This window comes from Vanessa cardui, chromosome 20, assembly GCF_905220365.1.
Source record: "Vanessa cardui chromosome 20, ilVanCard2.1, whole genome shotgun sequence".
NCBI lineage: Eukaryota > Metazoa > Arthropoda > Insecta > Lepidoptera > Nymphalidae > Vanessa > Vanessa cardui.
In genome coordinates this window covers 8,105,633-8,177,721 of record NC_061142.1, presented here as the reverse complement: position 1 = coordinate 8,177,721, position 72,089 = coordinate 8,105,633, and the positions used below count along the sequence as shown (strand labels likewise).

General features: G+C 32.2%; 2 protein-coding genes across 3 annotated transcripts; both read right to left on the bottom strand.

The window, feature by feature from the left end:
- Positions 1 to 9,260: 9,260 nt before the first annotated feature.
- Positions 9,261 to 12,429, bottom strand: LOC124538475 (silk gland factor 1). The gene has a single exon (XM_047115551.1). It carries the CDS (start codon positions 12,179 to 12,181, stop codon positions 11,126 to 11,128), a length of 1,056 nt encoding a protein of 351 aa, XP_046971507.1. The 5' UTR covers positions 12,182 to 12,429; the 3' UTR covers positions 9,261 to 11,125.
- A 23,521-nt stretch (positions 12,430 to 35,950) lies between these two features.
- On the bottom strand, positions 35,951 to 71,075 carry LOC124538489. Of its 2 annotated transcripts, XM_047115567.1 has the most exons (8): positions 70,973 to 71,075; positions 69,161 to 70,189; positions 65,871 to 65,957; positions 58,022 to 58,140; positions 47,960 to 48,016; positions 38,756 to 38,850; positions 38,368 to 38,493; positions 35,951 to 38,204 (listed from the first exon to the last, which is right to left on the bottom strand). In XM_047115567.1, exons 2-8 carry the CDS (start codon positions 69,936 to 69,938, stop codon positions 37,958 to 37,960), a joined length of 1,509 nt encoding a protein of 502 aa, XP_046971523.1. In that variant the 5' UTR covers positions 69,939 to 70,189; positions 70,973 to 71,075; the 3' UTR covers positions 35,951 to 37,957. The 2 variants fall into 2 exon arrangements, with proteins under 2 accessions (XP_046971523.1, XP_046971524.1); XM_047115568.1 differs by lacking the exon at positions 70,973 to 71,075 and having other exon boundaries at positions 38,055 to 38,221; positions 69,161 to 70,255.
- Between the last annotated feature and the right edge of the window lie 1,014 nt (positions 71,076 to 72,089).

Genomic DNA, 72,089 nt, shown 5'->3' with positions numbered 1-72,089 from the left:
GCCGAATTTGATGTTTTAATTTTCACTTCCGTTGATAAGGAACATAGTATGCCTCAATTAAATACTGTGTAACAGTTCAAATGTTTTCAAATATTTGTGTTAGTAAATATTTACTCGCACTTACTTTGTTTATAAATGACTTACTCGTACCAATAATCGTTCGAGCGTATTTGTTAGGACGACATTATGTTTTTTTTATTGTGCATACAACTTCTGTGCCTCGATTACGATTTATTTAGACTGTAATTCACGTGTTTCTATAACTCTATTCCTTGTTTCATGTTTGTTTTGCCTAGTGGCTATTGTTAAACAAACATATTCACTATTGTTCTATTGGAATAAATTTAAATTCATAACTATTTTAATATTCCAATATTATTTATGAATAATAATATTTTAAGCTCCTCCATAAGGAGAAGAGGTTCTTCCAAACCCATATTTAGCCCAATACTATAACTTTATTTTACTTATAATAATGTTATATAGGGTAATATTTAGTTGTTAGAGTGTTCCCCGATTTTAAGAGTCTAGTTTTAAGACTGTAAATATATAAGAATTGCTTTTATTTCTTAATTCATAAATAACACCCGTGCGAAACCAGATGGGGTCACTACTATTTAATAAATAGAAAAATGCAAAATAAGCTCATTTTTTTTATCTATATTATGTACCTAATCACAAGCATTACTAAGCACTTGTGTAATGGAAAATCAGAAGTAACGACGGTGCCACGAACACCCAGACCCAAGGCAACATAGACAACTAATGAACTTTTTCTACATCGATTCAGCCGGAAATCGAACCCGGCTCCTCGGGGTGGCGTACCTATGAAAACCGGCGTATACACCACTCGACCACAAAGGTCGTCAATTATGTGAAGAGAATAACAACATATCAGAAAGTAGTTAAGCTGTTTTATTTCTCATGTTAAACTTATTAAAAGTGATATTTATATGGCATTTTTACTGAAACCTTTTACGATACCAAGTGATCTCAGTCGAATAGGCAGTGAGGAAATAGTCTGCTTATTAGGGGTGCATGAGAGAGTATAACTACAGGCACAAGCCTTTTAGCTCTTAAAGTTAGTGACGCAGTTGTGTTATAAGTGATATAATAATTATAATATTTCTTGCAACACTGATATGTATGGGTAGTGGTCACCACTTACCATCAGTTGGTCCATTTGATAGTATAACTACAAGCATTTAAAAAAATATATATAAACATACCTAAACAGGTTAAACATGCGATGTGTGGATTGTAAATAGTATGAATAATACATATACATATAGATATACAACATATATGGTACTGTATTCTGGTTTATAAGAGGAAAAGATCAGTGTACTATAAAATATTTCATATATAATCCTAAAATTTCGATAGAGGTGTTAAACAAACGAAAACATGCGGGTAATCTAGAAAAACAATAGAAAATATCAAAGGCACCGACGACGGCATATTTTGTTATACATTTCATTATTTGGAAATGAAATCTTACTAGTATTGTAATCGTGGAACCAGATTAACGGAAGCTTGATACTCATTCACATCAGAAAGGCTTGACAGATGCGAATAAAGATAGATTATAATCTCGAGTAGAATGTAGGAATAATGTAACTTTAGCCTGTGGACTACCCACCACTTCGCAAATGAGGGCGAACGCAGCCTCTCCGATCCGTACCTAGAACGGCTATCAGCATTGTCTAAATGGTTAGGAATCCCACCTAACCCGATTTCCAAAGGACCCCGGGTACCATCATGAAGGTATCCGCTGCGTGAAAGTAAAAGTATAAGTATAATACGACACAACTTAGATGTAGCATCGGCAAAATTCGTGAAACCGATCACATCCGAATTAATCACGCTATCCCAAATTATCAATATTTATTTCTCATTTGAGTATGATCATTACACAAAGGTAATAATTGATTACATATGATATTCAGATGAACTAATCGTCCATTTAACACATCGATTTACATGCACTTGCTTTCTCGGGTTGAACTGACGCGAGAATCTATAGCGACGAATAGCGTCGAATGGCGCGATAGGGAGCTATTTCTAGTGGTTGTAAAAATTGGATTCATTGAATTTGGTAATAGGTATTTGGTATTTAACTAAAAGAATTAGGTATGTTGTATTAAAAACAAACATGTACCATTTAAAATTCTACAGTTTTCAATCTGTTACAAACAAACGGTTCACAATTATCCGGTAACATACAAACAAATTGACTGCATGTTAACACTGTTACAATAATTACTGAAAAACAAGATGGCCGATCTAAACGATTCGGTCAATGCACTGCATTAAAAGGGCGGTCATGGTCTTAAGTGGTATGATTAAGTTGATATAAATTTACAAACAGATATATGCAGCTTTGAAATATCAGTGGAGTAAATATTGCAAACACGTCGCCGGTATATTTATTAATATAAACATATTAGTAATATTTTTTATGCAGTAGGTAAGTAATTTACGAATAATATTTTTTTAATATATTTTGAAAAGTAACAGTATGTACAGGTTTCATCATGTTTTCCTTCCCCACCAATCACGAGATGATTTCAACATCTAAAAGCCAAATGGTGCGTGGGTTTGAATTCACAATCTTCGTTATAATTTACGTATTCCAGCCACCGCTCCATCTAAACCTTATCACAACAGCAATGAAGAATTCAGCAACAGCCCGTAAATTCCCACTGCTGGGCTAAAGGTCTCCTCTCCTTTTGAGGAGAAGGTTTGGAACATGTTCCACCACGCTGTTCCAATGCGGGTTGGTGCAATACACATGTGGCAGATTTTCTATGAAATTTGTTACATGCAGGTTTCCTCACGATGTTTTCCTTCACCGCTGAGCACGAGATGAATTATAAAGACAAATTAAGCACATGAATCAGCGGTGCTTGCCTGGGTTTGCACCCGCAATCATCGGTTAAGATGCACGCGTTCTAACCACTGGGCCATCTCGACTCCAGAATTCAGAAGAATTCGTGAAAAATATATACCCTGATATCACAAATATCAAATGATCAAGTTATGAAAGACACTTCTAAAAGTAAATTAAATTCCGTTCTGTGGTAACGACAGAAATGGATGAGGAGTTTGGTACTTACCTCTATATAACAGAATCAATTTATCGCGCACTCAAAGTTTTCCCGTCGGATACAACCTCATAAATCATTGAGACACGCTTGACCAGGTGATGTATGAATAGAATTGGTTTTATATACTTCGAAATAGATTTGATTTCATATCTTTATAACAAACCTACCTTGGTAACTGTGCTCCGCTTCTTTACCTGCTTTAAATTTAAAGTATAGAAATAAACGCATACATACGTAATATGATTAACAAAGGTTTCTTATAAATATATTTCATTTTAGTTTAGATAAAATGTGTAACCTACCTAGTGCCCCGTATTACCTGTGTTGTTATATACAAATATACCAAGTCTTATATACATGTTTATAGTTGTAAATTGTATACCCTAAAACTTCCTCAATATAAAATGAACGTAGAAGAAATAATAATGCTTATAAAATTCGTATATAAACACAAGCGTAAGGGATATAACATTTAAGATGTCAATGGTGAATTCATGAACAGACGGAATAGGTACCGCTAATTCTTTATTAGGTACTAGTCATCCTGAGCACTGCTGAGTCCCACATACATAGCATTTAACGTGAAAGAAAATTGTATTATATCAGAGACAAAAAAGTAGCGTGTTGATGATGCTATATTTTTTTTATATAAGACAACATCACATACATTACTCTGATCCCATTGTAAGTAGCTCAAGCACTTGTGTTATGGTAACTCAGAAGTAATAACGGTACCTACCACAAACACCCATACCCAAGACGACATAGAAACCTAATGGTAATCTACATCGACTCGGCCGGAAATCGAAACCGGCACCTCGGAGTGGCGTACCAATGAAAACCGGTGAACACACCACTCGACCACGGAGGTCGTCAAATAGGTGGTGGTGATGACCATCTTGCCTTTAAGGGTCCATTCGCCCGTCAGTCATACACAATAAAACAAAAGTTTCATATTTGTGCCCGAATTCCAATTAAGTCCAATAAGAAATTTGGCAGTTTTACAGTCCCAAATTATCTTTCCGGCCGTGATCGTTTCCTTCGGCTTATAAGAAAGAGAAGAGAAAGTAAGTCTAGAGAGCATCTGTTTTGCTTATAAATGTGATATGTTCATGTGTATAAATATACTATACAAATAAATATAATAATATAAAAGCAGAGAAAGTAATTACAATTGTTGCAACAATGCAAAGGCATTTTCTTCTGTAAAAACTCTATTCGAAATTATTTTATATGACTTAAAATGAACTATATATTAGAGGTAGTTTTTGGTTATTTCTTACGGGACCCCATAAAATGTAAAATACAGGGCTTGTCCGGTCTTCATTCCGGCAATACGGCTAAGTGCCGGCCGGTGATGGATGATGTTTGCACAACAAATAGTTTTCAATTTTATGTCGCCGCCCGCTATCGAGAGATTTCACTTACGAAATTGATATTAGGGACGTGTAATCTCAAAAATTCTAAAATTGGACACGACTCGGGTTACAGATCTTTGTTGGTAGGGCTTTGTGCAAGCCCGCTTAGATAGGTAGGTATCATACCGCCAAACGACAACAATATTCGCTAGAGCGTTCTTAGCAACTTGTCTGAGGTTCAAGTAAGACAGTGTAATTACAATCACTAAGAACAGAAAAAAAAATCAAAAGTATAACACCTCGCCTCATTGCCTCCACTGGTGACAGGAGGGCTGGTTCGTTTTTTGCCCAGAGGATCGGAATTGCGATTCAACGGGGAAATGCTGCTAGCATTCTTGCCACCATTCCACGCGGTCAAGATTTATACAGTAACTAGTTTTAGTTCATATTTGTATATATATATTTAAGCATTTAATGTTGTTAATTCTTATGTTAATAAAGATGTTTTGAGAACAGAACATTTTAGTTGTCAAAAAGCAACGCGTATTGGCTATGTAACATTTATTAAAGATACATAATTAAAATTTGGTTGGCAGACTGGCATTTGCCAGCTACCTAATGGCAACTGGTCACCACGGATAAACATTGGCAATCAAAATATTAAATAAACCTTGGAAACTAAGATGTTATGTTTCTTGTATCTGCAGTTAGACTATCACATAAACAAAATATAATACAACCGCCTTCTTAAAAGTACACCATTATATCGGTACTCCTTTCTATATATGTAAAGTATTCCGCGTTCCACGTATGTATCGATTTTCCACATTTCAGCAAGACATTGTTGGCACAGCTAACAGCAGTATTGTATCCCTCACAACAGAAGTAAACATGCGATAAGTACGTAAAAAGTTATCCTGCACCCTTCAGTCTCTTCAAACTTAGCACCTATGTAGAATACTCCGACGCCTCTTAACCACTACAAAAGCCTTGATTTTGCATACAAAATTAATTCTGCACTAGCTATTGGTTATTTCCTGCCTGGCACTTCCCTAGCAGCTAACAGAGCCTAATAATTACGTGTACAAACGTGTTATACACACGAGTAGGCAAAAAGATTACCGATACTAAGCGGTGCTTGAAATTTTCTGAGCGAATTAAAAATGACATAAATAAGTAATAAGTATGTGATATATTAAAGAAATATTTATTCATCATTACTAAGCTTCCTCATAGTGTTTTCTTTACCGCCAAAAACGAAATGAATATTTTTAATTAATTAAATTTGCACAGCACATAAAGACTCAATGATGTTTATCCAAAATTCAAATCAAATTATATAAAAATATTGTAAACCAATAGATAAATAATTTAGACACGAATTGAGAAAGATGCACAAGAGGCAGCCTTATCGCTAAAATAGCGATCTCTTCCAGGCAACCTTAAGGTAGAGGCAAGAAACAGTTATAGAAAGAAGATTCCATCAATATATTCGCATATAATCCATGCATTGTAACTATCACGCCTATCATTCATATGATTACATAATAATCATAGTTCTCTGTGTTATAACGCGTACCTTAAAATGACGCAATGAATTTGTCAATCCAAAGAGCGTTATGCAATTACGTTTCAACTAGTTATGAGATCGAACAAAAATTATAAGGAAAATTATTAATACAAGGTAATTCGATGTATAGAATCGTTGGATTTTAGCTCTCGGTAAATCACTTGATAGAAACAAAAAAGTGATCTTAGATATATTTTTATATGTTCAATACATCGGTTATAATTCAAAATTCAAAACTATGATATCTTATTTGCTTGAAATTAAAAAGTAATTATACCGTCTTAGAAAATCGAGTTATACCTACACTAAGAAGCTTTTCATTTTTAAATAATTTTGACTGAGAGATATTTCGATATTTATTTTATTTAACACTAAATACTTATACTTTATTAATGTCACCAACACTTAAGGTAAATAACCACATAAATAATTTCAGTCCAACCAGCTGATTGGAACTTGTACCAGTGAGACTTATATTACTTATAAACGGCAATTGTTATAATATATTATTTATAGCATTTTAAGAGAATATCTTGTACGATTTATTGATTGTAATGCTTTTAATATAATAATGAAATCGCACTCAGAACACGTCGATTACAACGAAAGAGCAACATATCAAGCTCTTGACACTCGAAAACCTTCATTCAACTGTTACAACGTACAAAGAAAGTGTTTTATTATTGTTAACACAGCACAACACACACAAAAGATGGACACGAGGCCTCTGACATAATATCACACGGATTCGAATAATAAAAAACTGTACAACAAAAACGAAAAATTCTCAAGTGATTCACTATAAAACTTATAAATCGACCATTTTATGTTTACACCTATTCAAATCAAATTTAAAGAAATACAGTTCTTATATATTTGTAATAGAGATGATTTTGTTATTAACTATAATTATTAATATGTTATTTATTTTGTAAAATTAAGGTTTGATGACTTGTTAAGATCGTCTGGTGTTTGAATGGTCGTTATCAAATGTTTAGACGTGGCGAAGCCCGGTAGCCTCGTCGGGAACGAGTTGAATGAAGTGACACATTAAATCAATAAATAAAAAGATGCTCCTACAAATGATGGGGTTGGTTTCCATTTACGAAATAAAAAACTCTATTTATAATTGTGGGCTGAGGCACGTCATATCGTAATTACAAGAAAACGAGATTTCTAAAATATTTTTTGCGTCGATGTTAACTAAGTTAATTTTTGCAAAATATTAAAAACAAACTTACTAATGCTTTGCTTATTGTTCGTTTTATTTAATCGTATGTTATTTTAAGAAATTAATAAGAATCCATGAATAAAAACGCTTAAAATTTCATTCAATACCAAATTTAGTGATTGACCCAAAACAAGCAAAATTTTAAGATACTATTATTATTTCCGTGAATCTACCGTGAGTCAATGAAGCCGAGTCATTCCTCATAGAAAACGACAGTGGGTCAGTCGAGTGGTTAGTTTTATGGAGGCTGTAAACCACCCGCGTCGTTCCTTCAACACAGAATGAGGCATCTCATATTTCTACATTTAAGAAACTGTGCAACCAAGTTATATTGCATTTATGATTTTAATAATAAACTGAATAATTTTATTTGACACAATATTAACATTTGTAAATTACATCGAATGCAAAGAGTTTGTAATTAAAATAAAGATATAATTATCAATACCTATGAAATATGTAATACCTAAGTATTGCTATTTCTAAGACATAAATTAGTAGGCTACAAAAATTCTAAGATCTTACTTATATACTCGTTCTATCTGTATAAGTATATAACAAATAAATTTATAATATATTTTAATTGAATTGCAACTATCATATCATTACACTTGTATCCCTTGAAATTTTGTTCTTTTAAAAGTTTAAAGTTATAGTCGATTCATAAATCAATGCGATAAAAGCAACTGCAATGGAAAAAATTAAAAGCCATTTAAGTGATTCAACAGCATAATTGCTTTAATGTAGCCGAATCATTATAATTCACGTTCTGTTTTGTGATTTAAATCATATAATTCTAATATATTTCTTATGGTTTATAAATTATTGCACAAGAAATATAATATATATCATTGTACTAGAAACATTTAATACCATGACATAAGGAATTGATATAATTCGTTTATTTAATTAGCTTAAGACACGTAGAACACTAATATTATGTATTTTTAACGTACAATGAAATCGTGTACCAAAATCATTATATCAGCTTCACAAAAATTTGAGATAAACGAAATGTCATATTGATTAATACCATTATATGACCGCTAATAACAAAACAAGTTATGGCTTCACATGCTTAAGGCAAGAACAATATATTAATATAGAAATGAGCAATGAATATACTCTGGTGTTGTTCATTAACAAGTGGGTTCGCAGTTTCGCCGATACCTTTAAAGAAATTAACACCACGGTCAAAGTGTTAACCCTTTTGTTGCTTTATGGAGTTTATGGCTTGAATGTCGTGTTAAGATAACCTTATCTTACGCAACGCCGACAAAAGTGAAAATAAAACCGGCTGTAAAATCGCTGTTTTCTATTTCTATACGTTTTTTTTAAATGTAAAATTATCTGCTTTAGCGCCGGCGGGTACCTTTGTACAGCGGAAGGGTTAAACAGCTCGTGTACAATATTTGTGTTCAAAACTCTTTATATTATTATTATATTCGTTCATGGGAATTTTTATGACGTTCATTGAGTGATGACGTCATGTACGCCTTTTTTGTGTTTGGACTTGTGAGAATAAACGAATGTTTGATATTTTACTTTGGTCATCACTAGAGTTATATTAGTAAAACAAAAATATTTATGAAATACTTGCTCTCCGTCCTGGCTTCACGCGGCTATAATTATTTACCACTTTAGATTTAATAACGAACATTAAAAATGAAGCTTGGTATTTTTCAGCTAGGTTAGTTGAATTTGACGAGTTTTCTCAACTATAATAAACATGTATTATTCATGATAATCCCCGTTGATTGATCACTTCAATGAAAGTCGTATTAAAAGGCGTTGCGTAGTTTAAAAGATCTTAATGTAAAGAAACGAGAAGCAACTGTTTTATGCTAGGTATAGATAAATATAAATATTTTACTCATAAACATCACACAAGTACTACTCTTAATTGACATTTGGCCAAAAGCAGTTGAACCTTCGAAAAATTAAGAAAAAAAATACGAATTAAAAAAAACATCAAATATTTTTGTAAACTTAATTTTATTAACTCTGGAACTAACAGATGATATTACAAGTTACCTATCTAGATTCGAGTATACATATGTATTTATAGCTACAAGGATGAATTTAGCATGACTAACTGTTTTACGAAGCCTTCGGCAAACGTACGTGATATACAACAGAAGATAACACACTACTGATGACAAATATGTATATATATAGTCAGTATAAAATATTTAAAATTATCTAAAGCTATTGTGATTTTAAATGGTAATAGGTTTTTTATAAACCTTAAAAATAAGAGCTATCTAAATTCATGCCTCTAATAAATAAATTGTTAAAAAAGAAATTTTAAATGTTTATCAATCATATTTCGTCTATATTAGAAGATATAAACATAGTATTTGTATCCGATGACATCACTATAGTTGAACCTTATTTCACACTTCTTTGATATATATACTTGGATTGAATCTATACTTAATAGGAGGTCACATACGAGGCTGCCGCGTTACACGTCAAGGTAACTTAGTTCGTGAAGGCTAGCTTATATTCTTCACACATAAATATTGTATACCAATTAAATTAACGTATTAATATAATTCGATTTTTAAAATTTAAATATTAACCAATCACGAACGACGACGATTTTACTTTAAGATTCAATTGATTATATTTTCTTTACTGTTATTTTATGTCGCTCACGTACATTTGCCGAATATATTAACAACTTATATATATTAAAAATGCTAAATTGACACTTGCATATAAATATATATATGAATGTATGAAAGCTTAGATAGGTACCCATTTAGACCAAACACCTTTACTTAGAAGTCATAATATAACTTAACACTATATGTACACATATTTATTCCTAAATGCGATGGTCTTAGGACAATAATTCCGTTTTTCCTATCTATTAGAATTAAATTTAATTTTTTTACACATTTGTTACACAATTGCACTGTTCATTCGATATGAAATTACCTCTCGCACATTCTTATACCAAATCTCGATATATTATTTACAATACGATATAACTATGTGAATAAGTTATAAACTAAATCGGTATAACAATTATCTGAAATAAATCTAAAATTTAAATACGTACATTTATTTACATATATTTTATTTTAAAACTCAATTATAACTAATAAGCTTTATACGATAATTAATTCGTTTAATATTTTATATGACTATTAAATATAATTATATAACATTTTCGATTTCGACTTTTAGCAATGCAATGTAAAATCGAAGTGAAATAATTTGAATACAGATATGTTTAAACAAAAGATTTCAACGCGCACAAATAATCAATTTATCGGAATATCGATAGATAAGGCGATAAGGAAATCGTATTGATCGCATTATCACTGCGATTACTTCAAGCATTATGTCATATAGCTTATTGTTTTGGGCGGAAAAAGTTTTTTTTTATCTAAACAATAATTCCTGAACTTCCGAGTATAATAAATCTATAATGTGTATAGATTATTATTTAATTTAAAACCGAGTATTCCTTTCATAGTTCCAATAAGATTTGGTATACGAATGGGCGTCAGTTCAGAGGACTCGGAAGGATACTTCGCGAGAGTCCCACAGTTCGAGTTAGGCCTAACTTCGCCGACGCCCGGGGCGCGAGCCACTCGTGCATCGAACATCTACTTACTAAAAATGCGCACAACGACTTTAAAACAATCGAAAAAATATGTACACAATTATTATACAAGCCCCGGGCGGAGCGAACGATATCACAAGAACACAAATCACGCTCACAGTGAGTCCAAGGGGTAAAGTTAGTGAGATTAGCGATGAGTGTCGGCGCTGGTGCTTACCCGCGGCGCGGCCAGGGCGCGCTGGGGACGCGGCGCGGCGCCTACGCCAGGGGGTACTGTCACAAGGGCGGCTGCGAGTGTGCGTGGGCGTGATGGTGGTACAACGGCGACTGGTAGTAGTTGTCGGCGGGCGCGTGCCCGTATCCGTAGTTCACGTCGTACATCTTAAGATCCGCCTTCGTGTCGGCACCCGGCAGCAGCCGAGTGATGCTGAATGGATGCGGCGCGGGTGCGTAGCCGGTCGGCTCCTGCTTCAGGTGCGCGTAGTGCTCGAGCGCCAGCGGCGTGTGTTCGGGCAGGCACAGCTCCGGCGCGGCGTGCAACTGAGCCAACAGCTCGTCACGCATCTCCTTCTCCTCTCCGGGTACCGCTCCGCCGCTACCAGATTTCTCGTGACCATGTTCGCGCTTTTCATGCCCTCCGCCGTGGTGTCCGTGCGTTTGAGCAGCTTTCTGCGCCTGCCGCAGAGATTCTTTCTTTTCATCTTTAAATCGTTTCTGCCGTCGCAGGAAACAACCATTTTCGAACATATTTCCGCTATCGGGGTGTAATGTCCAGAAGGAGCCCTTGCCGGGCTTGTCGGGCGTCCGCGGAACTTTGACGAAACAGTCGTTGAAGGATAATGAATGCCGAATCGAGTTTTGCCAGCGTTGCTGGTTCTGTCTGTAGAATGGAAACAGGTCCATAATAAACTGGTAGATCTCGGAGAGAGTGAGCATTCGCGATGGGTTGTTCTGGATTGCCATCGTGATGAGCGAGATGTAGGAGTACGGCGGCTTGGCGTGCGTGTAGGACCGACGGTAAGTCTTGTCGTTGCGCGCACGCTGCAGAGCCGAGGTTGGAGAGGCGGCTTCCTGCTCGCGGGGCAGCGTGCCGTAGGGTACGGCGCCTCCGCCGCCCATGCACGACGCCATCGTGCTCGGCGGCGAGTAGCCGACGCCCGGCGAGCCCATGCAGGATCCGCTCGCCACCATGTTGTTGGTGTAGAGATTCGGGTAAGGTTGAGCTGGCATGCAGCCCATTCCGTTCACGTAAGGTGGCGCGAGGCCCGGTGATAGCGAAGATAGCGACGCGGACGTCGGCACGTCGCCGTACGACAGCTTCTGCGAGATCATGGCTAGCGCATCACCCGCGCGTGCACGCCGGCCAGGGGCAAACACTCGCACTGATTGAAAGAGTAAATAGAAGCCGGGGGCCCGCGCTCCCCTCCACGGCCAGCCATGGGAGCTGAGGAGGCGTCACCGGCCCGGCCACGCCCCTCGTTGCGCGCGCATTCCTCCGCCGGACCCCTGCGCCCCTCGCCCCTCGCCGCGATAGCTCGCGCGTCCGCCGCTAATAATACCGCAGCAGCTCGGAAAGATAAAAACATGAAATAATCATAAGTGCGTTAGCGGGAATGTGTAGTTGTGTAAAGCTTTGAACGTCGCCTGCGGACTGTTCTTGAAACATGCGCTGATGTCGCGATCTTTTACAATTACGTATCGCACCATTCGTTCATTAGGCGGTTAGGCAGTCCTATTGTAACATTATTCTTGTGTTAAAAGTGTCTATTAATGAGTATATGTACCATAAGTTGCTATAGACGTTAAATAAAATATTTTTTCAAATTATTAAATTAGAAATAAATTACATTTTAATAATTTAAATACAATTTAAAAAATATATGCAGTCGAATAAACGTGATACAATTTACGTGATTAAATGAAAGAGTTCCGTACAATTGATGTAGAGTCTTTATTTGAAGTTCAGACTTAATTATTAAATAGTTGCGGTAATTTCTACAATTTATCTTTTGATATATAGATTGAATCAAATACCTACAACAGTTAATTTTATTAAATATTGTTAATGATAGAAAAAGAAAATCTGGTGTTAAAATAAAAATAAAATAAAATCGACTTCATTATTGTTCTTCTAAATATATATCTTCTCTCGTGACCTCCTTATTAATAATTTAAAATGTTTTTAAATTACCATAGATTCTTAGACATCTCGCGAAATATCGTCCTATTATTATAAGGTAACAAGTTTTAGCAGAGCGATCGTTGTAAAACACTCTCAGTGCTATGTATTCTATTTAATTAGTTATCTAAAAGTAATTGTCATCTTTAAGTATTAAATCAATAATAAATGGAAACTATACTGAAATATGAATATTATAAATAACAAATTAATCTACTATTTAGGTAGAGATTCAATTAAAGCACTGAATTGGAAGATGTGTGAAATATCCCATATGTTAAAAGGTAGAGCGTGCAATAAGTTCTAACATATAGAGCCTGAAAGGTATCTAAAAGCTGATATGATATAGTTCTAATGCTAAGATATATAATATAACTGTGTAATTTAAACGGTTTGAGAATACATTAAAGATATAGAGTTATATGCGTCGCTTTGTGTGTATAACATTCAGCGCAATTTCCTTTACAATTTGTAACGGCATAATAATTTCTTATTAAATATTTTAAACGTGTCTTATTTTAAAAATTATACAATAACTAATTCATATAACAACTTACCTATTAAAATTATGATTAATGTTTCAAAATTATATTAATATTTCAATAGTGAGCTGAATGTTTTTGTATGTAATGTATTTCGTATAGAACGGCATTGTGTAGCATAAATTTTATATTTAAAAAATAATTCTTTATAAATAGTATAATAACGTTGATAGTTTTAAAAGTACAAACTTTAATCTACATAGACGCGTAAACTTTGAATTAGGGACATTTTAATAAACTTTATACCAAATTACGTATTTATAATCATAGTTATATCCAAACATATACTAACACTACCAATAGTGTATAAGAATAAATATCTCAGACCTCTCATGCCGTATAAAAATATGTAATAAAATTGGACTGGTTCGTGATGAATATTGATGTGAAATACAAATACAAACTAAAACAAAAGAAATTTGAATTATTATTTTACATTTATTAATATTGTATTTCGATCGTTAGACCGCAGTATCACATACAAACAAGGTAATTAGGAGAATTTGTTGAACTTTAAATTATTATCACTGTTAATTGAAGTAAACAAAGTAGTTACTTAATTACTTGAATTTGGTAAATAACAATTTATATGTTAACTAATTATAAATGAATTTAGAACTGAATAATTTATACTATAAAACATATGTATATGTCTAAATAATAATATTTATTAGGTATATTATAGTGTTAAATAAATTTGATATAAGCAATTGTCTGTTAAGTTTTTTTAATAAGGTAAGAATAATCAATTTTATATTGAAACTTCATGTAATACTGAAATTGTAAAAAATGTACCTACACTTTTTTTATTGTTTATAATACAAATGTATGTCTCGCATGTTTAATAGGAAGCTATAATATATCATAAAAATAATTTAAGAATTATAACTATGTATGTAAGAATTAAAAAATAAATATATAAAACATTGATATTATTTTTTTTACTTTTTGATGTTTGAGTACCTATATTTTTTATTAAAAAAAAAAACATTTTTCTTAATACATATATATGTATTATTTAACTCTTAAATTACCACATTCTACCTCCTACATAATATAGCTATAATATTTTAAACCTTATAATATAATATATGTACACTATGACGTCAACAAAGATTGTAGAGCCATAGGCATTTTCCACTTTGATCTTTGAATTAATTATTTCAAATATAATGTTATAATTCATTTTTTATATTTTTGCGTAGATAAAATAATACCTGATATAACGTTGTTCATTTTTAATTAAAGAGATTCTCAGAAACATTTTATTTTAGTCTTTAGATGTACACAGAGTTTTGCATTGTTTTCAAAATCAATAATTCCTTCTAATAAAACTTTACGAAATTCACACACGAAAATATAAAATACAAAACAATTTACGATATTATCATTATCGCACGCTTTGTGTTTTGTTACTTTTAAGTAATACTTATAATTAAAAAGGTTCTCAGTTTACCAGAGAGTAAAAATTAATATATTTGTTCTATTGAAATAAACATATAAACACATATTCGAGTAGCATCATGGAAATAAATCCAAACCATCTACTTAAAACATCTAGATATGTCTTATGTCTAAGTCTGTCTGTCTGTCTGTCTGTCTATCTTATCTCTAAGTTCCTTGTGATGTTTTTCTTTTTGTGTGATATGTTTCTTTTTTTTTAGTATAAGGGCTTTTTAGTTTTAGTTTTTGTTCTTATAATTTCATTTATTTATTTTCGTGTGCGCGCATGTGTTTATGTTTACCCAATAGTCAGAGGCCACCTGATACCTGATACTTATACTGAGATGAACACCTTGCTACCTACACTGTGTCCTTTAAATTTAATTTATTTTCGTGTATAGTCTATGTAATGTATGTGTGTAGCAAAATAAATGGTTTAAATGATATAATAGATGGTATAATTTAACAACGATTTGCTATATTTACATTAATGACATTTTCTTAAACAGAAATATTATTTTACTATATATCGATATTCCCGCTGCAGCGCCGAGATTTTTATATTATTTTAACAATTGACAGTTCAAAGTAGAACTTACTCAGCAACTCGACACCGGATCCGAGCTAATGGCCGTTGCATGTACCCTCATGTAACATGAACTGCATCGGACTTATGTATTCGTATTGAATGTCTTATTTACCACGAGTGTACATATTATAAAACTGTAACGGGGTCGGATATATAATTTTTTTAAAGACAATCTTTATCAAGAGGTTCTGTTCTTTTTATATTTTTATATTTTCTGTGGTGTATAAGCACGGCGATTGTTTGGCATATTGGAAATATATTAAATGCTTTCATTAATATATTGGTATATGACAATAAAATTATAATTCTGATACATTAATGTGATGGAATGTTGTAAGATGACAAGACAAATGACAATATTTACTAAGATTAATATATAAGGTTTGATTGTTTGTATTCTTAAAAAAAAATTGCCATAGCCTACTAAATACAAGAAATGTAATTGTTTATATTATATTATATCATATATATTTTCTTATTTATTGAATTAAAATAACATTAAATTGATTAGAGATCAAATATGAAAATATGTTAAACCAAGATTTTATGAACTATACTGCTTCATTGCTGCATATGAGCTTACTAAAACATAACCCTCTTCAAACCTTTAATTGCTTGAGCAGGGGGTGAAAATTTATCATATAGTAATAATATATTACATGTCTTTTAGGAACATTTTATTAGCATAATAAATATCCAATCCAAATGTAGATGTCTATTCATATAAATGATGCGTCTGTAAAAGCATTGAGCAGTAAGCTTGGAATCCAAATCTCATGCGCTTGTATAACACCAGTCGACTTATCCGTTATACAGAATTATTCTAGTAGCGTGAAGTTCTTTGACGATGGAATTATATAATTCGAATTTCAAATTCGAAAAAAAGGAATGAAAATGTACACATGTTATGTGTACATTTTCATTCCTTTTTTTTATTCAGTAGTATATCTTTTTCTTTGTGAGAGTCGTATGTATGTATTGTAGCCGACGGCTTGAAATATAGCACATTGAAGATATGATATCCTTCAAACTGTATTCTAAATATGTATTATATTTTAATTTTTTACTAAAATTACTAAATTTTTACTTAAAGCGAATGTGACCTAATCTAATGAGTTGAATGAATAGGAAATGAAAGAAAACTCTCTCAATTTCTATATAACATTTTCCCTTGTGTACGCGCGAGTTATGTAACTATAATTGTGCAAATATGTTAAGTGATTTATTGGATTGATCTGTACTGGTGAAAACTTCAATAAAATTTTCTAAACTAATTTTTCTAAAGTTATCTTTAATCAATAAATAATTAAATAAACAAGAAGCTATTGTCTACCAGTCGTAGATTTGTGAGCTTAAAAATCGGCTAAAATATTTTTATATACTTTTTATTTTGGCATTACTGAACCTGCATCAGGCTATCAGTATTTTCAATAACAGTTGATATATATAAAATACATAAGCCAATTGAGTAGAACAGTGTTCTTATGCTATATTAATGTTACAAATTATCCCGAACCAATAATAGTATTTATAGAATACAAAATAAACAAACACATTGCTACCAATTGAACGACATTGTTGCAATACAACACTGCAAAACAACACACTGCAACAAAGCACAACACTGACCACAACCATTGTATATGTGGACTATTGACCATACTATTAAAAATAAGTAACATAATACATGACACAATATGCATAATATGTATATTATTTACTTAAATAAAAGCTCGTCAATAATTCGTGCCAAAATTATTATGAAGGAAGTAAATTTAAAGAAAATCATATTAACGGCGAAGAGCTGAGATGGCCCAGTGGTTAGAACGCGTGCATCTTAACCGATGATTTCGGGTTCAAAACCAGACAACCACCACTATATATATGTGCTTAATTTGTGCTTATAATTCATCTCGTGCTCGGCGGTGAAGGAAAACATCGTGAGGAAACCTGCATATTTCTAATTTCGTCGAAACTCTGCCACATGTGCATTCCACCAATCCGCATTGGAACGAGGTGGAATATGTTCCAAACCCTCTCCTTAATGGGAGAGGAGCCCTTAGCCCAGCAGTGGATAATTTACAGGCTGTTACTTTACTTTTTATATTGATGGCGAGATTGCTGGTAACGGATAATACATATTTGACAGAACACGAATCTAAAGTACGTATTATCAAATATAAACAAAACAATTGATAAAACAAACAGTCAGACGTCTTGGTAACTCGCAGCGCTAATTAGTCTGCTTCATAATCGCAAAAACAACAAAATACTACACCGCTGCATTCTCTTTTATAAATACTTACTTTGTTACTAATTGACTGTTTATGCTTTGAATATCGTTCTGATTGCCGTATATTTCATTATTCGCTAGACGCGTTTGTACACAACTAATTTTAGCCCGCGATTTCGTCCATGTGTTTTGGAGTTAGGAGTATAAAAAATAGCTGATGCCCTTTCTGTGTGAAGAACGCATGCATCTTAACCGATGATTGCGTGTTCAAACCCAGGCAAGCACCACTATATGTATGTGCTTAATTTGTGTTTATAATTCATCTCGTGCTCGACGGTGAAGGAAAACATCGTGAGGTATCATGTCTAATTTTATCGAAATTCTGCCACATGTGCAGTCCACCAACCCACATTGGAAAAGCGTGGTGGAATATGTTGAAGGGGAGGCCTTATCCCAGCAGTGGGAAATTTACAGACTGTTACTAGACAGAGTTACTTTTGGCTTTATAATGCTAGTATAGTATTCGCTCACTGGTTGATGTATGATCATACACATTTTGAACATTTCCTACACTTATTTCCAGTTTTGTAAATGACTATAGGCACAAATAGGTAGTCACAAAATAAAAAAAACAAAAGTCGATAAGGGATACAGAAAAAGTCATTGAATTATAATATTAGGAATAGGTATTATAATAATAGTTAGGTATTCTCAGTCAGTATTTTTGTCTAACAATTTAATTGACTAGATCAGTTTTGATTGTTTAGTTATAATTTATTTAACATATATTGTTACAAAATGAAAGGAGTAAATATTTAATTGAAATCTTAGTCGTTGTTCTCGTATCCCAAATTATATATAAATATGAACAAGCACATATTGAATCCTAGAAATTACCATATATTTCTGTTTTCATGTAATTCACTTTCAAGGGGTATAATGGGGAAAAAGGATTTGTACAACAATAAACTTGCTTGCAAACGCATGCGCAAATAACAGCTAGTGTATATTATATCAACGACAGACAATTTTTTAATTGCATGTTTGTTATTGCGACTTTAATAAAGCTTTCGACTTAAATTACAAGTTCTTTTGTCTAAGTGACATTATATGTACTTTTAAAGTCAGAATATGAGGAGAGTGCGGACCGCGTCTCGGCTAACGTAGTGTAGGACGTCCTCAGGCACGGTGGAGTGACGATTTACGCAAGGCGGCAGGCAGGAGCTGGATGCGAGTAGCCGGAGAAAGACCACAGTGGCGTGCGCTTGGAGAGGCCTATGTCTAGCAGTGGACGGGTACAGGCTGATGATGATGACGATGATGCATATATGTAGGAATCTTAAAAGTGTTAAATCTTTACCCTTGCACTTAAAAAATCGAATACAAAACAATAGTAATTACAATTGATTAACGTAGAAAAGAAAAAAAAACCTTTTACTAAAATAAAGATTTAGAAATTGTTTATTATTTACATCGTAATGAACGAAAGGCTTCACGCATTAGCGTCGTCGAACAAAGGGCCAAAGATACCTTGACCGCATCCAAACGAGATAAGCCAGGTACATAAGCTGAGCAGAATCAATAGCATCACGTATTCATTCACAACAATCAGATTGTCGCTATTGTTGTTAAGATCGAACTGAAACTGACGTGAGAATTTGCAATTATGAATCAAATCCTCGCCCAGTCATCGCTCTAGCTTTTTCATTGACGCAAAATTGTTTATTATTTTTAAAGTAAATTTTTTTAATATTATATATATTATATATATATATATATATATATTTAAGCATTTAATGTTGTTAATTCTTATGTTAATAAAATTTATATTAAAAAAATATTTTTGACAGATTTATTTTGTTAAATATTTATTTCATTTTAATATAATGTAATTTGAATATGTAAAATATATTATACAGGTTGGTAGAGAAAGCATTTGTATGGATTTCAAGTAGGTATTCTATTTCTTAGATAAACAGTAAACGTACAATATAGAATAAATATAACCTATTTATATTCGTCTGATATATTTGAAGCTCAACAATAATGGTATATTTTTATAATAACTGTATTAGAATACAATTTTGTTGTAAAATAATGAAATATAATTTAGATAGCATTCATATCAAGAAATGTAATGCTGTTTTTTATAAATATTGACGTGATTATAATCAATCTTTATCATCTATCAATGCTATTATTATATATATTATATTTCCATTTATTTTGTATCTAAATATTTTGAAATTAGACTTTTTTTAAATTCAAACGTTGATTCAACACGCGTAAAGGGCTTCAGGCCCGGTGCAATAATAATGCACGTAATTATTGATAATGTACATTCTCGCATTCAAAATTTAATAAAAATAAAGCAAATACATAAAAACAAAAAAGTCAAAACATATTTTGTGTAGTTGTCGTGTTGTAAAAGTTTTAGAAAGATCGTATAGATGAAATGCCACAACTAACGCCATCTTTTGTCGAAGAGATAAATTTGCCTCCAAACTAAGAAAATATTAAAACTGTCATTAATGAAGAACATAATCATTTTGAAAGTTTTGTACACTTCGCTATGTATGTTTTAATTTTGTACAATTTTTATCTATTATATAATTTAAAATGAACATTATAAATAAATTTTATATCGATATCGTTTATATTCGAATTAATTACTAGTTCATATTCAAATATGTCACTAAACAATATAACAAAGAAGATAAACAATTTGAATATTTATATAATTTGAATATTGAACATAATTATACATATTTAGCGTGTTAAAATTATAATAATATAAAAAACAAACCTCATTATAAAATTATTTAAAAGCGAATAACTAACTGAGGACAATTATGATAAGTATTGCCCTCTTATTCCAACTCCAAAGAGTATTATATACTATTTAAATGGAGCGATATAAGTAGGTATATTAGCATATTATAATACTATCGTGCAAGCGATCAGTCCGCCAGTCAACCAGCCCAGAGGTAATAAATTACACAGCACGCCTCACGCCTTCTTTCTCACATTCAGATCATATAACATTAATTATATGTAAAATCAATCTTAACTAGTAAATAAAATTAAATAAATATGCCTTAAGATCTAGTTATTTAGTATTTGTCTTGAAATAAATTTATATTTAATTTTTTTTTTAGACAATAATCTGACATAGTTTTAAGGACACTACACTACTACACACAAATATTCACTATTATATATAAGTTATTTTACTTATTTAGAATACTTTTGCCGTCTTATATTTATATATTTTATATGATTATTATTAATAATAAAAAAAATCTGTAAATAAAATTAACGTGACAAACATTTTTATTTTATACAGTTCAAGAATAATTTGCAGACGATATGTACCTATTTATGTAAATTATCCGACAATGTAAAGTAATAATTTAGACAGAATTAATGTACATACTACCAATTGATTTAAAAATGACACTAAAATTAAAGACAATAATATTATTGAAAAAACTTTACCGTTAAATCTTTTTAAAATTATCAATCTGCAGCTACGAAACGTTTTTTATAAAGCATATTTCCCGAGAGCCCACACACCAAGCCCTTTAGCCATATAAGGTTTATCCAAAACCAGCAAGTTCGGACAAACGATTGCTCAATCTGATCGTCCACTAAAAAATATTATATTATAGCTCTTTTATTTATCATCGACTTAAAACGAATATAATGATTATTATAACCTAGGTTATGAACAAAAGTTTGACACTTGTCGCTTATTTAAATTGTATTTAATTAATTCCCACAAATAAAAGCAGACATCTAGATTTAAAGATGATAAAAGGGCATTTAGTTTATTTAAAATATGATAAATCATTACATAGTATAAGACAAAGTCGCTTTATCTGTCCCAATGTCAATGTACGCTTAAATCTTTAAAACTACGCAACGGATTTTGATGCGGTTTCTTTTAATAGATAGAGTGATTCGAGAGGAAGGTTTTTGTATTTAATATATGGACAATATAGTAAAGATACACTGATAATTTTAGAAGTTTGTAATGTGATATCGAAAATAAACAAATTCTGTATTATATTTAGTATCAGTATTGTATCTGTGCGAGGCCGGGGCTGGTCGCTAGTATTTCAGAAATTGAGAATATCAAAGTGCAGTATGTAAATAGTGCAGTATGGCGGCTAAAGATATATTGAGTAATATAAAGCTATGCTTCCAGTGGCTGTGAGACTTATCGCTCCCACGGCGCACCATTAGGCCGCTGTTGACTCAGCGCCCAGATCGCGACCAACTAACTAAATTCCCCACTTTTATGTGAGAATTGCCAGAAAAATCGTGTTTCATCCCACTGCTATGGTTAAACACCTGAAACACAAAATTCGACAAAAAAAACATATTACACAACTTACAAATTTAGGTACTTATTTTCTATTACTCTATATTGGCGCAACAGACAAAGCCATGCTATTATTATAAACTAGTTGTGCCCGTGGCTTCTCTCGCTAAGGACAGATAGACAGACAGAGTTACTTTCACAATATTGTAATAAGAATAACATTTTAGAATGATATATTGCTTACGTCAAACAAGAATGTTTATTATTAATATTTGTGAAGTTAGATTCTTAGATCGCCCAGTGGTTAGAACGCGTGCATCTAACCGATGATTGCGAGTTCAAACCCAGGCCACCACCGCTATATATATGTGCTTAATCTGTGTTTATAATTCATCTCGTGCTCGGCGGTAAAGGGAAACATCATGAGGAAACCTGTATGTGTCTAATTTCATTGAAATTCTGCCACATATGCATTCCACCAACCCGCATTGGAACAGCGTGGTGGAATATCTTCCACACCCTCTCCTTAATGGAAGAGGAGACCACATAGCACACCAGTGGGAAAGTTACAGGCTGTTACTTTAGTTTAGTTTTACTTAATAGTCGGATGAATACTTGGATACCTACACTTCCAACATGTACGAAAAACAATAAACAACCACGTATTATTGTTCATCAATAATAATAAGAATAAGATTTCTAATTAAATTAATTAGTCACGTACTTCAAATCTCTAACGGAATGTCAGTTCGGTATCGTCGGGAATATAATGTTGATCACAACGCAAATAGTTTTATTCCGTACAGTGGCCCACTCGGCCAGTCTGTACATACTTCACACGAGAGCCACTCGCCGTACACATACGTGATACATGTTTAAATCAAAACGAATTCATTTTATAAATAATATACATAGATGCTCGTAAGATGACAGTTATTTTAACAGTTTATATGATTCGTTCAACTATCGGACTATTCGGCTATTAGATAGCCTATAAAACTATAAATGGCGAGGCTAATAAAACTATTGAGTTCTTCTATAGCCATCCGATGATACGAGATGGCCCAGTGGTTGAAACGCGTGCATCTTAAGCGATGATTACCGGTTCAAACTCAGGCAAGCACTACTGAATTGTCATGTGCTTAATTTGTATATGTAATTCTTCTCGCGCTCGGCGGTGAAGGAAGACATCGTGAGGAAACCTGCATGTGACTAATTACAACGAAATTTTGCTATATGAGTATCCAAACCGCATTGAAGCAGCGTCGCAGAATATACTCTAATCCTACTCCCCAAAGGGAAAGGGTTAGCCCGGCAGTGAGAAATTTACATGCTGTTGATTAGATGAGAGAGATCTCTCATATCCCATAGATAGATAGATAGCCCATTAATTGAGAGGTGATTACTGTATGTCAATATAGCACAGGATGCAAGTTTGACGCATATAAAATATCAATATATGATAATCCAGCTCTCGATTTGTTGTATTATGTCGTGAATATGTATGGTGACTTCGAATCAAACAATTTTGTTGGCTCTCTGTGATCTACATATATTCTGTCTGTCTGTCGTTCTTTCACGACCGCTGACAAATTCGATGTTATTTATTCTGAAACAAACTTGAACTCCAAAAAAGGACATATAGTACTTTTTTGCTTAACACATGACAACCGACGACCTAAAACGCGAGCGCAGCCGCGGGCGGCTATTAGTATTAATATATTGTTAATGCCATATCCAGAGTTTTACCTAAAATGTCCCTTGTCCTTGTAATAACACTTACTGATTTACCGAGAGTCTTAGTTTGTCCTTCTTCCTTCCTTCTTGGGGGACTTCTGTGACGTCACTATTATTACAGACCGGCGTAAACGATATGATAGCTCTCGTGTGCGAGCAAACACAGGTGCACAGTCTATACCCTCACGACAAATCAGTCACGACCGGAGGGAGATCGAAGCAAGTCCAACAGTTTTAAGTGCTTTCCGAGTCACGTTAAACACTACGCAATTCCAGCCTCTGGATTGCCAGTTTGAGTTGGACAGAAAACATCAGACCGTGATTTGACCCAATATTTGAACCAACGGCTTAGGTTAGAACAACAGGATACCCAAATCGAATTCGCAGTCAACAGGCAATATAATAATATTATGGTTTATTATTGTAAAAACCAAGTTTGGCTAAAAATATCGTAACAAAAGCCCACGCGTTTCTAATATTGATAATATTGTTAACAAATTGTGTAACGTAAACGATTTCGTTACACATTTAATTATTAGCGCTGTATAAAGTATGTCGTGAAAATTAGACATGTAATAATAATTAACACAATGTTTTAAATCATCGCGTTGAAAAATATTTTTCGGGTTTTCCAACTCTGTGGGTGGTCCCATCATGCCACTTAGCGTGTCACACAAAAAATACTACCAAAAAATATGAAAATATTAATTTTATAACAGGTAGAGATAGATGTGGACATACCTTTAGATTATTTCTTTATTCGATATTAATAGGTCTGTTTATATGAAACATTTAATATTGTATTTATCATAAAATATATTTTTAGATCTGATCCTTTTAATGAATATATATATCTAAGGTTTCGTTACAATTTTACTTCATAATACAATTTTGTGTAATTAAAAAAAAACAAAATATATACTTATTCAAAATAATTAATGAAGCCGATTTTACATGTTTGTTATTAATAAATAAACTAACTTTTCTACTGATAATAATGCACACTTTACAAATTATATAATATTTGTACAATGTATACAAATACTTTGAGATGAAATATTATTATGCCGAATCTAAACTAGTATTCATTCATACAAAGTTCTATTCAAATTGACTAAATTATAAAATACTAATTAAAATATTTCATTATTAATATACTTTATATACTAACATCAATGTAATTACAAATTAAACATAACTTGCAGATTTGTCATAACATTATAACTTTTAAAATTTAAACACCAGTCCAAAACTATTATGAGGAAGATCCGCTCTATTCTCGCGGAGAACAATGTTTTCCTAGGTCAGGTATGGTGCGCCTGCGCAGGTACGATGAAAGCCCCTCTCCCCGCCCCATGTTAAGAGCTTGTTTCCTTTACTTTTTCAGACGATAATGAAATAACATTTCGTTTAACGTCGGTAATACGTGCCGTGGGTATGTTGAATGAAATAAAAAAAAAAAAAAAAACTTGACGTTTGTGTTTTTTACTTAAAATATTTGTTATGATATTTAGTAAAATCTCAGCACGTGAAATATCAAGGCATTTATTTTCTAGCTTTGCTTACGTAAAATATAAATAGTGTATTTTAAAAACAAGTCATTATGAAATCAAATTGATCATACGTCAATACATATAATATTTTGGTGTTTTGTACCTGATGAAGTGTGTAAAGTGAATTATTTATGAGAATATTGTCTTTGGCCTGAGTCTCGTAAATAGTACATAAGAAGATTGTTTTTAAAACCAAATTTTATGTATTAATCGTAATTTTGTTGCAATATGTTAATAAAGAATTACGCCGTACATAAAAATAATCAATTTTGTCACTAACTAGAGGTTTTTTCTACATAAGTTTAAATATTTTTCATTTACAAGAAATATGTCAGTTAGCATAGTCATTCAAGTCCCTAAACTTAATATTTGAATAATCATTTTACAAAAATATATTTAATGTTTGTAATGTAGATTCCGCCAAGAATAAGTCAGCAAGACACACTTTTTTGCAAATAAGACACATAATTAATGATTTAAAACTCATATTATTTATATTGAAATCGAAAAACGCGCAATCCAGAAATTTAGTCATCTATATTTAAACCCGCCCCGGTTTCGCACGGTAGCAATAATAATACAAAATTTACTACAGAATTTGTTTTTTACGGCAACACATTTGAAACTTCTAAAATTATCAGTGTTTCTTTACTATATTGTCCATGAATTATATACAAATACCACCCTCGCGAATTATCATATCTATTAAAAAAAAACCGCAACCAAATCCGTTACGTAACTATAAAGATCTAAGGATACATAGAGACAGACAATAGTAAGCGTCTTTGTTTTATATGTAATGATAATAAACACAATTTTTAACTTTATACAGTTTAAGATTATTTTGATAACAGTCGCCGACATTCCGTCATTGAATCTAAGCGCTGTTATCGACAAGTGCTATTCACATTCACACGCCCTCAACCATAGAGCTATGCCGCACTATGGTCTCGCTATATTCGGGCCTTCAAAAGACCCTTCCGTAGATCAGACCGACCGTACAGGCACTTTAAAAACAATTAAAGTTATGCCATTTACTATTTTTAAAGTAAGGGTTACATGCATGAAAAATAAAAAATATATTATTTAATTTTTATATGGTATATAAAGTTAAATCAATTTTAAATAAAAATGGTTGCCTGTAAACATCCAAATGGTGAGCGTAGGCCTCATCTCTATTTGAGTAGGCTTTCAGAGCTAAATCTACCTGGCTGCTCCAATTTGTTGGTCGATAAAACATATATTATTTCAAAAATCAAATCAAATCTAAATAATCTTTATTGTACACCAACAAAAATCTCACAATAATGAAGACTGGACACAGCTTTATGGAGGCCCTATTGCGAAAAACAGGGACCTTCTTAGGTGACCTTAAGGTAGAAAAAGAAAGTGAAGCAAAAAAGGTCAATTATAAAAACACAATAACATAAAGTCGGATTACAATTTATTAAACTATAATCATTATTGAATAATATGAATTACATTATGACAAAAAGTATATTATTGTGAAACGAAAAAACAAATTATAATGTTAATAAAAATAATCATAAAGAACTTATTTCTTAGTAAACAGTTTCATATAAGCCAAGCCACGTTGAATTGCAAAACCCGCACATAATCCGCGGCAAGTGGTCGCCCCGAGGGATTCCTGGGAACAATAATTCCTCCCACCATGGCTTAAGGTACGCGTGTAGGGTAGGGTTCATTGGGATATTTAGTAATACAGAATTAATTAGGGATCGCCCTACGCTAAAGTACTGCTAATGCAGAGAGTTGCGGTTATCCGTTGTGATTGTGGGTCGTTTCGTATAAGACAATAAAACGATACTTATCTCAGATTTGTTGCGCTATTGCTTTTTAGTTGGGATTTATTTATTATTGCTGCTCAAATACTTCAAATTATATAGATGGAGTATTAACAAATAATAATAATAAATATGAGACAACATCACATACATTACTCTGATCCCAATGTATGTAGCTGAAGCACTTGTGTTATGGAAATCAGAAGTAACGACGGTACCACATACACCCAGACCCAAGACAAAATAGAAAACTAATGGTAATCTACATTGATTCGGCCGGGAATCGAACCCGGGACCTGTGTGAGTGGCGTACCCATGAAATAAACACACCACTCGACCATGTCAAATTCATCGTATTCTATTTTACTTGCCAATCGTTTTAGGTTTTTCTATTTAAATTCTTGCCACTCCTTTACAATCCATTTTGGTTTTTCTATTTAATTAAAAATAAATAGATATTAGAGCCGAGATGACCCAGTGGTTATAACGCGTGTATCTCAACCGATGATTGCGGTTTTAAGCCCAGGCAAGCACCGATGAATTTTCAAGTGTTTAATTTATGATTATAATAATTCACCTCTTGCTCGACGGTGAAGGAAATCATCGTGAGGAAATCTGCATTTGACTAATTTCAACGAAATTCTGTCACATTTGTATCCAAATCTTCTGGGAACAAATGGGAAATTTACTGTTTGTTACTCTACTGTAGATATTACTAGTTTATGCTAAAATAACGCAAAGAAAAAAATACTTGTGTGCAGATTACTATACTTACATCGTTGTTTACCGTTAAATGGGGAAGTGAACCAGTGTTGGCAGGACCTGGATGCGAGTAGCCGAAGAACGATCACAGTGGCGTGCTATTGGAGAGGCCTATGTCCAGCAGTGGACGAAAAAAGGCAATTGATCATAATGATGATGAGCAAGTGTAACTACAAACACAAGGGGAAAATTTTAGTTCCAAAATCGATAACGCTTTGAAGTTGTCAAGTTTAGTTAATATTTCTTACAGAACATTTGTTGGTCGGGCCACTTTTACAAGCAGTTATTATCCAGTCCGCTATAAGGAACATATTGACAGTAAAACTAAATAACTTTTTATTTTGCATTCGAAATTTGAGAACAGAACATCAATCGACTGAACCTTATAAGTTAGCCATTATAACCAATGGTTATTTCATTTTATGACAATCAAATTAAAATAAACTTTATTCAAGTAGGCTTTTAAAAGCACTTTTGAATCGTCATTTTACAATTAAGTGAAGCTACCATATCTATGTGTGTTTTAGTAACATTCTGTTTTATAGGATCCCACACCTCGTTAAGATGAAATAAATACATAATACGGGGTGCATCTAATCAAGGAAGGGTTGGCTTGGGAGGGAGGGGGGTAAGTACACGGTAGCCGAGACGGGCGTTAAGTGGCCCTCGCAGTAAAACCATCATAAACTCATGTCTTGCTATGGCGCACAGACAAACGTGATCTTGGATATGAAAGATAACTTATTATTCTTTGAAGTTTGAGTTCATATATCAGATTAATTATTATATTATTTATAAAATTAAAATGGGACCCCATGACCTTTCAAACAAAAAAAAAAAATATCAAAATCGGTCCAACCAGTGAAAAGTTATGAGGTAACAAACATAAAAAAAATACAGACGAATTGATAACCTCCTTTTTGAAGTCGGTTGAAAATAATGTATTACAATATAAATAGCTTAAAAACGTTTAGAAACCACCAGTATTACTTTGAACCTGTACAGTGGACACATAAAATCGTTTTTTACAAAATTATTTAACCATAAAGTTGGGTAAGTCTGTAATTTGAGTAGCACATACTAGCGATAAGAACCACACAGAAATCAGTACGCTAATAAAATATAATAACAATAACATTTTTAAACCACTATTAATTTTTCGTTGATGATTAAAAATTTCGATTGGCTTAATAATTTAATTTCGAATTTATAAAGTGAACAAAGTTAATACTTTGTAAATTCCAAGTTTCCCTGCGCCTGTACTGGACCACCGGAGTTGGAGTAGTCTTGAACCGACTAGTTCTTTCTAGGAGTGTCCACTCCTTTTTAAGATCAAAAGTTATTATTCATCCATAGACAATTCTGTATTCTTAATGTTCCAACATTGTTTCAGACATATATTTCTATAAGTCTATCTACTTTATGAAAAATATAATTCCAACAAACGAGATATAAGAATCCAATATCAATAATTTCAAAGTCATTCTTCGACAAAAAACGTTTGTTTATTTTGGCTGACCATAATCAACCCTTGATAGGACCGTCAAGAAAAAGTGTTAAATGTTTGTGTTGGCAATTAAAAGGGGGCAGACTGGACGAAGCAAATACTGCGTGGGTGGTCCTAGTAGCCTATTAAGATGTTTTATTTTCTTAGATTCTAATGTAGCCTTTACAAGCAAATATAAGCTTCATTAAATGATAGCGCAACGAATATTACGCAACTTTGATGATATTATTTTGCTAACGGTTGGTGTTGCCATCTAAAAAGGTTTAAGAATTTTTTTATATATTATTATTGAAAAATGATTTCTACTCTTTATTCGATTTTAAAAATAATCATTAAAAGCTAATAAACAATTCAACTCCAATGAACAGAATCAACACAAACTTGCAGTTGCTTTATATAATTGAATCGGGTACTCACAAAATATTGGTATAAGCATTGATTTAGTTCTCAAGGAAATACGAAACAACATGATTAATTAAATTAAACCAAATAAAATTAAAAAATACGCGTGTCAGACACCACGCGCCCTCTTCAGCGGTCATGGATGACAGACTTCACAATGAAAAACACACGTTCGGCTATATGTGCAATATTATTCTAACTATAAAAATAACATTTCCTTATTCCCATCATAATAAAGTCTATTTCTGTGTAACATACATGGTATCTATAAGAATACGTCGCGGTAACAATGTCGAGCGATCCATAGGGTCCGAGTAATTGAACTGCAATTTGTTTATATTAGGGACTTAGAAGATAATGGACGGCGGTTTGATTAATTTTGAAGAGCCTATGAAACTGTTTAATTGGTTTTCCCACGGAAAATAGCAACGTACTTACAGTTGACAAATTAATTTATTTTTATTCATTATTTAATTAATTTTTTTGTCAAAATAAGCAATTTAGTCGATATTGAATGAATAATGTTACCTAATAACTTGTATAAACATTTACGACCAAGAATTTCCTTACAAGTAACTAGTAAGTAGTTCTTTATGCAAACTTGTGTTGTACCTCTCAATCGTTAGATACGCCGTTTTATTGATTTCCGTTTTAAAAGATGAGATATCTAGTCACAGAAGACAAAACAGCTTAGACCCCAATGATGAAGGCACATGTAATGCATCATTATTATTTTTTTTAAAGCGCCAATGTCTATGCGAAATGATGAATGGACCAAAGTGGACCATTTTCCTGACCGGCTATTATTTTGTATAAAAAAATCCTCATAAAAATCCACTAAGAATCAATAAAACAACTAATATACTTAGTTTACAAATTGACTTATGATTCTGATCATATTATCACCTATTTTTATTGCAATCCGTTTAAAAGTCAGACACCTGGTTCTAAGCTCATTACGAGGCTCATCCCTCATCTATAACAATACCTGGATTCACCCTCACGATCCCACGCAACCCCTGAGACTTGTAAAAATATTATTATAATTATATGCGCACGTTCGTACTTCCGCAATTTTTTACGGAGAGGGGTATAACTGTCAGTTTGACGTGCTCTTTTTAGTGTTGCCAGTATTAATATGTAATTTGTCGGGATGGGTTTTGTGATAAGCGTAAGGGTGTTTGATTGATTAAATAAGTGTGCGCGGGTAGATAGGTGCTGTTTAATGCTTTTGAATTGTAATGACCCGATGGTATCACTGAGGGAACATTATGATTGTTTTTTCACGCCATCCTTTAGTAAAGACATAAGGTCTGCGACACAAATATAAAAAAATATATATCAAAAAAGGTTTTAACTTAAATTTATAAAATTTTATGATTGACAAAATTGTTTAACCATGCTTATATTTTTTGATGGCAACAGGTTTACATTATTGTTTAGTCTAAAATGGAAGACGTTTTCAATTAAATAGTGGATGGATTAATTAAAAAAGTATAAAATCAACTTAATGTTCAGATGCGTTGTCAATAAAATAATCATAAAAGCGAACACCCCGACGTCATATACGTAGAATCACCCTCGTCATAGCGCGGTCTCCACACAGGTGGGCTTAATCAAATTATACAAATTGCACCATACAATATTCATCGCGTAGGGAGTAACTGGCATTGTAGTCGATAAACTCTTACAACTGTTTAATAACCCGTTATACTTATAAAGTGAAAGAAAAATCTATATTTTTTTTAATAAAAGATATATTTTATAAGTCCAATGGTAATGCAACACTTTTATATATATATATATGCAGGCTTTCATAATGCAACAGATCTTTCACAAACAGTTACTTCTGGTCACTTCTATCACGAGTTAATTTTTTCATCTATCACTTTTATAATTATTAGTACTGTGTTGAAAAGTTTGCATATTTTTTTCATTAAAAATGAAATAATTTAGGTGCTAAATGTAAATTAGAACTAAACTAGGTTAGAATATTATTACAATAATCATAGTACTTATATTTAACTCATCGATATGGAAGGCGAGTAATAGTAATAAAGCTTTAATATTGTGCATTCAACGATCCTCTATTTACATTACATTGTAAAAAAATATATTCAATATCAAATATTGTATATGTTTGATTGCTACCACTTTATTTTGATAAAGATTATTTTACAATAAAATTTATTTTTACGATATTTTCATTAATTTCAGCGCAGGGCATACTTCATAAATTAAACGATCGAAAGCTTAACGATGCTTGTCAGATATTAAGCCCGCTTCGTGTTATATGAGGTGTTTCAATGTACCATCTCTATTCGTCAGGAATATTTGCAAATATCGACATTTGAACATCCTTCTATGCCCAGCACTATGGACAATCGACAACTGTGATTAATTCATGTTCAATAATGAGGTCGAGCTTTTTAGCTCGCCGCGAGCGACCCGCCATTGATTTGTGCCCAATTTGTCGCGCTGCGGTCGTCTGAATATTTGATCTGTCTGCGTAACGTTGTATTTAATTATTTAAATTATAAGTGGAAAATTCCGACCATTTATCATGCGGTTCGGCGTAAAATTATTAAAATACATAAACCTTAATCGACTCTTACTTTACTGTAATTTCATTTAAATTCGTAATTACGGATTCGTACGTATTGATATGTTAGTTATACACGTGTGTTGATCGACCGCTTAACGAACCACACTTCAGTATTTAATTATATAATAAATTTAAATGTATTCTATTTTTGAAAATTTATTCATTTGTTTCAAAGTTTTTTTTTTTCTATACTTCTTTAGCAAAGGTGGAATCACATACTGCCAAAACTTAAATTTACTCTCGAAATAAAATAGGTTTGTTATTTATTAAATGTCTAATGTAATTTACAGTTTTTTGATATGTGAAACTCATATTAAACATTTAAAAATGTATAATGAGTGTCATCAATAAACCACTTTCTAATTTCCCCTCGCCCGAAAAATAGTTTAAAAAAGCGATTCCTGTCATTCATTCCCACAACGCGTGCGATGACGCGTACGGAAGTTCCCACCCATCGGCCATCACGCGAGATTGCGCGCGCGGCGGGCGCGTGCCGGCTGCCCTTGCGCATTCTGTTTCCATTCAAAACATTCAAAATAGAAAACAATACCCTTTGTCTCATCGAGTAAATTACCCCGGGCTAGGGTTAAAAACCAATTGAACTGACATTATTATAACGACACTGTTTGCTTAATTCTCCTTTGTTTCGTAGGGTCATTAGAAATTAGACACAGTTAGGTTTTAATCATTTATTTTATATTTATAACCTTATACCAGCCATTGAACTTACAAATTGTGACATTTTAGACAGTTATATAATAATATAAATAATTGTAAATGAGTATTACAAAATGAACCACGCACCGTTTATTTCGAACTAATTTGTACAAATTGTAAACAATGTACTATCAAGCTGAACACGTTTCCTAATCAAAACCCAACAACTACTATTACTACTATTAGTTTCCGAAATGATGATTAAAGTCAGATCAAATACTGAACGGTGATTGGTCGCCTACTACGTCATTCTCTATCACCGACCAATGACAATTCAAATAAACTCAATCAGTTGAACTTACTTTGATCATTTCAGACTCTAAACATAGGTTATTCAGTTTGTTTTCCAATTGTACATATTAGATAGAAACAGATTATACAATATTAACGTGCAAATTAGTGCTCCTTTTAAATAACTATCATACGAGACCTTTTGTTTGGTAAATCTTAAACATTAAACTTCAAAGCTAAACAACGCTACTAAACGTAAATACACAACCTTAAAATACTAAATTGGTATAAATATGAACATTTATCAATTATTAAATTATGAACGAGCATATATAGTACCATACATTTTGAATACGACAAAATAAAAAGCACAGATAAGTATATTTATTACAAAAGGAAATGGCACAGAGTATACTAATACAGACATTTATTTGTTCATGGGCGGACATGATTACGAATAAGGCACCATCATTTATTCTAGAACACGATCATTACTATAATTTACATGCGTTTGACGATTTATATTTAAAAAATCAAACGTCCTTGAAATTAACGTCAAATTATTCTAATCATAAATCTTGAAACTGACATATGCCTAACATTATACATACGGATTAAATAGGACCTATTTTAAGTTACAAGTATAATAAGTTAATAAAAATCTACGATATTATCTAAAGATTAAATTTATTTTAATTTGGTATATGATTTAATTGTAAGACAATAAATAAGTGAAATCAGTCTATTCTAAACATGAAGTCGGTGGTTAGTATAATAGATGATATAATTAAAAAGGGTTTTTTTTTAATAAATCGAAATGTCAAATTTATACATGTCAAAGGACTTTCTCTGTCAGTATGAGGGCTATCGCGCATGACAGTTCCTAGCGAGGCGTTAATGCAGAAGTTTCTAGAAATGTCAAAATCCAATGGGCAATGAGGTCTTATTTAACGAATTTTTCAAAGTGGACATTCACTTTTTGTTCATGAATGATTAGCTGAAACGAATATCCTTTTTTCGAGACAGTGCAACACTGGAAATAATTATTATTACGTGCGTATAGTTGTTGTTACGTGTGTGTTTGGTAAGAAATCATTTATCAATTGGTTGTAGTAACGATAGCCCTCATCGGCTTACTTATATCTATGTGTGCGTCATTTAATTTATATAGTATATGTATTATACGAAGAAAAAACGTGTAAATGCTTGAATGGACTAGACAATGAAGAATTATGTTTATCAAATGTGCAAAACATATTAGGATGATTTCAGAAAATATTTATTTCTAGGTTATAACATATTGCTTCTTTTGGCTTATTTAGTTGTATAATTATTATTATTACCTTAACTATTTCTCAACCAGTTTCTTAGAATATACTGTTACAAACAAAATACTACTTTAAAAATCGCTACAGAAATATATATATATATATATATATATATATATATATATATATATATATATATATATATATATATATATATTTACGATTAAATCTGGTTGAGCTACCAAGCTTTATAGAGGCAATTTATATAAGCCAATTTACGCATATATGACTTAAATATAATTCAAGACAAATTCCTTGTAACTATGAATTGTTAGTATTTATAAATATACACACACATCAAAAGTTTGAGTATTTAGACGAATCGTAAAACAACTTCAATCTTAATAACACACTATCAAAGAGACCAATATGTACTTCTAATATTAACTTATTTCCTAGTACTTATTATTCGTTTCATCGTTTTTACAGCAGATAATTGTTTTTTTTTTAATTTATATAATATAGTTGAGCTCTTAAGCCGAGTTAATAGGAACAGTGACGCCTTAATAGCTCAACAATGAACAGGCAACCCTGCAATGAAAATATTGCAGTTCGATTTTGACCAACTTTAAATTGTCCCACAAACACAAAAGCAACTTATAAATTAGCCAAAGTTACAAATTTTAATTAATTATTAATTAGCTATTATAAATATCAAGACAAACATCCATCAAAAATCACTATTTGAGTATTTAGACAAAGCGTTGAACAACTGAAATCGTAAACACATTTTTCTATTAATCTTTCTTGAAGCAGAGAGCTCTAGGTGTACTAATTGATCTTGTAATGAATATTATTATTGAATATTTTGATACAGGAAGTGATACACATAAAATGAGGAGGCGATTGTTTTGAGTTACAACAATATGGTATAACTTCAGACAATACAGTAACACATAACTAGACCCTATGATGCATTGAAGTCACGACATGATAGAAAAGGACAAAAAATCATAAAGGCGTTTAATTTTGGTATCTTAAAACATAAGTATTCATATATAAAACAGTGTTTCTATTTCACTCTGACCAATGAATGAATTAAACTTCTATCTCTGTCCATCCCAAATTAAGATAAGATTTCGGGTGTATAGAGTTCCTGATATAAGTTATACACCAAAAAGTATCAAAATAGTTCTAAATTTTTCTGTACATATGTTATGTACTGTCAGAATTAACTTTATCCTTTAAACACTGATTATGATTATATTTTCTAGTTAAGTTAAGCTATAAAATGGTTATAACTTACTTTTGTCCATTTAACACTTATTTTGTGTCAGTCATTTATGGAAAAATTAATTAAACTGTACTAATTAAATATAAGTAATAATTTCTTTATAAAAAAAAAGATAGAGAAGTATCTGTCTAAAACGGAAACTTACATATACATATCCAGTTATGACTTTCGTAAATTTTATACGTTTGCATTTTTCTACCCTATCTATAATGTCGTGCTGTCAACTTCACAGGATACGGGTCACGCAAGCACACATAAAATCGAAACTTAAGATTTTTTAAGAAGCCTATATTACATACATTAGGAACGAGGCAGTTCTGTATTCATTTGTAGATATAGCACCTTATACTGACAATTATAGTAATAATTGATTCTATTGCAATGTATAAAAGCTTATGGTGTTTTGTATTGCTTGACGGTTACGACATTTCGCTTATGTATTAATTTTAGTGATTTTTTTTTTCTATAGATACCTTTTTAAAATGTTAGAGCGAGCGTAATCATATATTTAAAAAATCGAACTTTTGTTTAAAAATAAATCAATGTCATTTTTTCCATTGGCACATTTCGATTCGTTATCTGTATTTATAATAATCAACAAACGGAACAGTTGTATTCTTACACAGGTATTTAATTGTTGTTAAAAAGAAAAATGGCATAATTCAAATGTGAATAAAATCGAAACGACGATAAAACTGAACAATTTTAAAAGGTATAAAATAATCAACTAGAGAAGTGACGACAATGACGAAACAAATGTAAATGTAGATTCACACACGAACGAAAACATAGCAAATTGGTAATCAGCGAAATAATTCAACTACTTCAATACGTGATAAATTGAAATTTATACATTTAGGGAAAGAAAATTAATATGTTTCTATCTTAACGAAAGACACAAACCCGAGCGTTAGGTCACATCGTTGTGAATTTAGCTTAAGGGTTAACCCCCATTTTTCAAAGAGATTATTTATTAAACACCTTGAAATGTCTCTGTAATAATGATTTGCTATCAGCGATAATATATTTTTTATTTATATTTCAGTATGGGCGAAAAGTAAAACATTGGCAAAAAGGTATTAATTTTGTCATCAAAAAATTTTCAACAAAGAGTTTTGGTGGAATTTACCAAAAAGTTGTAGAAGCAAAGAGTATCAATAAATTCTATTTATATTCTATTTTTAAAATTATAATTTCAAATGGTAATAAGAGCCAATAATGCAACTGTATCATAAAACGTATAAACTAAACGATTATTTACAATTGTGTAAAGCTTGACATCGAGCCCAGTTATAAATGATTATAAGTAAACAAAATCACAGATACACAATGAGCAACGCCGAAAATTCGCTCCAATTTAATGATGGCAATACTTAAGTACATAATGCCATAATAACAAGGCGTGGGATTTTAATTTCGAAACTAAATCTTTAAGAGAAGAAAAACATTTTAGACAAATTTTGTAATCCAACAAATATTATACTTAAATGCCAAAAATTGTGAGGATGATTATATGTATGTCTGTTACACTTAGACGAAAAAACTACTGAACGGATTTGGATGAAATTTTACAGTAATATAGGTTATACATCAGAATATGACATAGGCTACAATTTATAATGATTTAATGTAATTTGGTTATACTATAACGATACATGTCGGGTCGAAATTGAATAATATGATAAGTTAATTCGATATTTGTGTTATAGTTTGAGATTCAAGACACACTAAACACAGTTTTACCAAAAATCACGTAACTCGTAACATACATCGCAATCGTTATATTTAGCACACATCTATTACTAATCAACACTCAATTATTGCTCAGAATCAGTACTATTTACTCAATCTATGTCTTAACGACTTGATAAAGTCCGTGACAATGTAGCACATTACATGCCCGAGTTCCATTCGCTACAAATCCGTAACTGGTCCAAACACGACCGTCGAATTGGCCGAAGTGTTTGACAGATTGGAAAGATTGGGCAAGTTGGCTAAATTGTTGGTCGAACTGTTGGTCATATTATTTGTCGTATTGGTCGAGTTGGTGGTGCGTCGCGTGCGCGTATCGGGTTCGTGATCGCTCGGCAGCGAGTCGGGTCCGTTCGTTATCTGTAGTCCGTTGAATTTTGAACGTAGCTGCGTTACTAGACGTTCAAGTCTGCAATTGAGTTTAGCCTTAAAATATATTAAAATGTTGCTTAATATAAGGGAAGAGGACTTACATATAAAGGTATGATAGATTGCATACTTGAAAATAAAGTTATTTCGTACATATATATATAATTGCAATCTTATATTTTAATAAGTTCAAAAATGCTTACTTAAGGGCATGCTCCTCAGCGCTCTGCTTCGCTTTGCGCATGTCGGTTAGTTCCTTGCGCAAGCGCAGCCGTTCACTATCTGCGTCTTCCACGTTACCATTCATACGATTGTCGTTAGGGTCGTACCTATTATATTTATTTAAGTTATTAAGTATCGTACAAAGAACATATTATAAAATCTGCTAAGCCATAGACGTCATCCATCAGAAACATCACAATCAAATACAATAGACAAAGTTAATACGTTTAAACGAAGTTAATATCGACTGATTTAATTAAAATTCTTTAGAGAAGATCACATCGATTTTCAAAACAGTCACGCCAATAATAATTACAACACTTTTTGAATTGAACAAAAATCAAAAACTTTAGGGAAAATTACACTGACCCGCTCGATAGCCTCAGTGCTCGTATTTCGTCTTCCATTTTCAAAATTCGATCCATCATGCGTCGCTTATCAGCCTCCGAAGCACGCAGAGAGCTCTGAAACAAACGATAAAATAAATCGAACATCAAATAATTTTCTATTTAGCCGATTTGTACACATAATAAATAAAATTTTAACAAAAAGAAAAATCGATTTCAAGCAAAACACTATTTAAAAACAAATAAAAATTCACTAAAAAGTAATAAAAATAATTGCATATTTAACATATTTTTGAGAGTCCTCCTAGGTAAAATGAAATGAAAAATATTAGACTACTTAAAAGTCGATTTACGATTATATAACGTAGCTACAGTTATTGTTATATTTGGAGCCGGTGTCAGCCAACCCTATACTATATCTATCAAAAAACAACTGCATATATATATACTAAGTTATGAGGTAACAAACATAAAAAATTTTTGAAGTCGGTTGAAAACAACCACACTGTATATATTTTTGGTACATTTGTTGAGTCACGTCTGCACCTCAAAAGTGCTACAAATAATATTCTACCGTTCTTTAACAGTAGTATCTAGTAAGACTTTGGACTCCATAACAAATTCAAAAAGTGTTAATATTAATTACTGGGCACACGGAATTTATAATTCACAACAACAACAACAGCCTGTAAATTCCCACTGCTGGTCTAAAGGCCTCCTCTCCCTTTGAGGAGAAGGTGTGGAACATATTCCACCACGCTGTTCCAATGCGGGTTGGTGGAATACACATGTGGCAGAATTTCTATGAAATTTGTCACATGCAGGTTTCCTCACGATGTTTTCCTTCACCGCTGAGCACGATATGAATTATAAAGACAAATTAAGCACATGAAACCGAGTTGCTTGTCTGGGTTTGAACTCGCAAACATCGGTTAAGATGCACGCGTTCTAACCACTGGGCCATCTCGACTCGACCACCTCTTTTAACATTTAACAGCAATACCAAGTATTGTTGAGCTTGAGGAGGCCTTTAGCCCAGCAGTGGGAATTTACAGGCTGTTGTTGTTTGTTGTTGTTAAAAGAGGTAAATTTGACAAACACCCAGGCCTACTCCCACAAAGCCCTACTCATAAAAATAAGTAAACTTGATTGGTCACTTTGGTCTTGATTGATAACTTATAGTCGTCGAACTTAGATCTAAATAAAATTGGCAGCGTCACCATTATAAAAAACCTCCCCCCCCCCCTGGTCTTTAAAATTATTAGAAAAAAACTAAGAACGCAAAATCGCAGTGACTATCATTTTAGACAAACCACGTAACCTATTGGATCGTATCAATAACAATTATCACTTACAAAACGGTTTAAGATATTTTACGTGCCTTTTCATTTGACCCAGCAACATAAATACGAGGTTTCAATATCTCAAATAGACCAGACGTACGGAAACTCAAGATAAGTCACTTAGCGTGTCAGCAAACGTGTTTTTGTGACCAAACGCGAGTGTACGGGTATAACTATACGCATGGGTTTCGTTCAGGAAAATTCTTACGTACAATGAGCCGCACAAGCGTCATGTATTCTAATATAAAAAGTAACAAATGCCTTTATGTAGTACTAATTGAAAAACCAGTAGACACATAAATTTTTTATCAGAAGATTATATATATATTATAGCGGTTCAAAAAAGGTTTCAATACATGTAACAGATTTAACAATTACAGTTGAATTTGTGAAAGTAGACGTCAAATAATTACCCTATTGTTAATTAAAAAAGACATCTCTAAATAGGTAGATGCTATTATTCTAGTAAAAAAATGCACCCTCTTTAACCATAATCACTACATAGTATAAAACAAAGTCGCTTTCTCTGTCCCCATATCCCTTTTTATGCTTAAATCTTTAAAACTACGCAACGGATTTTGATGCGGTTTTTTCTAATAGATAGAGTGATTCATAATGACTGAAAAACTGTGAACATTGCAAGACACTCTGCATATCTAGTATCAACTTTCCAACTGTGCGAAGCCGTGACGCGTAGCTAGTATGCTATAATTGTATTTTTTTTTCATATGGCAATAGTATCAGAATAGGTATATTTTTGAGCATAGATTTGAAACGAGTCCAATTGCCAATTCTGTAGACGATTGTTCGGTTAATGTATGCACGAACACGACTGGACCACGCTGACCGGGAGCATCTAGGTACACCTTATATTGCTAAGCTGTTTCTTGTAGCTTTGCCTATATAGAATAACTAGCGACGCGCTCCGGATTCGCACGGGTACTTTATATGTATCGTTATATTATGGCCAAATGACATAAAATTATTATAACTTGTAGCCTATGTATTTATTTATTTATTAAGGCAAACACAACAGGTTGCAATCACATAGAGAATATTTCTTAAACATTTATAGTATCGAACAGATTATAACCCTAAGGGTGCCTGCACAAAATGACGGGATTGCCAATTATTACAGTTAACAAATTCCTATACAGGGGATAACTATGTATTAGTACTAAACAATAACAACAGTAGGTATATCAAGAACATAATAAAATTATGTATTCTTATATTATATATATTCTGATGTATATTCTATATTACTTTAAAATTGCATCCAAATCGGTCCAGTAGTTATTCGTGAAAGAGTAACAATCATACATACATCCATCCTCACAAACTTTCGAATTCATAATATTAGTAGGATAAAAAAGTGCTATTTATTTCCAATCTTATTCTTATTACTTCTGGCGACCTCTGTAGTCGAGTGGTGTGCACACCGGTTTTCATGGGTACGCTACTACGAGGTCCCGGGTTCGATTCCCGGCCGACTTGATGTAAATTATCATTACTTTTCTATATTGTCTTGGGTCTGGGTGTTTGTGGTACCGTCGTTACATCTGATTTTCCATAACACAAGTGCTTTAGCTACTTACATTGGGATCAGAGTAATGAATGTGATGTGGTCTTAATCATTATTACTATTGTAACACTTGTCAGTTAACGTCTCATATTTGTGTGAAACTGGCTAAACTTATTAGGAACTTTATCCAATTAAAGGGAATGTCTGATCTTAGGGTCCAAGCTTGCTTCGTACTGAATTTCATACACACAGTAGGTAATATCATGTACGTATATATAACACACATAAACAAACTAGTATTACAAATCATTGTGTCAAGGAATTCACGGTCAAATATAACCCGGAAATTAATTATTGGCACAAACCTTGGACATATTAACGCCATTAAGGCTTTTACACGTGGCATCAATGTCACGTGAAGATTATTAGCAAGGAGATACACGTGTACACGAACGGATAGTCGTCAAACAAGTCAATACTGTTTGTTCCTGTGTGTGTCGGATACAGTGAAATGTAACAAGAAACAGTGGAACGAAAGAGGAAATCACAAGTAACATATATACCATAACTGTTATTAAATATATTTTTACTTTGGAGCCGAGATGGCCCAGTGGTTGGAAGGCGTGCATCTTAACCGATAATTGCGAGTTTAAGCCCAGGCAAACAACACTGACTACTCATTTGCTTAATTTGTGTTTATAACTCATCTCAAATTTGGCGGTGAAAAAAACATCGTTAGGAAACCTGCATGTTTTTAATCTCTAAATATGCTTGCCTGGGTTGAACGCGTTATCATCGGTTAAGTACGCGCTCTAACCACTGGACCATCTCAGCTCTTACATCTTAAATGTGTGAATATAAGATTATCTGTGGAGATATATCATTAAAAAAATGTGTAAATGATTGGTCAAGTTACTAATTACAAGCTACCTTATATCTTAAAGCTTACAATAATCTTGATGTTATATACTTAAGACTTAAAATATCTTTGATACTTTAACATACAACAATTCAACCAAAATATTTCGCTGTAATAATACTCATATTGCTGTCAAAGCCATTCGTTCGCAACATCTCTGGTGGCGACGTTTCCGAATGTGTTTCTGCGCCCAGCAAACATTCAAAGTCACGTCTTAAACGATTTCTCTAGGAAAGCTTTTGTAATAACAATCACTGTCTACACATTTGCTCTTTAACATAGTGTATGCACCTTCCATAGTTTTTATTAATATTATTGTTTATTATTACTTTTTTTTAATTTTAATTAAAAAAATGATATGAAGGCAGAAATGAACCTGGAGACCTTAAATTAGACACTAGTGCCCATTGTCGCCGGACGTAGACTGTACATAGTGTCTTAACGAATAGTTAATTAAAATAACATAATAATTGACCAGTAATTAGGTACACTGCCTTCAATAACGCTCTTCATACTAGTGATATTACTAATTGGTTGTAGAAAAAGTAATCATGTAGGAATATACAACCTATCCAGTAGTTTTTTAATTTCCAAAGAGCCGTATCTACAATAAAAACGGCATACGGCATAAGCACGTAGCTAGGTTGTACACTACTAAAGTTATTAGCGATATATAGAGTTTATAATAATAGACACGACCAAACCTAAAATATTCTACAATAATGACTTTGTACAAGTTACATTGTAAATTAAATGATATTCGACAGTTTACAATCTTGTTTTAATTTAAACAAACGTTCTTTATAATTTAATTATACGTAACGTCTAATATTAACGTAAAGTTAGTACAAACATATATAAAAAACACCAGAATATTATACAGTTGTTGTTCATACATAAAAGCGTTTCAAACACACATGTTCCTCATACACATAGCACGAAGCCGAAGGATCGGAAACAGGTTTGGTTAGCGTCAATAGGCAACGTTTAACTCATAGCGAGCCATTACATAGTGTGAAGCGAGTACGCGTTTTTGCACGTCAATTAACTTATTAAGATCGGCCCGCGCATGCGCACTCTCACGCTAATGGAACGCGCAAACTTGCCTACGATACGTTTGGTTAACGCGTGATTATCGCTTCGGTTTTAAAAATATGTACACGTATTCTGTAAACTTTCGAACTCACCGCAGAATACGAGCGTGAAATGTCAAAAAGGCGTAAATAACGAAGTCAGTTGTCAACATTTCACGTATTGAGTACGATGTGAATTTTACAGAATCGCATCGCAGACGGTGAGTATGTAGGTATGATGTAACACTGTTGCTCTATAGTATGAAGCTAAAACGTTATCATTTTAAAGTATCTAAGTCGGGATAGGCTATTATTATTTATAATTATAGCAACCCGCCCTGGCTTCACACGAGTAGGTACTAGATATGTATCGTTATATTATGTAATACAACAAACAATTACATAAAATCATTATAAATTGTAGTCTATGTGTTATTATCATTTGTAACCCATGTTACTTTAAAATTTCATCCAAATCCGTTCAGTACGTCTTTCGTGAAAGAGTAACAAACATACATACATGCATCCTCACAAACTTTCGTATTTAGTAGGATTAGCAGGACATGTCACAAATGAATGTTAGCCTTCATGACATACGTTTTAGATAGATCATTACTGTACACGTGAGACGACGGATCGGGTGACAAGTCTATTATTTGTAATATACAAAGTAAGATTTAGTTAAGGTATAGTGTACTTATAATGTAGATTTTTTCAGAGAGAGAATGTTATTACAAGAACTTTATCACATTAACGAAAGTATCTTTGAATAACGCACATAAAAGTATATAAGTAGTCAAATATGAATAAATTCCGTTATATCGTGTATCAGGCAAGTCAGTTACGTTTCAAAATCTCCACGTAGAGCGTACGTAGCGAGGGTGGGCGAGAGATGGGAGCGGTGACGTCACGCAGGGGTGGCGCCTCGTTGCAGCCATCCACTCACATCTGCCAATATTTACACAGCGCCCCACCCCGTACGCACCCGTTCATATTTCAAATGCCCGCTGTGGGGAGACGGTAAAGACTACAAAATACCGGGTAACCTGGCCTCATGTTACACGGTAGCGTAATGTCTAAGGACATTTCATCACATCTAATATTTATAAAACCAATAAACTGCGTTTATTTACTTATTTATTTATTTTATGGTATAGGTTGGCGGACGAACATATGGGTCACCTGATGGTAAATGGTCACCATCACCCATAGACAATGACGCTGTAAGAAATATCAACTATTCCTTACATCAATGTGCCACCAACCTTGGGAACTAAGATTTCATGTCCCTTGTGCCTGTAGTGCTTGATTTTAGCTAATCATCATATTATTAATATACGAACCAATATTAATGGAATAGACTTTATATTTGGACTACGATATTAAAAAAAAAAAACTATAATATATATAAAATAATTAAATTCAAAACGATATATCTTTCTTTATAACCACTGTCATAACAGTTTCGACATTTATATTCGAAGTAATTCATTATGCTTGACAATTTCGCGGATACGTATATTTATTTATTAATATATTAATACAAGAAAAGCAAATAATTGTTAGTATACGATATCACACGCTGCATATTACAAAACGGTGTAACACCAGTCCATCAAACTATCGGATCAAACGAATAGCAACGCGTTTGTATGAATCGATGCGTTTCGCTCTTTACCGATTCACGGTGATTTTATAATCCTCACTGCGAACCGGTACAAAAACAACCCTCGGAACATAATCGAATTGATATAATAAAATTATACAATAAAAACCTAACGAATAAAAACAACCAACGACGATAGAATTATCGGGGGCCGCTTAAAGACATACACAAACAAAATATCTTTGTAAACTTACTAACAACAATATGCAATACGGAAAAAATATTTTTTCAAAAAAAAAAACTACTGATCAAGACAACAAGATATACAGCCAATTATTATTTAATTAGAATTACCGTGTAACTTATGTGTAAAATATTTATAGATATATGTATGTTAAACATCAAATTACTACAATTTTAATTTAATATGAATAGTATGTACTTATACATATATATATATATTCCGCCGGTTGTACCATCTATTTTTTTTATGTGTTCTTACTTATCTGTTTAATTTGTGGTGTACAATAAAGTGTTTAAATAAATAAATAAAATAAATAAATATTACTACTTATACATATGTAAATCGCATAACAACCAATTCTGTAGTTTGGAAGAAGCAAACGAAAATGCGATTATGATTTCTAATGTAAAAAATAATTTATACAATAAAATAAACCGACTTTAAAATTAGAAACAGCTAGCAAACAACAAATAGAAGAATTTACCTATATCTATTAAACCACTAGACCGATTTTAATGAAACTTACACTGTTCCTTAAGTGTATCAAACTTAAATCAAAATTATCATATCAATACGACATATAGTTTTTGAGAAAATCATACATACCTAATAGATGTCGAAGAGAACCTCCTTTTTTTAAAAGTCGGTTAATAATTAATGTCTTCAATTAATTTATTATAACACCTTCAAAAAAATACGTCACCGATGTTCGTACATAGCTAATTATCAACGCTGAAGGAATACGTCGTAAGGTAACTTACCTGAGTCGTATACAATTCTGTCTCAGGAGCAACATGCTTCACTATAAAAGTGCCACCATGTGTGACAAATGTGTGCTCATAAACATCACGATATTGCATTCTCCCTTTCGTTTTACATGCATTTGCAAACATATCCTCTGGTACAATTAATTACAGGTTGTGAGAAAAATAGGATATAAAATTGCTCGAAATGACATCTATCGCTAAGAGCGATATTTATAGTAAGAATATATCGATATAAATAAATACACATATGTTTATATGAAGTTTGAAATAATATAATGTACATAAAACATACATGACACAGTTATATAGTCATCTCACTAAAATGAGTCTGATCGTACTTCGTCGAATGTGACCAGAGGGAGTCGTATCCAATGGTACTTTTTAAGAGTTTAATACATTTAGTATTTAAATGATTTTTAGTATATATCCTATTAGAAATTACAGAAGTTTTTTGTAGGACAAGTTTTAATCTGCCAAAATGAAATAAATATGCTCTCAGTAAATAAACAAATTCATAACGTAATATCTTAAATCGAAGTTTGTATACATAAATATACTTACGAAACGCTATCTTGTAAATAGGTAGATTTAAACATTTAAAAATCGAATACATTTTTTTTCGAAACAAAACCATCGATACGTCAGCAATCTCGAAAACTATAAAAACGAAAAATATCCAAAACAGCGATTCAATGTAAATAATCGAAGAAAAAAAAGCGAGTCGTATGAATTTTTCAAATTTGCATTATCACAGCGTGTCGGCAGACGGGCGTTTAGCACAAACAAACTCGCAAGATGTAAGGTGTGACGTCAAAAAGCGTGAAGTGCACTCAAAGACCACCCAGCGAGAGTGTAAATAAACCTTAATAGCGCCGAATCGAAAAACGCAACTTGATGTGACTGGGAATAATTTGTTATTCTGTATTCCGAGCTCGTAATCACAACTACCGGATACAAGTACCAGTACTGCTTCACTGTTTCGTATAAAAAATAAATTAACAGCGAATAAGCATGACTTGTTGGTAGGGTTTTACATGACAGTGTGTGGGTCTACCCACTCATCAGATATTCTACCGCTAGTATTGTTGTGCTCCGATTTAAGAAATAAGTTTATAAGCCAATGTAACGTAGCTACCTTAATATAACGCTTAATTTACCCTGAGAAGAACTTATTCTAAAATTTCTATCTTCAGTAAAATAATCAACTAAGAAAATCATAATTTTCCTTAAAGACTTAAGTGCAAGACTATTTTTAACTTTAGTACATTAAATTGTAACGTGATATATACATGTCGAATTTTACTAATATTTCGAATGTTTAGCGGTAAATATCTACAAGATCATCTTAAAGTTTTGAGTATATAGAATGTACATAATATGTACTTAACAGTAAGTCGGATGAACTTTGTATTACAATAAAATAAATACTTCTATAGAATATTAAGATGTAGGATACTATTTACTTCTATTTATTAGGACTCAATTTGAAAATTATACCAGTATTTCAACAACATTAAACTTTACATATAAACAGACCTATAAAATAATGAAATTAAATTTTATTTTATAGGATATAGTATTAAATATTTGACAACGCCATCTACTAGTGCATAGTGGAACTAAATAGCTAAGGAATAAAAACTTACGATAGATGACGCTACATACGAGAATTACAATAATAGCGTTTATAATGTAGTACTATGACAATAGATGGCGTTCATCGTAATATTATAAATAGTTATAATTTACCTTGATTTCTTCAAGTGTACGTTCCGCAAGTTTTGACTCCGCTGAAGATAAGCCGCTCTAAAAAAACAATAAGACATTTTAAATCTACATGTCAAAAAATAGGTCATTTCTAACAGATTACACTAAATAAAATTTTATTTTTATATAGTGTATTTGTACAATAGTATAAATAGGCAAATATATGTTATCAGGTATTATATATAGAACTTTATTCTTATTATAAAATAAATGACATACAAATTTGTTTAATTTTCCTAAAACATTCAATAATATATATGATCGAATTACGGTCACTTATTCATCACAATATATTTGTTATGTAAATAATAATTACTTAACTTGTAAACTATGTAAACTATGTTACCAAACAAAATAGGAACTAAGTTCATAAATTTTAACCTTATTGTGTAGAGAAATCGTTGAAGGTTATTGTATCATAATAATATGTTGATTTCTTGCCTTGATCTACAAACAACAACATACACATTAAATTTAATTTTTAATTAATATAATAGAATTTATTTATCCTATGTTATACAAATATTAATGTGTATATATTGAGCCTATAAACTATTCTGTTGCTTTTTAACTAATAAAATAATCAACAAGAAGACTAAATTAAACAACACGTTATAACATAATGGGTACGATCTATACAACAACAACAACAGCCTGTAAATTCCCACGGCTGGGCTAAAGGCCTCCTCTCCCTTTGAAGAGGTTTGAAACATATAACCACGCTGTTCCAATGCGGGTTGCTGGAATACAAATGTGGCACAATTTCTATGAAATTTGTCACGTGCAGGTTTCCTCACGATGTTTTCCTTCACCGCTGAGCACGAGATGAATTATAAAGACAAATTAAGCACATGAATCAGCGGTGCTTGCCTGGGTTTAAACCCGCAATCATCGGTTAAGATGCACGCGTTCTAACCACTGGGCCATCTCGACTCTACTGGGCCATCTCGACTCTTACGTACGATCTATATTATCTCTATATATAACAACTAGCTATGCCCGCGACCTTTTACGAGTTTGATTTGATTTACTCCTTATCATATAAGTTATCTCCCACTTAAAGTCCCGTCAAAATCGGTCCAGCCGTTCCAGAGATAAGCGGAACAAACAGACAGACAGATAAAAATTGTAAAAAATGTTATTTTGGTATGTGTACCGTGTGTACATACATATGCATTGAGTAAGAAAGGGCTATTTTAATATTACAAACAGACACACCAATTTAATTATATGTATAAGCTATCTTACAATTAAACTATAGCAAATAATTAGGAATATTAATTGAGTATTGTATTCGATCGAGCTATCTGTCGGGTCTACATTTCATAGATCTTCTTTTTGGCACAAAATATAAAGTAAGTTTTAAACATACTACATTTATAACTTATATAATAGGTTGGGGAAAAAGTTTCTTCGTATTTTATATGAAAATTCAAAAAGTTTTTTTTATCGTTTATTTACATTTGACTAAAGTAGGTATGTAGGTGCCATTTTGTTCCATAACTTTTTGCCATCTTGTTGGTAGTGACATGATCCCATTGCTGTAAAAATTTTGGGGCTTCTGATCGAAAAACTGCGACAAGTGGTTTTGGCAGTCCTCTCGTGATGTTAACCTGACACTGCCTAAGGAATTCTGCAGAGACCGAAACAGATGAAAATCTGAATGTGCAAGGTCAGAACTATACGGCGGATGCATTAATACCTCCCAGCCAAACTCTCGTAATTTTTGTTGAGTGGCTAAAGATGTGTGAGGTCTAGCGTTGTCATGGTGAAAAACCACAACCCTTCTGTTGATCAATTCTGGCCGCTTTCTCTCAATTTCTTGCTTCAATCTCATCAATTGTTCGTAATACAGTTCTGAATCGATGGTCCTGCCGGGCGGTAACAGCTCATAATGAATGATGCCCTTCCAATCCCACCATACACACAGCATTACCTTGTTGCGAGTTAATCCGGGTTTTGCCACAGTCTGTGAAGCTTGACCGGCCTTTGACCACGATCTTTTTCGCACGTTCTTGTCATATGTGATCCACTTTTCATCACCAGTTATCAGCTTCTTCAAAAATGGTTCGGTTTCATTGCGTCGTAATAAAGAATCACAAATGAGTACACGGTTCATTAGGTTTCTTTCAGTGAGTTTATGAGGCACCCATATATCGAGCTTTTTTGTGTACTCAGCTTTATTCAAATGAGTCAAAACCGTTTTGTGGTCAATTGCCAGTTCTTCAGCTACATCGTTACTACTAATATGCCGATCTTGCTCCACTTTTTCAAAAATGGCATCAATTTTGTCCGTAACAGGGCGACCAGAGCGAGATGCATCTTTGATATCAAAATTTCCGGCTTGAAAACGCTTAAACCAAACTTGCGCTACTCTCACAGATACTGCATTAAGTCCATAAACATCACAAATTTTTTTCGCGGCTTGAGTTGCATTTTTACCTTTTTTTATAGTAAAATTTTAAAATGTATCGAATTTCTTCTTTAGATTCACTCATTTTAACAACAACAAAAACAAATGAAAATCACACAAATTCCTAATTTGAATTTGGAAGTGCCTTCTTTAAAATTAAAACTTTTTAATGATACCAAAACCAGCCAGATACAAATGGTATAGCCAAGGAGATTTTATTACAAGTTCATACATACTATATGCGAAAAGACTTTTTCCCCAACCTAATATGTAATAATACTTGATTATAACGCCGCCTATCAGATCGTTTCATGATATGAAACATCTCGACAAAAAACATTAATATGACCTCAATCGGTCAAGTCGTTCCGTAGTCATATTATTCGATACAAGATTTTGTACATGATAAAAAAGGTTGGAATTAATACCTGTTGACTTCCAGGCAGGTTACATTACATACATATATATGTAAATGTATTTAACTAATATGATTGTATTTTTTAAATGTTGAAAATGAGTAACTACTGAGTTTCTTGCCGGTTCTTCTCGGTAGAATCTTCTTTCCGCACCGGTGATAGCTGCACTTAATTGTGAAATGACGAACCAAAAGTGCTTGTAAAAGCCCACTTGAATAAAGTTTATTTTGATTTTAATTTAGAGTCAGTTACACGATTAGTAACAGACGCACCAACAAATATAGATATCATACGAGCTACCCGATTTCGTACGAGTAAATATTTTATCCCGCATCAAAAGAGTAACTACTGAGATTCTTGCCGGTTCTTCTCGGTAGAATCTACATTCCAAACCGGTGGTAGATTCACTAAATATAGTTGTTAAATGATAATTCAAAAGTGCTTGTAAAAGCCTACTTAAATCAGAAAGTGGCTTTTGTTACACTACTTATAACTGAAGAACGGATGAACCAATTTGGCTGAAAATTTGCGGAGAGATAGCTTAGAACCAGGAGACGGACATAGGACTTCCTATTCGACACAAACACGCATCTAACATGGAATAACAAAACACAAATTACACATTATAACGATGTTACAAAAAGTCAGTTAGATATTTAGTGGTATACTTTGTATCACAGGGGCGGGTAGGGGCGCTAGTATATTTTGATTTTGGTTGATATTAATATCATACTTTATAGAACACGGCATATTTTTTACGCATTTATTTAAATATATCATATTCCTGAAATAATTGATTCTAATTTCAAGTGTAAAAGACGAATTTTATCTACAGCGTTCAAAATGAATATGTTATTTTGATAAGGCTTGATACATTGTGAATATTAAATTCAATATTATAAAATGTTGGTCCCGGTGAGTTATCTCTAAAAGATAAGTATAAACCGTTACTTCTGTGACTTTTCGTTACACATTTTTGAGACGTACAAATATCTCAAATCGTCATCCTGCCCTTATCCCAATTTTATTTGGGGTCGGCGCAGCATGTCTTCTTCCATACTTCTCTGTGAGACGTCATCACAGAAGTAACATTTTTTCTAACCATATCATCTTTCATACAATCCATCCATCGTGTCTGTGGTCATCTACCTCTATATCCATCAAAATCCATGACCAAGGCCTTCCTCACAATATGTTCCTCATTCCTCCGTATAACATACTTATACGATACAAATATCTTATAGACAGCATAAAGTTTTTGCCTTCTGTTTTGACAGCTCAGTTAATGTTTTCCCCATCAGCGACTATTAAACTGTGTCTTCAACTGTCTTTAGTGTCTGCGACTTCGCTCATGTTTGAGGAATTGGTCTTCAGGTATGTATACGAGCTTGCTTCATACGCAATTTCCTCAAAATCTGTTCAGTAATTTCCACGGGAAAGAGTAACAAATAGGAAGAGTTACTTTCTCATTTATAATATTAGCATAGATTATATATAGTGTATATATGTCTTAAAGTAATGTTGTAAAGTAAAGTAACAGCCTGTAAATTTCCCACTGCTGAGATAAGGCCTCCTCTTCCATTAAGAAGAGAGTTCGGAACATATTCCACCACGCTGTTCCAATGCCGGTTGGTGGAATGCACATGTGGCAGAATTTCAATGATATTAGACACATGCAGGTTTCCTCACGATGTTTTCCTTCACCGCAGAGCACAAGATGAATTATAAACACAATTAAGCACATATAGCGATGCTTGCCTGGGTTTGAACCCGCAATCATCGGATAACATGCACGCGTTCTAACCACTGAGCCATCTTAGCTCCATATATATGTCTTAAAAGTATTAAATTAATTATAAAATATCTGTATCGGTCATTTATGTAAAACCGGAAACACAAACATACACATCTTACCTGTTGATATTAGTATAATACGTATAAAGATACGCGCTCAATCAAAACATCAGAGTGATGTTATCAACGATAGACTTTAATATCTTGATAAGACATTAATTAAGATTGATCAACACTTTTTATATCTATAATTAAGTTGGTAACGTAGAAAGTTAATAGTGTCTCTTGTTATTTAGACCAATTTATATATTTTCTTTTACATCTTTAATTTTTCATATATAGTTATAGGTAGAATTTTTTTATGTAATAGGCAGACGGACGGGCTAATAGGATTTTGATATAAAGTGACCATCTCCATCTATAGATATTGGTGCCGTAAGAAATTTTATCCATCCCTTACATATCCAATGTGCCACCAACCTTGGGAACTGAGATGAAATGGCCCTTGCTCTTTTAGTTACTCTACCTCACCATTAAAACCGGAACACAACAATTCTAAGTATTGCTGTTTTTACGACAGAATATCTTATCCGATGCTATCTATACAGAGAGCCTTGCACAAAGAACTCTAATCTATACATATAATAAAATTGGAGTGTCTGTTTGTAATATTAAAATAGCCCTATTTTACTCAATACATATGTATGTATACACGGTACAATATACCAAAATAACATTTTTTAAAATTTTTGTCTGTCTGTCTGTTTGTTCCGGCTAATCTCTGGAACGGCTGGACCGATTTTGATGGGACTTTTACTGGCAGATAACTGGTATAATAACGAGTAACTTAGTCTACAATAATTTTTTTTTGTTGTTAAATGTTAAATCAAACGCGTACAAGGTCACAGGCACAGCTAGTAAAATATATATGTTCGTTTTTTTTATTCTTTATTATAATTGTATCTAAAATGTATATTTTTATTTAGTTAATACTCCGTGTTAGCAATTCTGATTCTGAATAAAGTTTATCTTATCTTTGTATATAGCATTTTTCTGACCGTGTATATGTATAAAAGCAGCTGACTGGACTATTTTTAAAAATTAGGTGAAAAACAATGATATGATATTATTATTTCACAGACTAGTTTTTATTGATATAAATTTATTATTACTAACATTATAACGTAACGAGTAGAATACCCAAATGTGTATTACGTACCATTGTTAGCTTTTAATTTAGTAATTAAATTAAACTTATAAAATTACCCCTCAAAATTGTTATAATTAATAATAACATTATTTATATTCGAATAAAGTACATTTTTATTTCGATTAAATATATCGATTTTTATATATGAAACAAAATAATCGATTGCACCATGTTATATTAGTTTTAATTTTAGCTCTTCGACGTTTAAATATAGTTTTATATGTGTGTGTCTTATTGTTGTGTGTGTGTGGGTGTATCCCTAAGTCCTACACGACATGACAAGGTTGTATGATAGACCTTGATTCCGTGAGATAAAGTAACGTACGTAAGCAATTATCTGCATTAGATAGCGGTATACTTACACAGATGCTAAAATATTGATACACTTTTTTTCGCTGTAACACATTCACAAATAACGCTTTCAATATTATATTTTTTTAATTATTAGCTGTGCCAACGAGCTTATACGCGTTTGAAAACAAAACAACAACAAGAACAACAACAACAAAAAAATGTAGCCTAAGTTACTCCTTATTATATCAGTTATCTGCCAGTGAAAGTCCCGTCAAAATAGGTCCAGCCGTTCCCAAGATTAGGCGGTATAAACAGACAGACAGACAAAATTGAAAAAAATGTGTTTTTGGTATATGTACCGTGTATACATACAGGGCTATTTTAATATTACAAACAGACACCCCAATTTTATTATATGTATAAATAGACTAGCTGAAACAGCGGCTTTACCCGCGCGAAGATTATAAAACTACCTATAACATACAAAAACGTCAACCCCCATTTTAAGTCGAAATTAATTAAAAAAAAACTATCTTCATACAAAATTTCATCTAAATTGGTTCAGCGGTTTCAACGTAAAGAGGTTACACATAAATACCTTCGCATTTGTAATTTTAGTGTGGAGGTAAAGGCGTTAAATATCCCACTGCTGACACTGAAAGATCTTATCCTTGAGAAAACAGATGTGACAACAATTTATGCAGCTGATGTTAGATTCCGATACGATATATTTGAGTGACCAGCTTTTAAACGTAAATGAATCAGCACTATTGAACACGACATCAATTATGTATAAAAACTAAAAAATAAACTCTCAGTATTCCTTAAGTTTGAACGCACAATCATCGGTTAAGATTGCTTCGTTATAGCAACTAGGCTATCTCTACTCACTAGAATATATTATATCGTCTGTACGTAGTATATAACAATGTCGCTTCCTGTTGTTTGTACGTTCAGATCTCTTAATCTACTCAATTGATTTTAATGCGGTTCTCATAAGTAAACGAAGGGATTCAAAAGGAGGTTTTATAAGTGTATTACATGTATACTATAGTGGAGAAAAGGCAAGAGTTTCAATTTTCCTAGCCGAAAAAAATAAATAAAAAATATTATGTTATGTTTTGCCTCTTCAATCGAAAAGTTCTTTATATACCCTTATTGTACAGCGTGAAACCGGAACGGGAGTTAGTGAAATTAGATAAAGATTAAGGGCGAACTATAATTTCCTTTAAACACGCACGAGTAAGAGTTGAAGTTTTCAAATTCAAGCCATGATACATGACTGTAGGGTTACAAGATATTTTCAAATACAGAAGGATGAATTTATTTATAGCGTTGAGGCAAATGCTAAAGGTAATATAATACATAACAAATCCATCCTCATAGTATTCCAGGCGCCACGCGTCAAGGAACAAATGAAATAAAGATAAAGCTCAGTGCACACAATAAATACATGATTTGGCTTGTTCAATTTTTTATAGGATGGCTTGAATCAACATGACCCAGTTAATCTAGTAGTTAGTACTCTACTTTTTATAGGCTGACTGACGAATGGCCATCTGATGGTATTGACCATTAACAAGGCCGCCATAAGAAACTTCAATGATTTCTTACATTGTCTTTAATATATAATGGAATTGAGATTTTTGACATTCAATTCGGAACCGTTGACGCCAAAACATAAGAAATTTCCTTATATAGAAAACAAAAAGTCAAATCAGCTCTTACTTACTTCTGAATAGTCGTAAAGATAAATTTAAAATAAACCTTTTAAAAACGTCTTTCCTTTCGTTTACACACGTTAAAAATACGCATACGGATTTATTTGCATGAGCATTGTTAAATTAACCTTATTAGTATATAGGATTGATAAAAATAAGAAAACTTTAATTCATCAACATCAACAACAGCCTGTAAATTCCCACTGCTGGGCTAAAGGCCTCCTCTCCTTTTTGAGAAGGTTTGGAACATATTCCACCACGCTGTTCCAATGCGGGTTGGTGAAATACACATGTGGCAGAATTTCTATGAAATTTGTCACATGCAGGTTTCCTCACGATGTTTTCCTTCACCGTTAAGCACGAGATGAATTATAAAGACAAATTAAGCACATGAATCAGCGGTGCTTGCCTGGATTTGTTGTAAGAATTGTTTGTACTTATTCAATTAAAACGGTTGCAAATACACAAATTGTCAACTATTTCGGTGGCGACGCACCTTTACAGTTCGCACATTTGGAAAAACGCCAAGGTATTTCGTAAAGGACAGACGGTCACTGAAAACTGCTACATATTTTGGAACATTCTACTTTTCCTTTTATTCAAATATATATTTACAAATGAAGACACATTTTTAGGATTCCGTACCAAAAGGTTATGGAACGTTAGTACTAAGACCGCTGTCCATCCGGGTGTTTGTATGTCTGTCTCTCACAATTGTATCTCATGAACTACCGTTATAACAACAAACGTTAAAAACCAGAATAAAATAAATGTTTAAAAGGGCTCCCAAAGAACAGAAAATATTTTATGCCATTTTTATAGGACCCTTCAAGGGCGAATTTGACTCGCACTTAGCTGGTTTTTTAGGACGCATAATTTAATAGACTACTAAATCTATTTACATAAAACTTATATCAGAAGACGCAGCATGTTTCAGCATGTTTGAAAAGGTTTTAGTATATCACGACTAATAATCAGATTAATTCCCCCCGCGGTGTCTATACGCGATAAAGTGTAAAATGTATTAATTATAGAATATAATGACCTGGCGATACATTGCCTCATAAGGCACAAATGTATAAAAAATTGTTATTCATTTTGTTTTTGTTGTTTTTATATTCGGACGTATGCAATTGAATGCATATCTTCCTCTAGCACGGAATGTTCGAATAGAGCCAGCAAGAAACTCAATAAATATTCTTTTTTCTTTTATGAAACATCTTTGATGTCATTTTATTGTATTTTAGGTAAAAATAGTAAACTTGATCTTAGGCTTACTATAATTAATTACAATCAAATGTTATTAATCAACAATACAATGAAATGTTTAATATACTATACCTACATACATTGTTATGTACATATATGTATATGGCTACCTATATAATCTCTGTTCTAAATTAACCAATTGATTGTAACAATTGTATAACACAGTACATCATTACGTAGTATAAAACAAAGTCGCTTACCGCTGTCTGTCCCTATAACATAGATCTTTAAAATTACGCAACAGATTTTGATGCGAATTTATATACAGCGACTCGAGAGGAAGGTTTTTGTATATATGTACATATATTGTTGGAATAAACAAGCAACATCTGCGTCACACAACTTCCCTTTAAAAAAAAAAGGCGGGATATTGGTAGTTGAGTAGTAGTGTAATGTGATTATTGATGGTTATTTGTGTTGTAGACTAAATGTTTTTCTATTGTGGTAGAGTAATTATTATTCTAAATTAAAGATAATTGTTTTAGAGGTTAACCTACTTCCTACTTCTGGTTCTAAAAATATAATATATGGACAATTGGTAAAGAAACACTGATAAATAAAAAAATATATAAAGTGATGTTGTAAATAAACAAATTCGAATAAATTCTAATCGATGCATATAATAAAATTGGATTGCCTGTTTATATTATTAAAATAACTTAATTGCTAAATTGCTCAATGCATATGTATACACGGTACATATACCAAAATAACATATTTATACAATTTTTGTGTATGTCTATCTGCTGTCTCTTTGTTCCGGCTAATTTCTGAAACAGCTGGACCGATTTTGACAGGACTTTCACCGGCAGATAACTGATATTATAAGGAGTAACTTAGGCTACAGTACTTTTTTTTTGTTAAATTGAAACGCGTAAAATGTCGCGGGCACAGCTAGTTACTAATATAAAACCGTGTCATACGTACGTCGGTCCTCTCGAGTACGAGCGTGCGCAACCTCGCGTACATCGCTTCCTCGCGCATGCGCGACGCGTCTCGTATCTCGCGCACCAAGTCTGTCAGGAATCCCGGCGAGTATTGACCGCCTGGGGACAATAAACGATCTATAATTTAAACACGAGCACTTAAGGAAGACTTTAGAACAATAACATTGTTAAACTATTGGTTGTTATTGTACTAAATTGTCTTATTATAATGTATATGGTATCGGGTAATGAGAAAGTAACTTAGTCGGCTACCTCTTCAAGCTTTAACCGCTGAACGGATTTAGTTGAACTTTAGTAGACAAATAGTTTAAGTTCCAGAGAATAATAATCTGTATATTCAACCCTCGAGGGTATAAAATGGACATCCAGCTAGTATGTCATATTTTAATGGTGTTAGATAACCCTTACGGTATGACTATAAATATGACTTTTTAAAAACAAAAGTTTTATGGAATACCCTCTCTTATATATTAGTTTTCTTAATCACAATTCATGAAAAACACAATACAGGCAGTAACTTTACAAGCCATTGTAGTATACATTTCCCACATCCAAAATTTCTCATCATCGCAACAGAGATCGCTATTAAAACTCAAATAAAATAAAGTTGTCAATATATGTGGCAACGGTGCATAAATCTCTATATATTCTGATTGCGATTGAGAAATTCGTATTTTCACTGCTCTAAAGGATTGTAGATTTGAGTATTAGATATCAGCTTCAAATTGATCTACATGCGTTTCTTACTAAAGGATCTTGACTGACAGACAGACAAAATCTATCCTGGGAGGGTTTTATCTTTGAGGTACCTTCTCAATTCAATAGTAAAGTTAAAAGATATATCTATTATAGGCAGCAAAAAATAATTTAAAAAAAGATACTTATATCACAAAACAAAAATACAGTACATATCAACAAAAATACATACAACACATTGCAAATCTCGAACGAAGCAGCTTGGTATTGCTATTGCTCTATTAACGACAGCTAAATGAAAATGTCAATTAATTTACTGTTTCAATTAATATTTTATATATAGGTAGAGATTAAGATCGATAATTCAGCACATAGGAACACCAGGTTGTAAAACAGATTTATATTTGACGTACATATTAAGGGGACTACAGGAGCTAATTGCCCTTGAGAATCACGCGCACACACTTACACTAACGACAAAAACGGCATGTCCCCGCGCGCACTACGCTTAGCGAGGCGGCGAGGTTACGCCTGAATATTCCAATAGATGGCGCCGAACCGCCGCGCGCCGCGCCGAGCGAAAGCGAAGCGAAGTCAATTCTATCAATTCTATCAATCATAGATTTCATAGAAATAGACAGGACAACAGAATTATTTTAATTTTTTTGTGTCATTTAAAAAATTATGATAAAATTAAACTGAATTAATTAAACATAAATTATTATTATTTTATGTACAAAAAATAGTTAATTTAAACATTTTTTTTCTTTAATTTTTACTGTATCAATTCAATTAGTTGTAATACTAAATATTAAATCGTACCTATTTTTAAATTTTATAAGTTTGTAAAGCGATTTATTAAATAAAATTGGAACTGTTCGTAATTTGTACACTGACTAAAAGCGTAGAGTTTGTTCATTTTACTAATATCGGTACACAAAGAAAAAAAATTAAGTTAAAAAAGTCAGCATCAAAAAGTTACTATAAAAATAATATCGTCAAGTCGGTTTAGTAGAATTATTGGTTAACTCGGTCAATCACAGTGGGTTTAGTCATAAATCTCATAAAAATAGTTTGGATATTAGAATGATTTGTATTGTTTTTGACTGATATTTGAAATAAAACTGATTCAATTAAATTCAAATATTTTTATTTATTTTTGGTTTAACAAAAAAAACAAATAAATTTCGTTTCAATTTTTTTATTAAAATATTTTTTTTAAATTATTCGTTCGTCGTCGTTCGTTATTAAAATGTCTTGGATACTTGCAGTCAATATTTCACCCACTTTCACTGAAGCTACGAGCTAAAATTTGTACTATTCAATTGATACTATTTCCAATCTTTAAAAAATATTGAATTACGTATATGACACTTCTAAATATTTTAGTTCTTTGGTTCACAACAATTACATATTTCGAGATGGCCCAGTGGGTAGAACGCGCGCATCTTATTGCGGGTTCAAACCCAGGCAAGCACCACTCAATATTCATGTGATGTGCTAATTTGTATTTTTTTTTTTTTTTATTATTAAATTTCATCCATACATAACTATATTTCCTATTATAAACAAAATTGATAAAATTAAATTCTAACGTAATAGAAATAGCTTCTGTGTTATTTTTTTTTCGATTTTCTTAATTCTGAAAAAATAAATGCATGGTTGTTAGCAATTAAATTTTAATAATTATAAAATATATATATATATATTTTTAAATATAGTCCTTTAAAAATAATAAAATTTTAGTTCAGAGTGCGGGGATCGAACCCGCACATTCTTCTTGGACAAGTCCAAGTTTGGTCAATACCAAATACTCCATGGTGACTGTAAGAAATATGTCCAAAAATCTGATTCTATGCGAACTAATTGCATTGTTTTTAATAAATGTTTCCAATAAATATAAAAAATATATATTTATATATATGTTTACTAATTAAATACTCTTACCTTTTCATATTATCTTTCAATTGTTCGGCTTTTTAATTTATATGAACGTTTTTTAGTTTTCTTCACAGATTGTACTTTATTTCCTATGTTTACAAAATTAAACTTTATAAAACACAACTTAATAAAAAAATAAACGGCAAACTACAACTAGACTATTTTAACTTAATATATTTATTAACAAAAAAGAATAATATTCGACAATTAATTTACAATTAAAATTACACAAAAATAAAATCTACGAGATTTTATTCGCAACGATGCGGTGAAAAGAGCGACACGTCTGTATAGCAACAGGCCTCGGCCGGCAGTGTCTGTACGAGGCGCTCACGCACACATGCTTACGCATTTTGGTCGAAAATAAGAAAATCTGATTTAAAAAAAAATCTATTGATTTTACTAAATAATTAAGATAATAAATTTTTAGTAAATTATTTGTAGAATAATCTGACAAAAGACCAAAATTATTGAAGGTATATAAGTGTAGTTAAAAAACAAAAAAAGACTTTTTTAGAGGTAACTTTGCGATTTTTTTCTATCGTACCAAATTAATTACATCATGTTTTCAACACAATTAATAACTAGCATCTATCCTGAAGATTAACATATATTTTTTTCATTTGGTTTATTGCATTGGATTATATACTTTTTGGCATTTTAAAACTTGCATTTAGCTCATGTAGTCCTCTTAATTAACGTTAAAAAAAAAGATAAATAAATCCATTTTTGTGTAGATTGCCGAAGAATTGATGCTTAAATAAAATTCGGACTCAATTGTACTAAACAATAATTTTAAAAATATACATTATATAAAAAAACTTTATTGTAATTGTAATAGTAATAATAAACGTACCTACATATTTTGTTTCAATAAAATCCTACGAATTTTACGCAAAAAAATTAATTTACTTAATTATTTATAATCAAATTTAGTCTTTGATATTAATGGAATAAAGGTTATTATCGTGGTTATCGTAACTTGATTCAGCATAATGTGGCCGAGGTTATCTGGCTGGGTCAGGCCGAGCACGCAATGCCTAAAGTACTAAGGCAATCGACGATATCAAATGTATATACAAAACAGTTAGATTGATACACTATCAATAGTACGGCTAGTATCAAAATGTCAATTCTCTTAAGATTTCCGAGTCTTATAAAATTGACTGATGAGTACATTTGAAACACAACCGTTGATTGGTCGGTTAAAATTTAAGCAAGCACAGCTTAAAATAGGAATTCTTTACTTGGTTTTAATTCATCTCGAGCTTGGCAGTAAAGAAAATCATCGCTAGGAAGCTTATCGGATGAAAAATTGGCACAAACCATAACAGCCATCAAAGTTAGGTGGAATAAATTCTAAATCTAAATTAGAAGATGCCTTAGCCGAGCATTGGGTCATTTCTAACTGGCCTGTTTCTTTCACAACAAAATCTACTATGATTACATTGGAAACCGAGGTCGTATTCACTTCAAACTTGTGATAGCGAGGACCAACCCACCAGAAATTATGGTGCAAGGAGCATTGACGTCAAAGTTAGCCTTCAAATCTTTTCCATGTCGAAAATGAGTTCTATATGTTAACATTTCTGTGACCAATTCCAACTAATTTTAACGCCAAACAGCAATACTTTCTACGATAATTTTATTTCAGTTTGAGCGATTCTAATTACTCATCATCAAGAAGCCAATTTGCCAGACTCTAGAATATATTAAATTTAAAAAAAAAAAAACATTAACTTGGTCTTACTATCGAATATCTGATACTGAAGTTTTGACTGACCTGTTCAATTATTGTCCAAAAGATTTGTTACTTTCACCCAACGATTAGTCTCAGTATTAAAACAATGACTCACGAACACAATAGATTAATTACGACGACAACAAAACAACAACGACAAAGTGAAATATAAATCAATTAATCGTAAAATATAAATGCATTTGTGTTACAAATGTCCCGTTAACTCGATACGGCTTCGAACAAAAACAACAAAAAAAACACGACACAGAATATTGTTGTAACATGTACGTTGCACTCACATACATACATATCTAATAGCTATTGATGGGGAAAGATGTGTTAGAAAAAAACGATAATGATATCACAACACTGTGTAAGATAAATCTAGCTCATATTCATACTACGTTTCAAACGATACAGATTCGTTTGCAGAAGCAAATAAAGAAATGATACCAAACCTATAATGATCATTAAATTTCTATTTCAGAAACATTTGATGGTCATAAAATGCTTAAAATTGTTTTAGTAATCGTAATATAATCTTTTCCCAAACAACACGGATTATTTGCTCTAAATGGCCTATACATAAATTTAGTGTCAAACATTTTTAGGAAGCTGTGTTTACATATCCTTCCCAATAGTAACATTATTTCTCTCGTGATGCCGTAAAAGACCCGAATTACATCAAGAGCATCAAATCAAATTTTAACCCTTAAAAATACCTGTTTTAAAAGATGCTATAGGGACATATTTATAAAGGATGAAAGACGGAAATCTTTATGTCATCGTGGATTCACGTTTCGTATTTTTGGTTTTTAAATTCAATCTCAAACACATTCTTTCAAAGTGTTCTTACACTTAATATTACACATGAATAATGCTTACCATCGAAGATTATGAATAATTACCTTATCTAGCAAACGCATGAAAACTAATGCGTAAACATGCGAAATCATGTTGACGTAGCTAATTGCCACTGATCATCTGGAAGTATAGATAAACAAGTCCCAAATCAGAAGCATCTTTCAGCAGCTGAAAGCACCTTTAACTTATGAGGCGTAAAAATATGTCCAACTAATTATCATGCAGATATATGTGGTTCAGGCCGAAGTCATCAATTTGAGCGTCAATGAACATCAGAGGCATTTGAAATAGCAGTAGTCCCCTTTTTTCAAGTAGCAATAAAATGCAACAAAAAATTTCAGGATCAAATTTAAAAAAATAAATGGTCAAATATGATGGGATGAGGGAAGTTAGCTGTTACAAGTTTATCGGTCACTGTTTCAATCAAAATCATTTTAATGTATATCCATTGTCAAATAAACGCTACCGAAAAAACCAAAGGGAATCTAGACTCCTTTTGGTTCTAGCTAGCTCTAAGATTAATAGGCCGATTTTAGAGAACATCTTTATAGACGTTCCCTTGTAGTTTTAGCGTAAGATGATTGATATTAACTCAATTTAAAGATTACTTTGTTTGTGTCACAACATCTGGTGGTGGTGCTAAACAGCTCGTAAACGATCAATATCGTTTTAATCTGAAACGTCAACCTAAAGCATAAATAGCATTACGATCTTTAGAACGAACATTATATGTACTATTTAATTGACGTCTAACGAAAAAGATATCGGAGCTAACTTCACCGTTATTTTTAAAACACAAACTGTTATTCTATTATGAATCACACACAACAGTTTTGTGTATAAATTATAGTCACACAGGTTGGATTAAACGGCACAATAATGCTACCTTAACCGTTGTAAATATACTTGTATCAATTTTTCAAGTGTATTGATTTATCGTACTTGATACTGACCGCAGGTTTACAGTCAATTCAATACAGTAACATAACGATTGAAAAATGTTTGTTACGAGCCTGCTTGAATAAATCATATTATGATATACATAGATTTCCTTTGACTTCGATCCTAATAGAAACAAATATTATGGCTTAACAATATTTGAGAGAAATATCGAGACTCCTTTTGACCCTCTGACTTTTGAAAAATATTTTTATTTGTTTGTTGTTTCTACTCAACCGGTTCCCGATAAGGTACCTTTCTTTCTTAAATCATAAAATCCAAAAAAAAAACAAAATATTTATTCAAGTTTAAGTTGGCAAGTTTTACGAGCACTTTTGAATCGTCAATTATGAATTAAGTGAAGCTACCATCGGTTCAGAAAGTAGATTATACAAAGTAGAACCGGCAAGAAACTCAGTAGTAATTCTATTCAACGTTCAAAAATTCAGTCATACATAACCAAAACCGCGAACGAAAACTAATATTTTATTATCATTTCCGTGTCGACGACATTACACTTTAATTTCATTTTCCTTCAAAATAAATTTGTATGGCGATACCGTTCGAATCAGTAATGCTGTAAAATTCAAACAAATTAAACTTTCGTCATTATTTAGCGTGACTATTTATTGAATACCGTTATGCTATTATTACGATAAAACAAGTTGTCCTCATTCGTACGCCTACTAATCTCCGTTTCTGTATGAAGGTTAACTCATATATAACACCTACTTTTCAAATGACAAAATCATTACATAGTATAAAACAAAGTCGCTTACCGCTCTCTGTCTCTATATGTGCTTAGATCTTTAAAATTACGGAACGGATTTTGTTGCGGTTTTTTTTAATAAGTTTTTGTATGGTGTGTGTATACATGGGCAATATAGTAAAGAAACACTGATCATTTTAGAAATTTCTAATGTGAAATCGTTAATGAACAAACTCTGTAGTATATTTAGTATCAGTATTGCACCAGTGCGAAGCTAGGGCGGATCGCTAGTATACAATGTTTTCGAATTTATTAAAATTGGAACTACTAATATTGATATTCCAATTTAAGCTGCATGCAACGCCCTACTTTGTATGTATTGATGGGCTCGCTTGACGGCAATTATGTCTAAAATTACGAGGTCAAGGTTCGAAGATATAGCAGCTCTTTTTAAGTTCACCTGCTCGTATATCGAATCGACACTGTTCGATGTTCGTAAGGATTAAGGAAAATCTGTGTTCAACACGGTAAAGTACGTTACAATGTAGTTTCAAGTACCGTAGTGTTCGTCGTTTAAGTTATAAAACAATGTCCCCCGGCCGCGTCTGTATTTATGTTCGCAATAAACTCCAAGGCTACTGAACAGATTTTCTTGCGGTTTTCACTAATAGACAGAGTGATTCATGAGGAAGGTTTAGGTATATAATTTATAAGGTTTTTATGTAGATGAGTTGAAATAGAACGGCAATTGTTTAACAAGTCGAAAAAATCAACAAAAGACACTAGGGAGTTTTCATTTCAATAATAAAGATATTTCAATTTAATACAACAACATCAAAAACATATAAATAAAAGTTAAAAAAAAATAAATAAAAAATGTTCACTCATGCAAAGCCGGGCCGGGCTGCCAGTAAGTAATATATCAAAAAATATATTTACCACTTCCATTGAGATTAGTTGGAGCTCCCATACTGTTCGGTCCCTTTGGAAAGTATGTATTATGGTGCCGCATGTTCTCTAATTCAGCTGAAAATAACAAATTATAAATTAAAAACTGCAATAAATGCACGTTCCAGAACTACAGATGTTTATACCTACAGTTAAAAAAAAATTCTGAGACAAACGCCTTTCAAAAGTTTGGGTTAGTTTTTTCTCCTTATCGACCAAAGTATAACACGATATTATTATGTCCCACCTAAAACATTAAATGTAAAAAAATGCCAAGTCTCTCGATGCAGTCTTTCCATCGTAAAACGTTTTGAGATCTTATAGAAGCCAAGTCCTATTCAAATTATTTTGTAGTAATAAATCAACATTTAGTAATTGTATGAATACTTTTCTTTACATTATAATTATAGTGACTTGGCAAAGAGCACCAATGAAAAGCTGCTTGCTGCCTGGAATTATGTGCAAATGTTACTGACGAGACCTGTGATTAAATTATTTGTTATGTGTGAATCATGATGGTCACTACCGAATCCTAAGCTCCTAGCTTTGTCCACGTCGAAGATATAGAGGGGCGAAACAACCGCGAATAGCTTCGAGAAAAGATACGGCACGGCCGCGGTGCCCGTTTTGCTCGAGACTTGGCTGGGGCACTGCCGTGCCCCCAGATTACGTGTGACTGACAGGTTACTTTGGACCACGAAATGAACAGTTCTTTTAGGAAGGCATGACACCCAGTATAAACAGACCATATCACCCTTAACATTTCGACTGCAGATACAAAATTATTCGTGTGCTACAAAATAAGTTTTATAAAACAAGAATTTCAAACGACAATTTTCTTGGCAAAATGCCATCAACGAATAAAATCTAGACCTAACTGTTCAAGTTTTTAAATGTTATTCTAAGACTACCACCAAGGACAAGCATAATATTGCACATGTATTCTTATAATTTATCTACCTTACCTATTTATAATAACACTGAAATACAACAACAGCCATTTTCACGATTTACATTATACTAATCGCCACCCGCGGTCTCATCCGTGTTCGGTTTGCTCGTAAGGATATCGCATAAATAAAGTCGCTTATGCTTCGTTCGGATTCAAGCTAAATTGGTACAAGATTTCATCAAATTTGGTTCAGCGGTTTCGCCGTGAATGACCGACAGACTTTCAGACCAAGTTTTTTAACTATCTATTAGAAATTGGTAGTCAAGTTTGATATTTAGATATGATCAATAGATGAACATGTTAAATATGTCAGTAACATGAATAACAGACTTATCTTAAAATAATCTCAATTTAAGGAATGCTCATATTAGAGATTTAAGAATGTGTAATTTTAACACAATTAGAAAACAATAATAACTAAATACTTCGAATATGAGTAATTTGACTTAAATATTTAAAATATGTTTTAGTATTTGGCAGTTAGTTTATGTAAATTTATAATTATATGTACATTATTACTATGTAATACAATAAGAATGTATGCTTAAGTTAATCTTGACTGTTTTAAAGTGTAATGTGAAAATTATGAGCATCCTTGGTCTGAAGATACACACTAACTCAAACACAACTTTAGAAAATTAGACTGAAATGTATTATAATATACAATGTTTGTTGGGTGTAATACATGTTACATACATCAATAATACTATCAAATATCAATGTTATATTAAATGCAATTACTAATATCTAATTAATATAGATAGATTATCATGAACCTATTCTGTAGACCTGTTCGCCCAAATGTATTATATCTCTTTGTTCAAATTACTGATCCAGATTTATTTATGTATGTAACTTTAAGAAGACTAAATAAGATTACATAATGTCTTATAAAGAGAACAATAAGTTGGGTTTTTCATTGTCATCGCATCAAGTATTGCATTACAAAGTATTATTTTTAATATGTAACACGATGATCTGATTCGCCTTGAGTCATATTGTGTAGGTGATATTATTTCAATATTTTTATGGACATAATTTTGTAGGTGGTAAGGTTACCAGTAAATAAACATGACACAGAGAGACACAGGTTTGTATATAATAATAATATTTTTGAAAGGACTGTGACTATACTAAAGATTTTCTTACAGACCTCTTCTTCAATTTTTATAATTTCTTACAAAAAAATCTTACTTACAGCCATTTCACAATGTAAATGATTATGTAAATTATACTCGAAAAATAATATGATATTATGTAATATTCCAATTTATATGCATATGATTATATACATAACTCAGACTAAATTATTGTTATTTGCAAGTTTATTTTGTGAGCATAGATTTAATCAAATATATTGGAGACTAATGAACTACAACCAGTTTATATTATACATAAAACAGGCAAGTCTAGCAACCAGATATTTCGTAGAGCTCCAAAATGTCACTACATTAAGGAGACACATATTCTATTAAAGATATCCCTTGGTGAATTAATTCTTGGAAGATTTACATCATGTGCATGCATTTCCTTTACAATGTGTTTTCACTATTGAGCACAAAGTGAATTATGTATGGATGAGACACATGAAACTCATCAATCTGGGCCTATTTCAAAAGATAATTTTATTAATGGAGTTAAGTCAAGCTTAAGAAATTAAGTTGGAAAATTTCATGTTCTGAGATTTAATGACAATGTATATAAAATTGGAAGCAACTGTATTAATTAAAATAATGTTTTATTGCAATTTATATGTATATAGGTGAGAACAATGATCAAGAGTCTATTATTAAAGTTGTTATTTTGCCAATTTTAACACAATGACAAGTAATGACATCAACAACAATAACAGAATAATATATCGAAAAAAAATACAAGAGTACTATGGATAATAAAAAAGATAATAATATACATATTTATTCTCACAGTCTTCAGTTAATCATATTCAATTGTTTTTAATTCATAACTCAATTATTATGATTGTAAAATATTATATTTTATTTATATTCAATGTAAGCCTTCGTAACAATAAAATAACAGTAATCTGTATAGAGGCTCAAGATATTGATTACAGTTTTCACTTTTCATTGTGATTAATAATAAAGGCTAAAATAATTTAGGCTTTATTCAAAACACATGGAGATAAGACACCACAAATATAGGAGAAATACTTCAAAGGAGTGACTGCAAATGCCATCTAAAAATGTTAACTCAATTTTATATGCTTAATGTAAATGTAATTTGAAATGACATGGATCTTATTGTAACAATGAAAGGTGAAAGTTGGTTAAGAAATGTTATAATTGTGCATGAATATTGATCAGCTTACCTCTTGTCTCTTGTAATTCTTTGTTTAATCGTTCATTATTAAGCTTAAGGTTCGAAATTTGGTCAAGCAGACATGACAGTAAGCGGCTTCCGACTTGACTGCCCGATAGACCAGAACTAGCTTCGGAACCGGAATCAACCTCTCCATTAGGCCTAGTGACATCTGGCAAGCCTCTAACACAAGGGTCACTAAATCTCCTTGCATTACTTGCATCGTCTTTTTCATTGGTCTGTATATCACTGTTTGAATTTGTGTCACCCATTGAAGTCACTATTGGAGGGAGACTAGCAAAATCTTGACTATCTGAGTAATTCTTTGGTTGTAAATATTTCGTTTGGTTCATAGGAGTATCAGCTGGTGTACTAGATAGCTCTTCAGCCTTATTCTCACTGCGACGTCGCTGTCTTGGTCTTTGGACTTGAATACTTTTATGCTCATTTTGTATATATCGATATTCGGAATAAGGAGGTGGTATCATTGGGTTGTAATACGTCGGCAATGAAGGAAGTGACATCGGTTCGGAAGCGCATCCATATATATTGTATTTGTACGGATCGTAACCTGGAGCAAACTGGGAACCGGTCGGCCAATTCGTGTTGGAATGAACATAAGTATCATACACTTCCGAGCTAGGAGTAGATTCTTGAATGTGATGCATCGTTTTATCCAACCATTTCGAGAGATAATTTCCTTTACTTCCACGCGATTTTTTCCGCTTAACACCGGAACCGTTGTTCGATGGCAAATTGCCATTCGATTGTTTTGGTGTAGAAGCCATGAATAAAGCGAAATCTAATGACGACTATTCAATCAATCTCATAAGTAACATTACACTTTTATTAATTAGAACGATTATTTCATTCCATTTTTAAACAAAGTAGAGAACGAAGCACAGTAAACTCGTAATTTACATAAAATTATTTGTTACGCGGCTCCACAGTCCAATGATTCGTTTACTATTAATGACGTTTCGTTTGTCAGATTTCAACTTTAACGTTTACGCGATCACTCGTCAAAGTCTTTGTCAAACTATAAAGTACGGAAGAAAATTGTCTATGAAAATTAACGTAAAAAAGCCTAAATATAAGTTTGAACTCCAATTTTTTTTGTGCATATTCATATGCCTACCCGCATTAAATTTTTTAATAAATTAATTTATCAACTTTAAACATAGATCGTGATTGCATAATGTGCTATTCTATTTATTCTGCACGCACTCATTTTAATCATCAATTAAATGAGAATCGAAGGTTATAATTATTTTTGTAATTGCTTTAAAGGAAAAATAAAATATGGATATTATTATTCAACTATCAACATAACGCAATTTTGATCTTCAGTATAATTAATGCTCGTATAAAATCTACAAAAAGAAAATATTTATTCGCAAAATAATTGGAATATTGATAATAGCTATGCAACAATGTAACTACAGTAGTTTGTAAAACTGTTCTACTAAACCGTTAAATGTATTCGATGTTTAATTACATATTTCTATATGATAGTAGAAGATTTTAGAGTGCAGAATTTATTTTGCAAATATTTTTTAATAGTTGACATTATATAAAGACAGCAATATGGCTGGAATACACCAAATATATATTATCCATTTCCTGCAAAAAAAAGTTAAGTTAATTTAAATATAACATTAAAGCTCCGACTATGTATAATACATATTCTTCAAATTAAGTAAATTGTCTTTATTGCTAAAAATTACGATAATCATCATATTAATTTTGTTCTGTCTTGCCTCGGGAAGGAAAATATAATGTTTTATCTATCTTTGCGTAGTTGGAAATTTCCTGTACCTACCTTCACTTTTAATTTAATTTTGTCTTTCCTCTCGTGTTCAGTCGAATGCTGGCAGTCTCGTGATTATTGCTAATCCTATCAAAACGAATCCTATTTATTCTGATGTCCTGTTTTAAGTTTATTGTAACACAGCTATAAGTATTATACTGTGTAGTACTGTGATAGCGTACTTCACTCATTGATATAATATATTCTGTAGAGTACTACTGATAGTACATTAGTACTTCAATCATCGCTGCGAGTGAAAACTAATCAATTCGACTGTCGATTTATTTTAAAAAGCGTACTTTAGAGGCGGAAGTCCAACTTCCTATCCTTAATATAAAAAATGTTGCTATTGTGAAAAATATTAGCTCTTTGGTTTATATATCTTTAATTCAATAATACCCGAATTAAAATTGTTAATAATTGCATAAATATGTTCATTTACGAAGACATAGCTTTCGTCGTGAAGTTATCTAATATCTTAGTTTATAATTTTGTAGTTTTTAATATTTTAGAGACATCTAGTGGACAATGTAGTAACGTAGTTACTTGGTAGCGAATTTTCCTAGTGGTTTTGTAATATGTAACTAGATGTCGCTACTTGTACATAAAAACTGTAAGCCATAAATAACATTAATGTTTTTAATTCGTAAATCAGATTATATTACGATGTTATTAAAGTTGTGTGTATCATTTTCTGACAACGTAAACATGTTATTTATGTATTACTTCTATGTTTTGTAACTTTTTTTTAATTCATATAATATATGTAGGTAACTATTACCGATGCCATGTCCACAGCCATTTAAATTGAGTTCAACAAATCGGCTTGTGTTTTCATTATTTTATTATGATATATTGAACCTTTCAGAAATACAATTATAATAGAAATAAAACAATAATAATAATAATGACAGAAATTTATTCTCAAAATATATAAAAGAATCTGATTTATTATGTATTTACAATTCACATTTTCAAATAAGTATATATATGTATGTATATTTTTATAATCGTTGATAATTATCGGCATACATAAGATGAAATATAGACATTCAATTGTGTATGGCACAGCGACGTACATACAAGACTCGGATAACTTTAACATAATATTATGATAGATTGGCAGTAC

Coding starts and splice junctions, on each gene's coding strand:
- LOC124538475 (XM_047115551.1), bottom strand. CDS start 12,181: ATGATCTCGCAGAAGCTGTCGTACGGCGACGTGCCGACGTCCGCGTCG.
- LOC124538489 (XM_047115567.1), bottom strand. CDS start 69,938: ATGGCTTCTACACCAAAACAATCGAATGGCAATTTGCCATCGAACAAC. Junction 58,141..65,870: donor AACTAATCTCAATGGAAGTG/GTAAATATATTT, acceptor TATTGTCCCCAG/GCGGTCAATACTCGCCGGGA. Junction 38,494..38,755: donor GCACTGAGGCTATCGAGCGG/GTCAGTGTAATT, acceptor TAAATATAATAG/GTACGACCCTAACGACAATC.